The sequence below is a fragment of the Nicotiana tabacum genome, chromosome 6, assembly GCF_000715075.1.
Source record: "Nicotiana tabacum cultivar K326 chromosome 6, ASM71507v2, whole genome shotgun sequence".
NCBI lineage: Eukaryota > Viridiplantae > Streptophyta > Magnoliopsida > Solanales > Solanaceae > Nicotiana > Nicotiana tabacum.
Genome location: NC_134085.1, coordinates 150,160,367 through 150,232,455, shown reverse-complemented (window position 1 = coordinate 150,232,455; position 72,089 = coordinate 150,160,367). Strand labels below are relative to the sequence as shown.

General features: G+C 37.3%; 1 protein-coding gene across 2 annotated transcripts; it reads left to right on the top strand.

Moving 5' to 3' along the window:
• Positions 1-46,721: 46,721 nt before the first annotated feature.
• On the top strand, positions 46,722-52,012 carry LOC107791705 (putative calcium-binding protein At1g02270). Of its 2 annotated transcripts, none has more exons than XM_016613821.2 (10): positions 46,722-47,091; positions 47,190-47,294; positions 47,423-47,528; positions 48,231-48,451; positions 48,571-48,647; positions 48,744-48,852; positions 48,940-49,065; positions 50,432-50,542; positions 50,699-50,806; positions 51,180-52,012. In XM_016613821.2, exons 1-10 carry the CDS (start codon positions 46,957-46,959, stop codon positions 51,417-51,419), a joined length of 1,338 nt encoding a protein of 445 aa, XP_016469307.1. In that variant the 5' UTR covers positions 46,722-46,956; the 3' UTR covers positions 51,420-52,012. The 2 variants fall into 2 exon arrangements, with proteins under 2 accessions (XP_016469307.1, XP_016469306.1); XM_016613820.2 differs by having other exon boundaries at positions 51,177-52,012.
• Positions 52,013-72,089: the final 20,077 nt, after the last annotated feature.

The window sequence follows — 72,089 nt, the reverse complement described above, 5'->3', positions numbered from 1 at the left end:
AGAAGGTGTTAGGCATTCCCGAATTCCGTGGTTCTAGCACGGTCGCTTAACCATTTTTTATACTTGGCTTAATTATCTTGATTTACTAAATAAATTTTTCTGTTGTTATATAATTCTGTTACCGCCTTAGATTGTTTATAATTATAGACCCTTAAACGAATCACGCGTACGTATATTCGTGTTGTATATTTTTTTTGAACGTGAAGAATCATGTCACGCATACGTGTACACAATAAGATTGATAATATTATTATTTTTTTTTGTTTATTTTTATTATAAAAATAGACTTATGTTCGAAATCGTGCTTAGAATAAAATTAAGAACGTTCGTCGCTCTTGTATAATTAAATAATGAACCGCACATCTCGGGTTATATGAAATTAATTTGATATTCTCCGAAGAACCCCTTTTTTTATTAAATGTTCGCTCGAAGTTGCGCGAACGCATAATTCGAATTGCTTTTAGAAATATAATCAGGTCACGCGAACGTATCCCTAATCACGAAAAATATTCTTGATGGTAGTATAAATTTTCCACAAATTATTTATTACATCCATACATTTTTATGTGAAAGTCATGAGAAATCCCTATTTGAGATGCCTTTAAATTCTTTGAAAAAAGAATTCACAATTTATTAAGTGTTGACCGCGAATTATATTTTTTGCGTGTGAATTATATTCCTCCAAGCCATTCAAATTTAAAGAGTAAAAAATAAACAACGTATGATTAATACTACTATTTTTCTCGTAAATACAATATGTGTATACCCAAAAAGTGAATTGCGTATAAAACTAAAAAAAATTAATTTATGAAAGGAAGCGATATTTTCGAAGAATTTTCATTATTCTATTTGTAGCGAATGCTATTTTACATTCTTAAAATTGTTACAATTTATAAGCCCAATCTCCTTCTACATCACTTGTTCTTAATCCAATAGGCATGATTATTTTGGTTAATTCTGCTTATGATTGAGTTTGGGATATACATAATTAAACCAATTTTTATTCTCAACTTATGCGAACTATTGGCAAACACTAACTTTACACGTTGTAAAAATTGTTGACTTATCTTTTACATTATTTTTAAAGAAATGAGTTGATTGCATTCAAATAACTAGACCATTTGTTATTAAGAATGAGAACTAATCTACCTGTTGACTTAATAAGACGATATCACATATAACATGAATATACCCCTACACCATTCGCCATATTCCAACATTGTGAACATAACGGATTTTATCAATGCACCTTTCAACTATTGATTATAAACATAACCATTATTACGCCATATATGAACAAAATGCAACCAACATCATCTAACCTTAAACAACAACCAAATAATTAACAAAATAGGCTAATAATGTATTTTCTTGATATTTCCATACTATTCTGTACCTAACTAACAATGTCACAAGACTTAATTAATGGCCAACTTTATGCCATGTTTCCTATCTTGACAATTCAATCATAACTATACTTTAATGAAATTCTGAAATAGATAACATTATTACAACACTTATACGAACTTCAAAAGGGAATGATTAACTAATAGTCATCATGTCAAACATACTACTATATTAACCAACTGAAACAAAACTGCAATTTAAACTAATAGACTTAAACGAGTAGAAGACATAATATTAATTCCAAATTTCATTCATTTTTGCAATGTTGAAATTTTCCACAGCACGAGTCTAAAGATATATACCTGGAAATGAGGGTAAAAGAGGCAAATTTCAGCAGTAGCAGCAGCAACAAAATCAGCAGAAATTGCCAAATAATTCAGCAGATTTGAGCAAAATAACAAGACCCTTGGAACCAGACGAACAGTAACAGAATTTTAAGAAAAATTTCAAATTTAACCCAAGCAATATCAACAAACAAGACCCGGACAGGTTCAAAGAAAACTATGTTTCTGATTTTCTTTCCTTCTTCTATATCTGTTTCAGATTATGTGTGAGTGTTCTCTTTTCTGTTTCTTTTTCTGTTTTCTTCCTTCTTTTCAGATTTCTGTTTCTGATTTTTTTTTAGTTTTTCCTTGAGTCTCTTTTCTCTCTCTGTGTATTTCCTAATTTTCAGATTCCTCTCTCTCTCTATCTGATTCTCCTCTTTTTTCTTTTCTGTGTCTACTTCTCCCTTCAAATCAGTCCTAACTCCTCTCTTATATAACTTTGCCCTCTAATGCTTCCTGGACCCTTTTCTCTTTTAAAAAATCAGGAAATCTCCACTCAAATAACACTAAGGCTGATTTTCTAATAAATCAGCCACTAAAGATATTTTTTTCCTTATTTTCAGCATTCCCATTATCCTTTGTTTCCCATTATCCCAATAAATTATAGTCATCAACATTCCACTATAACACACTAATACTAACATATTATTCGTACTGTTTCAATCACAGAAATACCCCTGAAATCCTAATGTTATTACTGACCGAGACTAAAAAACTGCCCAAACCTTAAAAATTGTTTAAACTAATCTGCCTAACATCAAACAGCTATTATATCCCCACAGATTGTGCTAAACAAAGAAATGCAATCTATGATTGAGACAGTATACCACATTTCTAATAACCGATTGACAAGAATTGAATTCAAACAGGGAATTCACAGACTGAACATTGAACTTGAATAAAACATACTAACATTACACAGAACCTGCAGGATCATTTCGACTGAAATTCAAAACTGAACTAAGATCAACAAATGCAGGGGGCATTGTCAGTATTGACATTGCCTGAAACTAACTGCTCAGAAACCAACACACACATGTTTGACAAACTTTCTGACTTATCAAACAAGAACCAACTGATTATAACAAAAATGATAATAATCAATCCAAAACAGATAAACAGGTTGTTACAATCATTAATGGAAATAAGAATTTACAGAACAACTAATCGACGAACTTAATCGAGTCGATTATACATATTGTAAACAATCATAACCAACAGAGACAATGCTATAATTTGATCTCATAAACGGGTATGAGACAGAATCACAGAACCAAATAAACAAATATGAAAATTACACAGGCTACTGAAACAGGCAACAATATACACATAAAACACAGAAAGGAGTAGGAAAAATACCTTTGAACCTTCAAATTTATACGGACACAGGGTCAACTTGGATTTGGACCTTTTGAGGCTGAACAGAATTTATTCGAAGTATTCTCAATTGAGAATACCTCGATTAAAGTCTCTTAGACCTCAATCCCTTAATTAATCGTACAACTCCCACGATTTGGCATTTTAGGGTTTCGAATTTTTTCAAATTTAGGGTTCGACCAATTCTGGGTAGATTCGAAGGGAACCAAAGATGCCTTAGGGGTGAGGGAGGCCTAGCGGTCATTGGGTGTGAATGTGAGACAGATCTGGGTGAGTTCTTGTTTGGCTCGAATCTTCAAATGAAGATTCGAGAAGCTCTGAGGTGATTCGAGCCAAACTAATAACAGATCCATAACGAGGCAGGTTAGGGGGTGCTATGGTGTTAATTAGGGATGAAGATTCGAGAACCTCCAGGAGGATTCGAGCTCAGTGGCTAACAGATTTGGATAGAGGATGGTCAGGGGATTCAGGGGTGTTAATGTGGTGACCGGCAGCGTTGTTGCCACCGGGTTTCAGGTGAGGGGGAGTTAGGGCGGCTAGGGTTAGGGGTGTATTTTCAGAGATGATGATGAACAGGAGAGGAGGGGGTGTTTAGTTAGGGGGCCGGGGTATGGATTTGGGGTTTATCTAGGGGAGGGGTGAATTGATCTAAGCCGTTGGATCAAGCGGAATAGATGGCCAGGATCTATCCACTTACAGGAACGGCGTCGTTTTGGTTTAGTTGGGGAATGGGTCGGCCCGGGCAATGGATCGGGTAGGGGTTATGGGTAAGGGGTGTGGAATATCAGTCGTTGGATTGATTTAATCCAACGGCCCTTGATGAAATATGACCAAACGTCGTCGTTTGGTTTGGTTGAATTGGACCGAACATGGGGTGTTTGGATTGGGCTGTGGGAAAGTTGATTTTGTTTGGGCCTGAATTTCAGTCCAGGTCCGATTTTTTACCTTTATAACTTATTTTCCATTTCCTTATTTTATTCCTAATTATTAAATTCCTAATTTTAATTATAAAAACAAAATTAACCTTACAAAACATTAATCACCCTTTATCAAACATTAACATACAAGACAAATCATTAATCACACAATTGCATATTTAAATGACGAACAAATAAGATAAATGCATATTTTTTGTGATTTTTAATTAACTCTTAAATGCATAATTAAATCCTAGATATGCATGCGACATGTATTTTTATTTTATTTTTTCATTTAACTATAACAAAGTAAACATTTACGGACAAAACACAAATAATTAATAAATGCCACATAAATTCTAAAAATTGCATACTAAGAGAATTTTGTTTTATTTTTTGATTTATTTTAGAGTAGTTTTCGTGAGGCAAAAATCACGTGCTCACAGCTGCCCCTCTTTGTGCGGAAACTCGAAGAGTTTTCGTGCAAAGATAAAGTGAGCGGATACGAGCGATTTTTGCTTGTTCGAATACTCCGTGGGAAGCATTTTTTGAAAGATTTGACCGAACCTCTGCTTCAAAGGTTTCCTACATATCCTTGGCTATAAAGGAATCAGGTCAATGTAGTTCGGGAAGTTTTGGGTAGCTGGGACTACCATGGGACTGTGATGCTACTGCTGTTTCGTGCTGCTTTTACTGCTTGCTGACCTCCTTATTACACCCTGCTTTAAAGGTAAAACAAAAAGCTAAACTAGACTATGGTATATGAATTACAAAATCTTATCTAGATCCTGCCCTTGCGTTTCTTGTTGTCTTGATGTCTTGGTGACTCTTGGGCATCCTTTGCTTCTGACTTATTCCGCATTTCCTTTCATTGTGTCTCGTATTTCCTTTATCTGTTTGGGACTCTTGTTGTTTCCTGCTGGGGATTTGGTTGTCCTCTGCTTTATTGACTCCAAATGTGCTCCTTTCTTATATGAGTGGGCTCTTGACTGCTGACACTTCAATTGTATTCCCTTATTCTCCAGGTGGGCGCCTGACTGCTGATGCTTCAATTGTATTCCCTTATTCTCCAGGTGGGCGCCTGACTGCTGATACTTCAGTTGTATTCCCTTATTCTCCAGGTGGGCGCCTGATTGCCATTTCCTTTCTTCATCCTTGTTGATCAGGTGGACGCTTGATTGCTATTTCCTTTCTTCATCCTAGTTCTCCAGGTGGACGCCTGATTTTTTCTTCCTTTCTTCATCCTTGTTCTCCAGGTGGACGCCTGATTGCTATTCCCTTTCTTCATCCTTGTTCTCCAGGTGGACGCCTGATTGCTATTTCCTTTCTTCATCCTTGTTCTCCAGGTGGACGCCTGATTGCTATTTCCTTTCTTTTTTCTTGTTCTCCAGGTGGACGCCTGATTGCTAATTCTTTTCTTCATCATTGTTCTCCAGGTGGACGCCTGATTGCTATTTTCTTTCCTTATCCTTGTTCTCCAGGTGGACGCCTGATTGCTATTTCCTTTTCTTCATCCTTATTCTCCAGGTGGACGCCTGATTGCTATTTCCTTTCTTTTTCCTTGTTCTCCAGGTGGATGCCTGATTGCTAATTCTTTTCTTCATCCTTGTTCTCCAGGTGGACGCCTGATTGCTATTTTCTTTCTTTTTCCTTGTTCTCCAGGTGGACGCCTGATTGCTATTTCCTTTCTTCATCCTTATTCTCCAGGTGGACGCCTGATTGCTATTTCCTTTCTTCATCCTTGTTCTCCAGGTGGACGCCTGATTGCTAATTCTTTCTTCATCCTTGTTCTCCAGGTGGACGCCTGATTGCTATTTCCTTTTCTCATCCTTGTTCTCCAGGTGGACGCCTGATTGCTATTTCCTTTCTTCATCCTTGTTCTCCAGGTGGATGCCTGATTGCTATTTCCTTTCTTCATCCTTGTTCTCCAGGTGGACGCCTGATTGCTATTTCCTTTCCTCATCCTTGTTCTCCAGGTGGACGCCTGATTGCTATTTCCTTTCTTCATCCTTGTTCTCCAGGTGGACGCCTGATTGCTAATTCTTTCTTCATCCTTGTTCTCCATGTGGACGCCTGATTGCTATTTCCTTTCCTCATCCTTGTTCTCCAGGTGGACGCCTGATTGCCATTTCAATTCTTCATCCTTGTTCTCCAGGTGGATGCCTGATTTCTTCAATTTCCCTTGCTTCTTCCTTGTTCTCCAGGTGGACGCCTGATTGTTAATTCTTCCATTCTTGTTCTCCAGGTGGACGCCTGATTGCTATTTCCTTTCTTCATCCTTGTTCTCCAGGTGGACGCCTGATTGCTATTTCTTTTCTTCATCCTTGTTCTCCAGGTGGACGCCTGATTGCTATTTCCTTTCTTTTTCCTTTTTCTCCAGGTGGACGCCTGATTGCTATTTCCTTCACCGGGTGTTTCCTGACACAACTGTTGTTTTTGCCCCTGTTTCAAATCAAAGAAAATTTCATCAGTTTAAAGCAAGGTGGTCAGTTGTGGCATTCTTGCTGAGGGTGGGGTTTTTCTTTGTCTTGTTTTATTGCCTTGGAGCGGTTGAAAAGACAGTTTTGTCTTTGTAATTAATCCTTAACCATAGGATCCCCAACTGTTGTTTTCACTTCAAACCCTTTCAAGTGTAATCATATGTCTCCCCTGACATTATTGAACCACTTTTTGATTCAACTTTTCTTACACCCATATCTTATTTTTATCCTATTACTTCCTGCCCATCATGGCCGTATTTTGCCTTATGCAATCTTGAATCTTGGTAGTATACCTTGACATTCCTTCTTATTTGGTTTGGAACAAAACTTACCTCAAAAAGCTTTAGAAGAGTAAGATTATTAGTGATGAAAACATGACGATTTTCGGCAATATAGAATGAAAAGAAAAATCCAAATTTGGATGACTGTTGGAGAAGGAATAAAGAACTTATCTGATTGGAGTCACTGGCACCAATGATCAGGGTATGCATTTTGGATTAATCAACCCAGTCTTTTTAACCAATCTCTTTTTTCGATTGTTTCATTTTGTTTTCCCAAAATTTCCATAACCCAATTTTACTTTTGCCAATTTATAAACCTTGTTCGACTTGCAGTATCCAAAAGAGTTTTCACCGACAAATCTTCCTCATTTGTTCATTTCTTAATTCCTTTTCGCCTTATAGTGCCTGCGAAGGTTTTCACCAATAAGACTCTCTTATTTTTCTTTCTCTCAGCTTCCGTCGCCTCATGGTGCCCGTGAGGGTTTTCACCTATAAGACTCTCTCATTTTCATTACTTCTTCTTATTTGGACCAAAGTGTTATGAATCATCTTCATTTGTTTGACTCGGCGTTCTTTCTAGGATTGGTCGAAAGGTCTTTTGGTATGTGGTTGGAATGAAAAGGTATCAAAAGTTAAACAATTTTGATAGGGTTTTTAAAAATTACAACCCTTGGAATCATTTTTCTTATTTGCCAATACAATTCTTGTCCCAGTTCCTTGATTGGGGTCTCTTGATGTTTCATTTTGTGCACATTATGCATATTATGCACCCTATGACCGAGCCGTGAGGCGCCTACGTATCCTCTTTGAGGAATCAGGTCAAACATAGTTCACTACAATAATAGTGATTTTCTATCTTTTTTTTTATTTGACTTTCATTGATTCCAAGAGAGGGTAAGAAAGAAACGAATGTGGCTCAAAGGGGAAACAAAGGGTACAGTGTTTGGATAGCAGAATAAATTGCCTTTGTCATTCCAATCTTTGAAATAATGCCGAATACAAACATTTAATAACTATATCAAAGAGAAATCATGCATAATATCTCTTTACCGCATCAGAATTGATAGTCATGTCTATGCATTTTCCTTCAATATCTGTTAAACATAGTGCACCATTCGACAATACTCTGGTCACAATGAATGGTCCTTGCCAATTTGGGGCAAATTTGCCCTTTGCTTCAACCTGATGTGGAAGAATACGTTTCAGCACATGTTGACCCACTTCAAACTTTCGGGGACGCACCTTTTTGTTGTATGCCCTTGCTATTCTTCTTTGATATAATTGGCCATGACATACTGCTGCCAATCGTTTTTCATCAATCAAGTTTAACTGTTCCAGACGGGTTTTGACCCATTCATCATCATCAATCTTAGCTTCGGCGATGATCCAAAGGGAAGGAATTTCAACTTCTGCAGGAATTACTGCCTCAGTGCCATATACCAACAAATAAGGAGTTGCTCCTACTGAAGTGCAAACAGTAGTGCGATATCCCAATAACGCAAATGGTAATTTTTCGTGCCATTGTCTTGAACCTTCTACCATTTTCCGAAGTATCTTCTTTATGTTTTTGTTGGCTGCCTCGACTGCTCCATTCGCCTTGGGCCGATATGGGGTAAAGTTGCGATGTATAATCTTAAACTGTTGACATACTTCCCTCATTAGGTTACTATTAAGATTAGCACCGTTATCTGTGATGATCACCTTTGGGATTCCGAATCGACATATGATATTTGAGTGAACAAAATCGACCACAGCTTTCTCGGTCACTGATTTGAATGTTTTGGCCTCAACCCATTTGGTAAAATAATCAATGGCTACCAGAATGAACCTGTGCCCATTGGATGCTGCCGGCTCAATTGGCCCAATCACATCCATGCCCCAAGCGACGAAGGGCCATGGTGCCGACATTGTATGCAACTCAGATGGTGGAGAATGAATCAAATCCCCATGTATCTGGCATTGATGACACTTGCGCACAAAACTGATACAATCTCGCTCCATGGTAAGCCAATAGTAACCGGCTCGGAGAATTTTCTTTGCCAACACATATCCACTCATGTGGGGTCCGCAAACTCCCGCATGTACTTTAGACATGACAGTCGTAGCTTGTCTGGCATCTATGCATCTTAACAATCCAAGGTCTGGTGTTCTTTTATACAAAACTCCTCCGCTTAAGAAGAATCCATTTGCCAATCGCCTAATGGTTCTCTTTTGATCCCCTGTGGCTTGTGCTAGATATATCCCCATTCTGATAAACTTTTTGATGTCGTGGAACCATGGTTCACCATCAAATTCCTAATCAACCATATTGTAGTAAGCGTGCTGATCGTGGACTTGAATATGTAGTGGATCCACATAAGCTTTGTCTGGATGGTGCAACATTGATGCCAGGGTAGCCAATGCATCGACAACCTCATTATGGATCCTTGGAATATGCTGGAACTCCACTGATTGAAATCGCTGACAAAGATCATGTAGACATTGTCGGTATGGTATGAGCTTCAAGTCTCGGGTTTCCCATTCTCCTTGAATTTGATGTACCAGAAGATCCGAATCTCCCATGACTAAGATTTCCCGGATACCCATGTCTGCGGCTAGCCTTAACCCCAAAATACAAGCTTCATATTCAGCCATATTATTGGTGCAATAAAATCGAAGTTGAGCCGTAACAGGATAGTGATGCCCGGTCTCAGAAATAATTACAGCTCCTATCCCGACTGCTTTCATGTTAGCGGCCCCATCAAAGAAAAGTTTCCAGCCAGTTTTTTCAATCTGCTCCATCTCACCGATATGCATTATTTCTTCATCGGGAAAATAGGTTTTCAATGGCTCGTACTCCTCGTCGACCGGGTTTTCGGCTAAATGATCGGCCAATGCTTGGGCTTTCATTGCAGTCCGAGTCACATAGATGATGTCAAATTCTGTGAGAAATATCTGCCACTTTGCAAGTCTCCCCGTTGGCATAGGCTTTTGAAAAATATATTTCAACGGATCCAGATGCGAAATGAGGTAAGTAGTGTAGGATGACAAATAGTGTTTCAATTTCTGAGCTACCCAAGTTAGGGCGCAACATGTCCTTTCCAGATGAGTGTACTTAACCTCATAAGCTGTGAATTTCTTGCTAAGGTAGTAGATGGCCTGTTCTTTTCTGCCGGTGAGGTCATGCTGCCCCAATACACAACCAAAGGAATTTTCCAAGACCGTCAAGTAAAGAATCAAAGGTCTTCCTGGCTCTGGCGGAACCAGCACGGGTGGATTTGACAAGTATCCTTTTATCTTATCAAATGCTTCTTGACATTCGTCAGTCCACTTGACCGCAACATCTTTCTTCAACAATTTGAAAACAGGCTCACAGGTTGCCGTGAGCTGAGCAATAAATCTGCTGATGTAATTCAACCTCCCTAACAAACTCATTACTTCAGTTTTGTTCCTTGGAGGTGGTAGTTCTTGGATGGCTTTGATCTTTGATGGGTCTAGCTCGATGCCTCGCCGACTGACTATGAATCCCAACAGCTTTCCAGATGGAACACCAAATGCGCACTTGGTAGGGTTAAGCTTGAGGTTGTACTTGCGAAGTCTCAAGAAGAATTTCCTCAAATTCCCAACGTGGTCGGCCTGATGCTTTGATTTTATGATCACATCGTCCACGTATACCTCAATCTCCTTGTGTATCATATCATGAAACACCGTGATCATTGCTCTCATGTAAGTTGCCCCGGCGTTCTTCAAACCAAAGGGCATTACCCGGTAGCAATAAGTTCCCCATGGGGTGATGAATGTCGTCTTCTCTGCATCCTCTTCATCCATCAGAATTTGATGGTACCCGGCATAACAATCCACGAAAGATCCTATCTCATGCTTGGCACAATTATCGATCAAAATATGGATATTGGGCAATGGAAAGTTATCCTTCGAACTTGCTTTGTTGAGATTGCGATAATTGATGCATACTCTGATCTTGCCGTCTTTCTTTGGCACAGGAACAATATTAGCCAACCAAACAGGATATCGAGTGACTCGAATGACCTTTGCCTCCAACTGTTTGGTGATTTCTTCTTTAATTCTCACACTCATATCAGGCTTGAACTTTCTCAATTTTTGCTTGACAGAGGCACCATTGGATCAGTGGGCAATTTGTGAACCACTAAATCAGTGCTCAAACCTGGCATGTCGTCATACGACCATGCAAAAACATCTTTGAATTCTATGAGTGCTTTAATCAACTCTTCTCGGATCTTTGGTTTGAGATGGACACTTATTTTAGTTTCTCGGATATTATTCGTGTCCCCTATGTTGATGTCTTCGGTATCACTCAGGTTAGGTTTGGTTTTTTCCTCAAAATGAATTAACTCTTTGCTAATCTCTTCGAAAGCCTCATCCTTATCATATTCTGATTCATAATCACAATATACTTCTTGAATTATTATTTCGGAATCAGATTGATTTTTAAGACTGGGCTGAGGATTCCTCATGCATGCCATATCACTAGTGCCAGCATAAAAAGAACTGTACAGAAAAAGAAGAAAAGAAAAAAAAATATCAGGAATGATAATGAAAGGGAGACTGTATTTTATTGGATGATGAAAGATAACAAGGTTTGCACACTTCAAACAAACTGTAAGATAAACATTGGGATTACAACCCTGAGGTAACCCAAACAAACTGAAGGAAAATGAAAATAAACTACCAAGACCCCTTTCGAATGGGGAGAGGAGTGGCTTTCCAATTATTAAGCCTTGTCTCTGGCCCGACGAATTGCACTTCTGTGTTGCTAGAACCTTCACTGCTTTCCACCATATTCACATCGTCAAACAATTTCTCGAATCTTTCAATTAATTCCTCCTCAGGATTGACCAAGGATTTAGGAATCGTTGTTATCGGGTGATTTTTAGCACCGATTTTGATAAAAGACTTTGATAGATGTGGGACTGGTTTTGGAAGAAACCATGCCTTTTGTTTCAGCTTTCTGGCATTTCTCACGTCTGTGACAGTGGGTATGAATCCCAAACCAAATGTTCCCCAATTCTCGGGGAGAGATACTGGTTGTATAATTCCTTGCAAAGATGAGCCCAAACCTTTGCCGGGTATAAAACCATTTTTTAACATTTCATAGGCTACCATGACTGATGCAGAGGTTATCTTTGGATTTGGAAGGTACTTCCCCTCTGGAATTTTCTCTACCGACACTGTGTCGGACACTTGGTAAACCCATGGTCCCTAGTCATTTTCTATTCCCTCGACTGGTACAATGGCACCGCTGCGAGCATTTAAACTGTCTTCCCCATGCACAACTATTTCCTGTTTATCCCATTCAAACTTGACTACCTGGTGTAGTGTTGACGGGACTGCTTTAGCAGCATGGATCCATGGTCGACCCAACATCAAATTATAGGAAACAGTTATGTCCAGCACTTGAAACTCCATTGTGAATTCAACTGGCCCTATTGTCAGTTCCAGCACTATGTCGCCAAATGAATCTCTACTTCCACCGCCAAACCCCCGTACGCAAATACTATTCTTCTGGATCCTCTCCTCTTTTATTTTTAACTTGCTCAGAGTGGAGAGAGGGCAAATATTTGTGCTTGACCCGTTGTCAATCAATACCCGGGTTACTACGGAGTTTTCACATTTCAATGTGAGGTAAAGAGCTCTGTTGTGCTCAGTACCTTCCATAGGCAGTTCATCATCAGAAAATGTGATTCTGTTTGCCTCAAAGATTCTATTGGCTATTTTTCCCAAATGATTCACGGAGATCTTATCAGGAACGTGTGCCTCATTCAGGATTTTCATCAAAGCTTGACGGTGCTCCTCTGAATGGATCAGTAATGACAATAATGAAATTTGAGCGGGCGTCTTTTTCAATTGATCCACAACAGAATAGTCATGGAGCTTCATTTTTCTCAAAAATTCTTCCGCTTCTTCTTCCGTCACAGCTTTCTTTATTAGTGTTGGATTTTTAGTTTTTCTTAACTCCTCGGGAGTGAAACATCTTCCCGACCGAGTCAAGCCTTGCACCTTACAGACTTCTTCCTTGACTTCTTTTCCTTTATACATTACCGTTACCCGTTCGTAGTTCCATGGAATGGATTTGTTGTTGATCACTGGTAACTGGGTTACCGGCTTGATAATGACTCGATCTATACGGGCTCCTTCCACGACTACAATGGGTTTGTTGGCGACCCCTGGTACAATCACTTTTAATCCTTCCTACTTTGTAGCAACTTTGCTTGAAGATCCCTTCTCAAATACCACAGATGGTTCATCACCATTTTTGTTTTGCTCAAGCACCGACTTCTCCTCTGTTAACTGCTTAACTGGCTTGGTTTCATGAGACCTAATCATCATGACGGTTTGTGATGGCTTCTTTGTTTCCCCATCAGCCCGTATTATTTCTATCATATTGGCCTCCTGATGGGCTGGCATTGGATTTTTGTTGATATTGGGAGCTTCGGGGGTTTGAACTTCAATTTTGTTAGTATCAATCAGCCCTTGTATTGCATTCTTCAAATGCCAGCATTTTTCTGTATCATGGCCTGGTGTACCGGAACAATATTCACAGCTTATGGTGTAGTCCAGATTCTTTGGAGGAGGATTGGACAGCTTGGATTGTATCGGCCTTAGCATGTCTAGCTGTCTCAACCTGTGGAACAGACTAGTGTAAGATTCACCCAATGGAGTGAAGGTTTTCTTTTTCTGTTCCCTTTCTCCCCTGAATGCTTGCCTAGGCCTGAAACCTGGTCCGGGGTAGGCTCGTGGGTAAGTACTTGGTATGACAGGGGCACGCCAATGAGCATGAGCAGGTGGTTGATTGTATGCTTGTGCATGATTGATGGAAAAATGAAGTTCCGACGGGTGATAGTAGTGTTGGGGTGAATTGTGGTGGTAAGTTGATTGGTGGGATCGATGTTGATTGTAGTAATGAGGTGAACCTCCGGATCCTGACCAAGTTCCTGAATCAACCACCGCTGCTTCCTCCCTTTTCTTTCTTCCGATTCCTCCTACCCCGCCTTGAATAGCTTGAGTAGTCGCCTTAATAGCCGAATAACTCATGATTTTATTTGTCTTGAGGCCTTCTTCCACCATACCTCCCATCTTCACTACTTCGTTGAATGATTTTCCTACCGCTGAAACCAAATGGGCATAGTAAGTTGGCTCCAAGGCTTGTAGGAAGTAGTCTACCATTTCACTTTCCTTCATAGGAGGATCCACCCTTGCTGCCTGTTCCCTCCACCGGAAACCATACTCTCTAAAATTTTCATTGTGCTTTTTCTCAAATTTTGTCAAAGATAGTCGATCTGGGATGATTTCCAGATTGTATTGGAAGTGGTAAGCAAATGCCTGTGCTAGGTCATCCCAGGTGTACCATCTCCCATGGTCCTGGCGTGTATACCACTCTAAAGCTGATCCGCTCAAACTTTGACTGAAGTAAGCCATCAATAATTTGTCTCTTCGCCCAGCTCCTCGCATCTTGCTGCAGAATCCTCTCAAGTGGGCTACTAGATCACCGTGCCCGTTATACAGGTCAAATTTGGGCATCTTGAAACCAACTGGCAATTGCACATTTGGGAATAAGCATAAATCCTTGTAGGCCACACTGACCTGTCCTCCTAACCCTCGCATGTCTCGGAACGATTGTTCTAGGCTTTTGACCTTTCTGAACATTTCTTCTTGTTCAGCATTTTTGGCTGGCTTGTCAATTTCGGTTGGGAGGTCAAAACGAGGAGTAGTTGAATGGATTTCGGAGGCTTTGAAGGTGGGATCCGGGGGGTAGTATTGATTGTCCTGGGCCTGGAGTATAGGTTCACTAGGAGATTTGTGGAATGTAGCCGGGGGAGGTGCTACGAAGACAGGAGTCACTGGTGGAGGATGGTATGGAACTGGTTCCGGATGTGGAGACTGCGGTGTCTGAGAGGTGGTGCCTCGGTAGTGTTGGTAGATGGGGAAATTTGGGGATAGTTCAGTGGTAAGATTATCTTGAGCTTGGGCTAGTGATGGAGCAGGGTTAGCTGGGTAAGATGGGGGTGATTGCCCTGTAGACCAGGCTCGGTACATCTCAGTCATTTGTTGCTTGAGTTTAAGCATTTCTTCTTTCATTTTGCCCACGTCCATCTCCTCTATCTCAATACCTGTGTCGACATCCGGAATAGACATACTTTCGGGTATCGGTCCTTTTGATCTGGTGTGATAATGATAATATGCCAGTATCTCTTAGAAAAACTAACTGCTTGAATTCTGGAAATGAGCAAACTTGTTAGTTTTGAGAGTTTAACACATATATGATTACACGTTGAGATGCAATGTTCCTAGACAAATAACCCTTTTCTATTATGCATTTGCCCGGCTGCTTGTGTCATCCCAGCTTTTCTTGGTCTTTTTATTGTTACTCACTCTCATTTTATTTTATTTTTATTTTTTATGATTGTGGTCGAATCTTATAGAGATTGCCTACGTATCATGCCCCCGCATGAATCAAACCTTGCGTAGTTCGGACGTAAAGCAATTGTCAACACTTTTATTTATTTTACAAAGATGGAACAGACATTACATTTGAAAAAACATTATAAAATGGTTTAAAACTCGACACAAACCCAAATCAAACAAAAGACATAACTCTCAATAGTTGTGAACATGCTCCACTCCCCACTTTTGTTTTCAATCATTGGATCATCTGCTCATGGTGGGGCTTGACCTGGATGACCTCCCAGTGTACGATACATTCTTTCTAACTCCATTGCCAGATGACGGGAAAAAATAGGTGCATGCTCTATAAACCTTTCACAATCCATCCCTTGGCAGTTTACATAACTTTGAGATGTGTAAACCGCTAAATCATGGATTTGTGCCCTGAAGTCTTGGAGACGTTGGTCTTAGTTTTGCAGTTGTTGTTGGCGAGTGGTGGCTATATCTCTGATACGGTCTTCACGATCTAAAGCTGACTCTAATTGAGCTCGGAGTCTGGCCTGATCGAGTCTTGCTTGTGCTCTTTCTCTGTCGATGTCTGCATGTTGATGCTCTCTGTTGTATCTTCTCGCTTCTTCTAGTTGTGCATGAAGTTGGGCTTCTGAATGTATCCAACGGTCTTTTTCCTTCTTGAATTTTGCCCTGTCTTCTTCGGATTGCCTTACTTGGCGTTCCTTATTAGATCTGGCCTCTTCGTTTAATTGTTGGATTCTTTCTTTAGCTTTGCTCAACGCTTTTTCGGTTTTTGCCAAAATGGAATCACAATCTTGCATTTTTTCAAAAAGATTGGCGATGATTTTTTGATCCTTCCAACTCCTCATTGGTGTTTCGGAAGCTTTCTTCATTTTTTGAAATTGAGCGTGAAGATTTTTTTTCTCACAAGCTAGACTCTTCTTCTCGCCTTCTGCTTCTTGTGCTTGCAAATCATTCTCCAAACTGAGGCTCCTCAGATTTTCCTTTAGGGCATGGATAGTTGCTTTGTACCCTTTTTCCTTGTCTCCCCAAATCAACCGCTCTTGGATTTTGTCGTTAAAGGTTTGAATATGGGGTCTTTTTGTTGGCCTTTTTAGATCGGGTTCTGGTGCATCATCCATGCGGGATCGTTTCTCAAACCACCTTGCATATCCTGGATTTATCTCGCCCTTTGTAGTGTCTGGAACTTGAGTATCATCTTTCAAGTATCGACATCCATTCCACATTTGCTGAATTAAAGCCTCGGGAAGAGTGGCTTCAGGGTGTAACTCGATTACTTGCATACTCAAATCTTCATCATCAGGAACTACTTGGTATCTCCCTAGTTGTCTTAAAACTCTTTGTGGCGCATATGGCTGGATGCTTCTCAATCCCAATAGTAGTAAATAACTATTTGAGGTTGACATGTGTATCACTTCCCTTACCGGGAGCCATCCCAAAGTCCACTCGATTCGACTTGCCGTTAAAGATCTTAGATGAAATACCCAGGCTTCGACCCCTTCTGGAGACTTATAATCCTTTGTTCTTTCTTCATAACTCTCGATGAAATTATCATGGCTTGGACCATACTGTATGAACTTAGGGTGATGTTGGAGATGTTCAATCATCCACATTTGCAACAAAATTTTGCACCATTCGAAGATCTTTGCCCCTGATTTACATAAGATCAACGCCCGATAAATGTCTGAGAGAATGATCGGGGCAAGGGTGTGATTTTCCTTGGTAGTGAGGACCTGTACGACTTTCGCTGTGCGAATATCAATTGTTTGTTCTTTGTTAGGGAAGACTATGATTCCTAGAAAAGCCACCATGAAGGCGAAGCGACGGTGAATCTGCCAGGTGTCTTTGTTCTACTTGTTAGTAAGGCCCTTCTCATGAATTTCAAATCCATCTGGCTTTCCGAACCTTGAATGTAGGAAGTTGAAAGAACAACACCCGTTGATAACGTTGCTTTTTCTGATTTGATTACTGATGTTCAGGAGCCCAAAGAACCGATGCACTGAGGGAGCTTTTGGGAATATAAGACTTTGGTTTCTTAAATCTTCATCAAAACCGGCATATCCAACTATCTCTTCTAATGTAGGAGTAAACTCAAAATCAGAGAAGCGAAAAACATTGTGAACAGGGTCCCAGAAAATTACTAATGCCGCAATCAAATCATCACGTGGTTTAACTTTCATAATATCTGTGAGAGTTCCCAAATGTTTAATGACCCATTTTTGACCATCTTCTCCTAACTCATGCCACCACATTTGAAGCCGAAATAGAACCTCATCTGCATTTGCGTACGGTGGGTTTTGGGTAGTGCTCATTTTGTGTCTGCGATTAATTTTAACAAAAATCAAGACTCATTTTGAAAACAGACACTCATAAAAAAATCATTTTTTTTATATTTTTTTTTATTTAATTAACACTTCTTTTTTTTAAAAAAAAACTTAAAACTATTTTTTGGGAATTTTCTAAAACAACCCATTTTATTCCTCGGCTCTCACAATGACTTTTTTTTTTAATTAAGCTGGTCAACAAGCAAATACGAGGCAAATGAGTGCACAAGTAGCAAGTAGGATGCATCAGGATGGTCTTTTCATTTCGGGTTCACCTGTCCTAGACAGACACAACCCCTGTGTTGAGTCTCCAAGGCCAAATGTACATGATGCAAATAGACGTTTCCTACTAGGGATCCGGCGCATGGCTGAGTTATTCTAAGTGAAAACCCTGAGGCTGATTGTTCTAAACCTGGCTTACCCAAACGGACAGTTTGAGCCGAAGTGGGGGCAACGTACCGGGAGCACGAAAGTCTACCCGGCCTAGTTACTTGTCCCAACTTCGTCTTATTTGGTATGACTTTAACAGAAAGGTGGGTCACGCGCACGTGTGCACCATAAATTTAGAAGACTCAGAAAGAAGGGGGTTTCGTAGCAGTTTTATATACACAATTAAGATAATATTAAAGCGGTAAAAGTGTCATTTAGCACATTGGGCATATATCATGTAAAAATCAGATAATAGATAAAGCCAACCATAACAGTCATTTTAAGCTCGAATTCTTAAACCTTGAACCAGTGGTTCTGGGTTAACAACCTTCATCCCCACCAGAGTCGCCAGAGCTGTCACACCTCCCTCTTTCCGCCCCCGGCGAGGGTGCGAAGGAGTTTTCTCCAATTAAAGGACAATCGAAACGGGATTTGTTTGTTTGTTTCAGAGTCGCCACCTGGGAATTTTTAAGGCGTCCCAAGTCACCGGTTTTAATCCTGAATCGAGGAGAATATGACTTTGTTTGTTATTCTGCGAACCAGAAATCCGAGTAAGGAATTCTGTTAATTCGGGAGAAGGTGTTAGGCATTCCCGAATTCCGTGGTTCTAGCACGGTCGCTTAACCATTTTTTATACTTGGCTTAATTATCTTGATTTACTAAATAAATTTTCTGTTGTTATATAATTCCGTTACCGCCTTAGATTGTTTATAATTATAGACCCTTAAACGAATCACGCGTACGTATATTCGTGTTGTATATTTTTTATGAACGTGAAGAATCGTGTCACGCATAGGTGTACACAATAAGATTGATAATATTATTATTATTTTTTTTGTTTATTTTTATTATAAAAATAGACTTATGTTCGAAATCGTGCTTAGAATAAAATTAAGAACATTCGTCGCTCTTGTATAATTAAATAGTGAACCACACATCTCGGGTTATATGAAATTAATTTGATATTCTCCGAAGAACCCCTTTTTTTATTAAATGTTCGCTCGAAGTTGCGCGAACGCATAATTCGAATTGCTTTTAGAAATATAATCAGGTCACGCGAACGTATCCCTAATCACGAAAAATATTCTTGATGGTAGTATAAATTTTCCACAAATTGTTTATTACATCCATACATTTTTATGTGAAAGTCATGAGAAATTCCTATTTGAGATGCCTTTAAATTCTTTGAAAAAAGAATTCACAATTTATTAAGTGTTGACCGCGAATTATATTTTTTGCGTGTGAATTATATTCCTCCAAGCCATTTAAATTTAAAGAGTAAAAAATAAACAACGTGTGATTAATACTACCATTTTTCTCGTAAATACAATATGTGTATACCCAAAAAGTGAATTGCGTATAAAACTAAAAAAAATTAATTTATGAAAGGAAGCGATATTTTCGAAGAATTTTCATTATTCTATTTGTAGCGAATGCTATTTTACATTCTTAAAATTGTTACAATTTATAAGCCCAATCTCCTTCTACATCACTTGTTCTTAATCCAATAGGCATGATTATTTTGGTTAATTTTGCTTATGATTGAGTTTGGGATATACATAATTAAACCAATTTTTATTCTCAACCTATGCGAACTATTGGCAAACACTAACTTTACACGTTGTAAAAATTGTTAACTTATCTTTTACATTATTTTTAAAGAAATGAGTTGATTGCATTCAAATAAATAGGCCATTTGTTATTAAGAAAGAGAACTAATCTACCTGTTGACTTAATAAGACGATATCACATATAACATGAATATACCCCTACACCATTCGCCATATTCCAACATTGTGAACATAACGGATTTTATCAATGCACCTTTCAACTATTGATTATAAACATAACCATTATTACGCCATATATGAACAAAATGCAACCAACATCATCTAACCTTAAACAACAACCAAATAATTAACAAAATAGGCTAATAATGTATTTTCTTGATATTTCCATACTATTCTGTACCTAACTAACAATGTCACAAGACTTAATTAATGGCCAACTTTATGCCATGTTTCCTATCTTGACAATTCAATCATAACTATACTTTAATGAAATTCTGAAATAGATAACATTATTACAACACTTATACGAACTTCAAAAGGGAATGATTAACTAATAGTCATTATGTCAAACATACTACTATATTAACCAACTGAAACAAAACTGCAATTTAAACTAATAGACTTAAACGAGTAGAAGACATAATATTAATTCCAAATTTCATTCATTTTTGCAATGTTGAAATTTTCCACAGAACGAGTCTAAAGATATATACCTGGAAATGAGGGTAAAAGAGGCAAATTTCAGCAGTAGCAGCAGCAACAAAATCAGCAGAAATTGCCAAATAATTCAGCAGATTTGAGCAAAATAACAAGACCCTTGGAACCAGATGAACAGTAACAGAATTTTAAGAAAAATTTCAGATTTAACCCAAGCAATATCAACAAACAAGACCCGGACAGGTTCAAAGAAAACTATGTTTCTGATTTTCTTTCCTTCTTCTATATCTGTTTCAGATTCTGTTTGTGTGTGAGTGTTCTCTTTTCTGTTTCTTTTTCTGTTTTCTTCCTTCTTTTCAGATTTCTGTTTCTGATTTTTTTTTTTTTTGTTTTTCCTTGTGTCTCTTTTCTCTCTGTGTGTATCTCCTAATTTTCAGATTCCTCTCTCTCTCTATTTGATTCTCCTCTTTTTTCTTTTCTGTGTCTACTTCTCCCTTCAAATCAGTCCCAACTCCTCTCTTATATAACTTTGCCCTCTAATGCTGCCTGGACCCTTTTCTCTTTTAAAAAAATCAGGAAATCTCCACTCAAATAACACTAAGGCTGATTTTCTAATAAATCAGCCACTAAAGATATTTTTTTCCTTATTTTCAGCATTCCCATTATCCTTTGTTTCCCATTATCCCAATAAATTATAGTCATCAACATTCCACTATAACACACTAATACTAACATATTATCCGTACTGTTTCAATCCCAGAAATACCCCTGAAATCCTAATGTTATTACTGACCGAGACTAAAAAACTGCCCAAACCTTAAAAATTGTTTAAACTAATCTGCCTAACATCAAACAGCTATTATATCCCCACAGATTGTGCTAAACAAAGAAATGCAATCTATGATTGAGACAGTATACCACATTTCTAATAACTGATTGACAAGAATTGAATTCAAACAGGGAATTCACAGACTGAACATTGAACTTGAATAAAACATACTAACATTACACAGAACCTGCAGGATCATTTCGACTGAAATTCAAAACTGAACTAAGATCAACAAATGCAGGGGGCATTGTCAGTATTGACATTGCCTGAAACTAACTGCTCAGAAACCAACACACACATGTTTGACAAACTTTCTGACTTATCAAACAAGAACCAACTGATTACAACAAAAATGATAATAATCAATCCAAAACAGATAAACAGGTTGTTACAATCATTAATGGAAATAAGAATTTACAGAACAACTAATCGACGAACTTAATCGAGTCGATTATACATATTGTAAACAATCATAACCAACAGAGACAATGCTATAATTTGATCTCATAAACGGGTATGAGACAGAATCACAGAACCAAATAAACAAATATGAAAATTACACAGGCTACTGAAACAGGCAACAATATACACATAAAACACAGAAAGGAGTAGGAAAAATACCTTTGAACCTTCAAATTTATACACACACAGGGTCAACTTGGATTTGGACCTTTTGAGGCTAAACAGACTTTATTCGAAGTATTCTCAATTGAGAATACCTCGATTAAAGTCTCTTAGACCTCAATCCCTTAATTAATCAAACAACTCCCACGATTTGGCATTTTAGGGTTTCAGATTTTTTCAAATTTAGGGTTCGACCAATTCTGGGTAGATTCGAAGGGAACCAAAGATACCTTAGGGGTGAGGGAGGCCTAGGGGTCATTGGGTGTGAATGTGAGACAGATCTGGGTGAGTTCTTGTTTGGCTCGAATCTTCAAATGAAGATTCGAGAAGCTCTGAGGTGATTCGAGCCAAACTAACAACAGATCCATAACGAGGCAGGTTAGGGGGTGCTATGGTGTTAATTAGGGACTGGTTGGTTTGGAGGCTCGAATCTTCAAATGAAGATTCGAGAACCTCCTGGAGGATTCGAGCTCAGTGGCTAACAGATTTGGATAGAGGATGGTCAGGGGATTCAGGGGTGTTAATGTGGTGACCGGCGGCGTTGTTGCCGTCAAGTTTCAGGCGAGGGGGAGTTAGGGCGGCTAGGGTTAAGGGTGTGTTTTCAAAGATGATGATGAACAGGAGAGGAGGGGGTGTTTAGTTAGGGGGCCGGGGTATGGATTTGGGGTTTATATAGGGGAGGGGTGAATTGATCTAAGTCGTTGGATCAAGCGGAATAGATGGCCAGGATCTATCCACTTACAGGAACGGCGTCATTTTGGTTTAGTTGGGGAATGGGTCGGCCCGGGCAATGGATCGGGTAAGGGTTATGGGTAAGGGGTGTGGAATATCAGCCGCTGGATTGATTTAATCCAACGGCCCTTGATGAAATATGACCAAACGTCGTCGTTTGGTTTGGTTGAATTGGACCGGACATGGGGTGTTTGGATTGGGCTGTGGGGAAGTTGATTTTGTTTGGGCCTGGATTTCAGTCCAGGTCCGATTTTTTACCTTTATTTCTTATTTTCCATTTCCTAATTTTATTCCTAATTATTAAATTCCTAATTTTAATTATAAAAATAAAATTAACCTTACAAAACATTAATCACCCTTTATCAAACATTAACATACAAGACAAATCATTAATCACACAATGGCATATTTAAATGACGAACAAATAAGATAAATGCATATTTTTTGTGATTTTTAATTAACTCTTAAATGCATAATTAAATCCTAGATATGCATGCGACATGTATTTTTATTTTATTTTTTCATTTAACTATAACAAAGTAAACATTTACGGACAAAACACAAATAATTAATAAACGCCACATAAATTCTAAAAATTGCATAATACGAGAATTTTGTTTTATTTTTTGATTTATTTTAGAGTAGTTTTCGTGAGGCAAAAATCACGTGCTCACAGGCATGTCGTCGTATGACCATGCAAAACGTTTTTGAATTCAGTAAGTGCTTTGATTAGTTCTTCCCTGATGTTTGGTTCAATGTGGATGCTTATCTTAGCTTCCCTGATATCATCCGCATCCCCTAGATTGACGGCTTCCGTGTCATTTGAGTTGGGCTCTTTTTTTTTCAAATTGGCTCAACTCTCTGTTAATTTCTTCGAAGGCTTCATCCTCATCGTATTCCGACTTATCATCACAATCTTGTACTATAAGTTCGAAATCAGATTGATTTTTTTTAGACTAGGTTGAAGATTCGTCGTGCATGCCATGTCATTAGAACCAGTATAAAGAGAACTATTCAGAAGAGAAAAAGAAGAAGAAAAATTAAAACAAAATAAGGAATGAGGAAAAAAAACTTTCACTTTATTAAAATACGGGATAGCAAGGTTTCACACTTTGGCGAGCACAAAAAGAAATCTGGATTACAACCCTGGAATAATCCAGACAACAAGAAAGAAAATCAGAGCCTACTACCAAGACTCCTTTCGTATAGGAAGAGGAGTAGCCATTCAATTGTTGATTTTTGCTTTCAGCCCCACAAACTGTACATCTGCCTCACTGGACCCTTTTCCCAATACCATAACTAGCTTGCCATCTACCTTTTCCAACTATACCACCGCTTTTCCACTGGTTGACTTTTCTTTTGAACTGGCACGGATCATCATCACTATTTGTGAGGATTTCTTTAGCTCCCCTCCTTCGTGCACTAGCTCGATCATGTGGGTTTCATGGTGTACCGGCAACGGGTTATAATTGATGTTGGGTGCCTCTGGTGTCTGAACCTCAATCTTGTTGGTATCAATAAGATTTTGCACTGCATGTTTCAACTTCCAACACTTCTCAGTATCATGTCCGGGAGCCCCCGAACAATACTCACAGCTTACCGAGTGGTCCATATTTTTGGGAAGGGAATTTGGCAATCTGGGCTCAACAGGACTCAACAAGCCTAACTGCCTTAATTTGTGGAACACGGCAGTATAGGTTTCTCCCAACTCAGTGAATGTTCTCTGTATTCTTTCATTTATGAAAGCCTGATTTCCCCAGAAACCTGCCCCTGGAGGGTTCCTATAGGGCCTTAGCGGTGGATAGGTGTTTTGTGGAGGTGGGTATGTATTTTGTGGAGGTGGATATGTGTTTTAGGGAGTCGGCGCGTGCCATTGCGGGTGAGCCGGAGGCTGAGTGTATGTCTGGGCTTGGTGTACGGAGAAGTGTGGTTCTTGTGGCGGGTAGTAGGGTTGTGGAGGGTAATTTGGAGTGTCAGGGTAGTTTGGGTGATGGGGTCTGGGTTGGTAGCGAGGGGAAGGACCTCTCGATCTGGACCAGTTGCTTGCCTCTATTGTTGCGACCTCTTCTCTCTTTTTCTTTCCAAGCGCACCTCCTGTGCCGCTCTGAATGGCCTGAGTCGTTGCCTTGATTGCCGAGTAACTCAGGATCTTATTGGACTTAAGTCCTCTTCTATCATAACTCCCATTTTCACTACTTCATTGAAGGATTTGCCAACTGACGTCACCAAGTGACCAAAGTACGTTGGCTCTAGAGTTTGCAGAAAATAGTCCACCATTTCATTTTCCCTCATCGGAGGATTAACTGTGGCTGCCTGTTCTCTCCACCGGAACCCAAATTCCCAGAAGCTCTCCCCGGGCTTGTTCTTAAACTTTAGCAATGTGAGACGGTTAGGGACTATCTCAAGGTTGTACTGGAAGTGACCTGCGAAAGCCTGTGCTAGATTGTCCCAGGTGTACCACCTGCTCGGATCTTGTCTTGTATACCATTCCAGTGCTGACCCACTTAGGCTTTGGCCAAAGTAAGCTATCAGCAGCTCGTCTTTGCCACCAGCTCCTCTCATCTTGCTACAAAAACCCTGTAGATGTGCCACAGGATCGCCATGCCCTTCGTATAAATCGAACTTGGGCATCTTGAACCCTGCCGGCAATTGGACATCAGGGAAAGGGCATAGATCCTTGTAGGCCACGCTGACCTTGTGGCCTAACCCGTGCATGTTCCTGAAGGATTTCTCCAGGCTTTTGACCTTTCGAATCACCTCCTCATGTTCTGTGTTCTTAACCGGTTTCTCAGCTTCCTCTGGGATCCCAAATTGGGGTGTATATGTGTATGGCTCAGGAGCTTTAAAAGTGGGTTCAGGAGGAAAATATTGGGTGTCGTGAATTTGGAACAGTGGTTCACTAGACAATCTTTGTAATGTCGCTGGGGGAGGTGCCACAAAGACAGGAACATTTGATGGTGGAGGTGGTGGAGCTTGGGGATCATAGGCATCTCTCCCCTGATAGTAGTGGTGGCTTGTGAAGCTCGTTGAAGGGCCGGGGGAAGGGTATTCCGGCGTGTGTCCCGGTGGGGAAGTAGGAGTGACAACTGGTTCGGGCCCCTTTTGCACTTTAGCCATGGCTAGCTGCATTTCATTCATTTCCAATCTCATTTTTTCCATATTGGCCATCGCCTCCTTCAGCATCTGATGTGCCGTCCTTTCCGACTCAACACTATTTTCTGAGCCAGTCATGCTTTCTGGTATAGGCCCTTTTGATCTTGTTTGATAATGGTATAGTGCCAGTACGCTTTAACAACTAATTGTTTGGAATTGGACAAACAACAAACTTGTTAGCGTTAGAGTTTTAACAGATATTGCAATTGCACGTTGGGGGATGCAATGTTCTTAGGAAGTTAACCATTTCTAACATGTTTTTGCTCCTATCGCATGCATCCTCCCGGCTTGTTTTATTTGTGCCTTTTTCAAGTGTTTCGGAAACTCTCCATTACCTCTTTTTTTCTTTTTTCTTTCTCTCTCTCTCTCTCTCTCTCTCTCTTTTCTTTTCTTTTATTCACTTTTTCTTTTTCTTTTTTAGCGGTGGTCGAACCTTATGTAGATTGCCTACGTATCATGTCCCCGCATGAATCAGACCTTGCGTAGTTCGAACCAATAAAAGATAATAATAAAACATTTTTTGGAATTTTAAATTTTCATAATAAAACAAACTTGATTACAAAAGTTTAAAAACTGACCATACTAACAGACTTTGACAAAAGACAACAAACGGTCTCGAAAATCAAATAACCCGCATACTATAATCAAAGAATTACAAACTCAAAAACAAACAGCCAGATTCCTTCCCCTATATGCCAATTTTAACCAAATGGTTGTTTTTCCGACGTGGCCCCTTATCAATTTCACATGAATTTTAAGGTCGGGAAGGATTATTTTACGACCTTTCACAAACTTGTTCGTTATTTTACGAAAATAGCCCTTCGACAACTGAAAGATACTCTAAGGCTATCTTGGCAAGAACGGTTTAAGATATCACCGAAGCTGGGCCGACTTATTTTAACTAAAAACCAAACAGTATTCACTTGACCACTGACTATTTTCTTGTTTTTCAAATTAGAATAAAAGACCCGGTATTGCAAACACGACCTTTCAGCACTTCGGAGACGAAGATTTTAAGGCTGTGAGGGTCAAAAATCAAAACATAATCAAAGATGGCTGTTTATGCAAAATCAGCCTTCCGGCGTCCCGTTTGGGAACATTTGGCTAATTTTGACAAAACGGCGTGACCCAACTTATTTATGACTCTCTTCTTGTATTTTTTTCAAATTAGAATAAAAGACCCAGTATTGCAAACACGGCCTTTCAGCGCCTCAGGACGAAGATTTTAAGGCTGTGAGGGTCAAAAATCAAAACATAACTAAAGGTGGTTGTTTATGCAAAATCAGCTTTTCGGCGTCCCGTTTGGGAACATTTGGCTAATTTTGACAAAAATGACGTCACCCGGCGTATTTATGATTCTTTTTTTCTATTTTTCAAATCAAAATGAAAGATTCGGTAAACACAACCTTTTTTAGCGCCTCGGGGACGAAGAATTTAAGGCGGTGTGGATAACCAGTCAAAATTCTAAAAGAATGACCAAATGTGGCCGTTTATGCAAAGTCAGCCTTCTGGCGTCCCTTTTGGTGACACTTGGCTATATTTGACATGAGCGGCATTACCCCGACTTATTTATGAAAAAAATTCGACATTTTTTTGGCTATTTTTGCAAAGGAGAGGTTGGACATCACCCGACTTATTTGTGACAAAAATTAAATTTTGACATGTTTTTTTTTGTGGCTATTTTAGCAAAAGGGGAGGTTGGACATCACCCGACTTATTTATGACAAAAATTAAAATTTTGACATGTTTTTTTTGGCTATTTTAGCAAAAGGGGAGGTTGGACCCGATTAGGGCTGCCTACGTATCTCACATCCGGTGAGAATCAAACCAGCGTAGTTCGCCACATATAAACTTAACTTTGTAAACAATATCCTTTCTATTCCAATAAATCAAACTAAAAAAAAATTCAAAATTTCGGCAGGGTTTTGACACTACTTGGACATTGGTTTTATTTTTCTAAAAAAATAAGTAGTTATCTCCCTACACTGCTATATTTTTTTTTATTTTTTTTCAAAATTCCTGATTTCAGAAGCCGGTCAGCATGCAGATCTGAAGCAAATAAATGTGCAAAACAAACGAGATGCAACAAGATGGTCTTTTTCATTTCAGGTTGCTTGTCCTAGACGAACTCAACCCCTGTGTTGAGTCCCCTATGTCAAATGCAATATGATGCAAATAAGCATTCCTACTAGGGATCCGGCATGAGGTTTTGTTATACTAGGTTTATCCTGGGTGTTTGTTCTAGACCTGGCTTACCTGAGCGGACAACTCGAGCCGAGGATGGGAACTGCGTACCGGTAACCAAAAGATCATCCGATTTTTCAACTCCTCCGAATCCTCGTTCTATTTTGGAATAGGACACTAACAGAAAGAAGTCACGACCAGCGTGCACTCCTCAAGAGAGAGAAGAGAGGGATTTCGTAGGAGTTTTTATATACAGTTCAGATAATATCAAAGCGGTAAGAGTAACATTTTGCACATTTAGGCTAAAACATGTAATAAAATCAGATAATAAATGAAGCCAAATAATTACAATTATTCTAAGCTCGAATTTTTGAACCCTGAACCATAGTGTTATCCCCAGCGGAGTCGCCAGAGCTGTCACACCTCCTTTTTCACCCGCGCCGCCGCAAAGGGGCTCGGAAGGGAGTTTTTTCCAATTAAAGGACAATCGAAACGGGATTTATTTATTTGTTTCAGAGTCGCCACTTGGGAGATTTATGGTGTCCCAAGTCACCGGTTTTAATCCCGAATCGAGGAAAAGAATGACTCTGTTTAACAGTCTGCGCACCAGAAATCCGGATAAGGAATTCTGTTAACCCGGGAGAAGGTGTTAGGCATTCCCGAGTTCCGTGGTTCTAGCACGGTCGCTCAACTGTCATATTCGGCTTGATTATCTGATTTTATACAATTATGAACTTATGTGCAAACTTTAAACTTTTTACCGCTTTTATTATTATTATTATTACTTTTTTTTAATCGAGAATTGCAACCTCGTGAAAATATATCTCGAACCACGTCACAGTCAATGTACCTGTGGTCGTCGACACACTTCGACTCCGTTGAGATTTGGATTTTGGTCACATAAATGTGCACCCGAGTTTAGGAAAATAACATTATTAAATACGCGCCTAAAGACTAACGCGCTGTTATTATTTTGGGTAGGGCCGTGAAATTTACTAAACGGCCCATCCCGGAATCTATGTATTTTAAAACAAATAATTATTGAGGCCCCCGCAATTTTTGTATTTATTTTGGCGAAGCACGCCTTATTTATTTTAAGGATATCCTAAAATGACTACATTTCTATTAAATTCGTCTCTAAAATAAAAGAGAAAAATCCTAATTAATTACATGCTTAAAAAAACGTAACATATTAAATGCTAGATTAAGACAAATGTTAACAGAAAGGAATATTATTAAAATTAAAATTATAAATAAAATACGGAATCGACAAATAATATATTCAAAAGAAACTAATTATCCTATAACTAGATTAAACTCGCATTGTTAGATGACTTGAACCGTTGGAATTAATTATTTACAACTATTTGAAACTAGAATCAATCTTAATAACTAATGCATATTCGAAAGTTTATTAAATTTAAACGTTAACTCGTCTTGTTTGAACTCAAATCATGTCATAATGCCTAATTCGCGAAATTAATTTAAATTCATGCTTTAACTAAATTTAGCTACATGTTCACGATTAACCTAATGTTGACAATATTAAAACCTTCATAGCCAGTGAACTTAATCAGTTTTGCCAAGCCGATTCACTAAAGACCAACTTATGTTATTTTCCTCTTATTCCAATTATTAAACAGTTTGACAGTAATGAGCATGCTTAAATATATACTACCTAATAATCAAGTTAAAGCAAAGTATTATTTAATACATCACTACAAGATGCCTAGTTATGCAAAGCGACTGAAATTTACAGAATAATAATACATGAAATAGCCTAAATACAATTAGTAAAAGAAATAAAGAAAAAGCTAAATTAAAACTTCAAAGTTCCATTCTTCATGTGTATTCATGCTTTCACATTTCAGCTTACAATATGCCAAAGTTACAGTTGTGTACCTGGTATTGTCAATACAAGAAGAAGAAGGTCAACAAAGTAGTATGTAACACAGCAACATACAGCAGCAGAAAGCCCAACATAGTAGCTTCAACACCTCAATCCAGAAATCCCAGCAACACGGAGAAAACTAGTAAAAATGGAGAAGAAAAATAGTCCGGAAATCTCTCTTTGTTTTTCTTTCTAGCTTTGAACTCTCTATGGTGTTCTTCCGCTCTCAATATTTCAGAAAATTTGGTTCTATCGTTTTTACTCTCTCCAAAATGAATTTTATCCCTGTATATCTAGTGTATCCAGAGTATATATCGAGTGTATACCGCTCTCTCCGCCCCCTCTTGTTTTCTTCTCTCTATCTAGTTTTTCCTCTTTTTTGAACCCGCTTCTTTCTAAATTTTCTCTTCTATTTATAGCAAAATTTTCGAAATTTTCAGCTTTTTTTTTAATTAAAAGAAATCTCACTTACAAATTGCTTTTATTTTAAAAATAAAAAAAAGAAATCCCACATTTATTTACTTTTATTTTTAAAATTCCAACTTTAATTACTTTTATCTAATTTAAAATCCCACTTTTTATTTTTTTAAAAAGAGAATCTCATTTTATTTAACTTTTCTTTAAAAAAACAAACCACGATCTTTTCTTTTTCTTTTAAAAAAGCTACTTTCAATTACTTTAAATATTTTAAATTTTTAGATACCTTTATATTTATTTTTTAATTCCAACCTTCTTTTACTTTTTAAATTGTTTTAAAAATTTCCACAAAACTTTTTTATTTTTTTAAATTTTCTACATTCTTTTACTTTTTTTTAAAAGAGAATTCCACCTATTTTTACTTTTATATTTTTTTTATTCAATACTTCCCTTTTTCTAATTTTTTTAAATCATTCCCGAAATTTTTTTTTAAAAAAATAAAATAAATATTTTCGGATTTTTTTATATAAAAAACAAAAAATAATAATAAAAAATATTAATAATGATAATTCACCTTTTAATTTTTTTTTGTATTTTTATCCTATAATAAAAAGTGTAATAAAGCTAAAATAATAGTAGGTTAAAACCCCCTAAAATATTTACATAGAAGAAGTGATAAAAAATTAAATGTTGTCAAAAATTAGGTGTTCACAACTCTTTAATTGTATTTTCGCACGAAAATAACCGACCAAAGTTGGTCGGTTGACCGGCCGAATTTACAGACCAAAGTTGGTCGATTTTTATAATATTAATTTTTATTTATTTTAATTGCAAAAACCAACCAAAGTTGGTCGGTTTCTTGAAAAATAAATTTTGCGGGACTCTAAAATAGTTTCCCACATTTTGCGCCAAAGAAAACCGACCAAAGTTCGTCAATTTCGTAAAAAAATAATTAAAAATTAAAATATTTTGAAAAACCGAGCAAAGTACTTTGGTCGGTTTTTGGCCGATTTTTTGACCGACCAAAGTTGGTCCGTTTTTACCGAATTTCGAGTAATGCTCTCCTTAGAATTAGAGTACTAGCATACAAAACCTGAATCTAATACAGAGTTAAATTGAGGATATTACTTTATAGGAATTGTAATTGAATATTATATTTAGATTGAGATATTGGGATATACTTTTATTTAAATGTAAAATATTAAAATTTAGTTTAAGCTTGAAAGTTAGGGAGATTGAGATTTGATCCCTACTAATAAATTAATATTGTTAATTAATATTTTACATAGATTGAGGCCGTTTGGTTGGTGTTTTAGACGTTGCAAGGTTGGAAAACTTCTCATTAGCGAGGTAAATGAGACTTTAAGCTTTGGTGCTTGCTTTTTCAAAACCCGTTATACAAAGTATATTTTGTCTGCCTGGTCCATGTGTTGGAACGAGCGTGTGCTTAGCAGAATCAGTGGTCTTTGACCACTCGCAAATATATATTATTTTGTGAAAAAATTGAAATTATTTAATAAGTGATTTGTGGTATGGTGTGGTGTGGCATAGCCTCGTGCTATGGCATTGGGGCGTTAGAAATTATTTCTTCGCTGCCATAATATATTTGGGGCATTATGTATGCTGCCATAGTATATTTGGGACATCGTGTACGCTGTCGTGTGCTCGTTGGGGTATTTGGTTAATTTTCTGCACTGCCTTTTATGACAAGTCCTTAGTGTAGATTGCGTTGAGATATATAGTGTTGTTGTTGAATAATTATTTGGACCTTAATAGTATAATTTAATGGTAAAAGAATTTATGTGCATATTATTAATGTGGTTGTCGTGTTTTTTTTTAGAGTATTCAAAGGGACATGTCGAGGATCTTACTGGATTATATTTATGTATAATTCACTCATTGCATGCATGTCCATGCCGATACTGTTGCTGAAGACAAGGCTAGTGGCTAACGAGTTCGTTGATTGGATTTTATTGCTGAGGTGAACCGCTGTATTATTCGTGGAGGTCGTTGTTTCAACTCTGCCTATCTTACGTTTATTATTTATTTCAGGTTTGCATGCATGTTAGTTAAACTTCTATTACTCTGTTAGATGCTCTATGGTCTTAGTGTGAATTTTGGGTTAGAGATTATTAATTGAGTGCTCATTAGAATTTATAAATAAATTATAGTTTTAGTTGGATAATTATTTCGCATTTAGTAATATTTAATGTGTTTGGGCTAGTACCTATTTCCTTAATACTTATATAAAAGGTTAAGAGTACATGAATTGGCTCTCCTAACAGGTAGTGTTAGCTAGGTTCCAGTCACGTCTAGGGGGTAGTTTGCGACGTGACAGTTGTCACTTGCACGGTCAGTAACATTGTGAGTTTTACCTGGAGTTGGAGGGGTCTGGTTGATCGTTATGCTTGTCTCCTCGTTGTACCGTGTGGGCTTTCGTAGTTTTTGTGGTCGTGCATGGAGCTTGTTTGTTGAGCACGCTTACTAGGGTATCAGCTAGCCATGTTTCGAGGAACTTTTTCATGGCAGATGGCGTCCCTTCTCTTATAGACATGGAATCTCCTTTCCTGTTTGGTTTCGTTGTGCTGCGAAAAGGGGGAGGTGATCTCTCTTGCATGGAGGAGGTAGTGGGTTTCACATCCTCGCCTTATGTTTTATAGCTTTCGTTGGTGGCGTTCATGAGGTTGAAGGGAACGCCATATGCTTCCCTAGTCTTGTTTCCTTGGTTACCTACCATGGAAATTTTGTACGTGCAGAAAGGAGAGATAATTTGTGTGGCTTGTTAGGTTGGCAAGTCATGTGAGTTGTAGATCTAATGGAAACTAAAAGATTAGCTAAGAAGTTCCCACAGACGACGCCAAACTGTTTGACCCAAAATTTAGATCTAAATTTAAACAATTATATTTTATAATGAAATAAGGTTACTCTTAGCCAATATTAATATCCAAAAGATTATTTAACTAGTATCGTGAGAAGACGTCATACAGTCTGTAGGAGCAGTGGTGAATATGTAACAATAAACATTATTTAATAGCCCAAATATAAAGTGAATAACATTAAATAGCATTAAATAGCAATAAATGGTATATAATGGTATTATCGTAAATAAATGATAAAGAGATAATTGAAAAGGGATGGAATCGTATGATATTATCTCTAACAATGATGAATGATTGATGAGCCTTTGAATATTCGGATTCTCCTTGGATCATGGAAAAAAAGTTAGACCGGGATCTCAAGAAAAGGTGTCTTTTGTATGCATATAATGAAGAAAAAGTCTTTAGATAATATCAAAATGTTGTTCTCTTACAAATGAGTGTCTAATCCCCCTATAACGATGTTTCTTTTTATTTATAAGAGGACACATGCCACAAACCCTAATAGTACAAATCTTAGGAATATTCTCGTTAAAGTTAGATCCCCAAAACTAGTCGTTACTGCTCCATTAAAGTATTTGACCTCGGTCTCTGTTGACTCCTCGACCTAGCACTTATCTTTCGTCAGATCATTTCTACCTTGAATCCATTTTTTGTTGAAATCATACTGATGACATACGGAAGCCTTCCAAGGCTCTCTTAGTGCTAACATGGCCTAAATATAACTTGGATAATTTTTGGCCTATACAAATCCATGAGCTATAGATCACATGGAGCAATTCTATCGTTGCTCTGAACTCTCCTATCTAGTTGTTTTGTAGTTAAACTCTCTTGTTAAATACTCAAATGTATGTAATTTTTTGTACCTTAGGAGAATCTAGGGTTTTTATTTATGGTAGTTTCTATTGCTTTTACTGTTGGCGTTTTAAGTATATTAAATGCTTAAAAGAGATTTGTGAGTGAAATTTTAAGTTTCTCCATTTGATGAAGGAATATTGTCCCATATTGAAAGAGGAAGAGGTTTTTATGGGTATTGTCACACCTCCTTTTTCACCTGCGCCCGCAGGGGCACAGAGAGAGTTTTTCCAATTAAAGGACAATCGAAGCGGGATTTATTTATTTATTTCAGAGTCGCCACTTAGGAGATTTATGGTGTCCCAAGTCACCGGTTGAATCCCGAATCGAGGAAAGGATTGACTCTGTTATCGACACATTTCGACTCCGTCGAGATTTGGATTTGGGTCACATAAATGTGCACCCGGGTTTAAGAAAGTAAATTATTAAAAGCGCACCTAAAGTGACTAGCGCGTTATTATCTCTGGGGAGGGCTGTGAAATTCACTAAACGACCCATCTCGAATTCTAAATGTTTTATTTTAGCCAATTATTGAGAGCCTCGCAATTTACGCGTTTTATCCGGCGAGGCTCGTTTCATGTTTTATTTAAAGGTCCATGCTAAAATGACTACGATTTTCTTATTTAAAGGTCCATGCTAAAATGACTACGATTTTATATATATTTTTTTTATCTCTAAAAAAAGGTCCTAATTTTATTATTAATTCTACTACCACTACTACATTTGGGGTTGTTCAAGTCACTACTAGAAACATGATTTTTGCCAAAGATGCGAAGCGACTGATTAAACCAATTGATTCAAGTTAGCCTCACTAGATCAATATTCAAAACACCCAATATTTTGAAACTATGATATTGAAATGTTATTAGCAATCAAATGTCAAAAGGATGTCTTTGAATTAATGCTCATATCCTAAATGACAACTAGTTTCTACTTATCACTACACGTGAGAGATGTAAATCTCACATTTTTGTCTCATGCTTCAAACTATTCTGATTTTTTTCAACATTTAAACCACATGGATAAATCATCTTACATCAAGATTGGTGATTAGCACCAATATGCAGGCTAATCAGCATAAACATACACGTCCAATTTCAGACCACTTTATACAATCATATACAAATCAAATCCAAACTACACTAAACCATTTCGTCTACATTACTTAGGCATCAAAATATAACAGTCCAACTATGCAAAATAGCAGAAATCTACATAGCAGTAGTATACAAAATGTTCTAACTACAATCAGTAAACAAAGAAAAAGCTGAATCAAACTTCAGGCTTCCATTTTTATATGTATTCATGTTTCCACATATTTCAGCTTAAATAGCCAGTGTTACAGTCGTGTACCTGGTATTGGAAACAAAAGAAGAGGAAGATGAGAAACAGCAGATGCAGTAGCAACACAACAACAGCAACAAACAACAACAGTCCAATAACAGATTAAACCCAACAAAATCCCAGCAATAACCAATGGAACAGTAACGAGAAACCCATAACAAACTCAGAAAAACCAATTGACAACCCTAGCAATACCAAACTAAACCAGAGAACTCCCAGAAACAAACAGAGAGCAGAAATCAACTCAGAAATGCAATGAAACAGTACTTTCTGATTCTCTATTCTTTAACTCTCAAAGAAGAACACTTTTATGAAACTCTACTCTTTTAACTGATTTTCAGCAATCAAAGAAGACTATACTTTCTTACTCTCAATATCGAATTCTTAATATTGTAATCCAGTTTGTTTTCACTCTCTAACTAACTAAATTTTTGTGTTAAAATCCAATCACTTTCACTCTCAAACTCAACTGACCTCCTCAACATTTAAAGTCAGCCAATTTTATATATTGCTAATTCTGAATTTTTCTAATCTTCCCAAAAATTCCCCCCTTTAATCAGTCAAAATGCCTTCTATTTATCCCCTACAGACCTGCCCCCTCTTTAAAACTTAACTACCTGACCCCCCCAGCAACCAAAAATCTGCATATTTCCACTTAAAACCCACTAAGGAAAACTTTTCCTTATTTTCAGCCCCCATCCCCTCTTGTTCACCATTACCTTATTAATTTAAAGACATTTAATACCCCACTAAAAAGACACTAACATTAAAATATTATCCTAACTATTTCATTCCCAAATCACCCCTGAAACCCCTTTAATATTACTGCCCCAATACAATCTATTCATCTGCATTAAAATCTTTTAACTCTATAATCTGTTCAAGCTAACTAATTCTGATTAACAGCTATAACCAATCCTCCTGACAACTGAATGACTAAGGTTGAATTCCAATTGAAACAAATGAACTGAATTTAAATTAAAACCAAACTAACATAACACAGAACTCAACAGAATCATTAAAACTGAAGCTGAAACTGAATCAAAATCAACATGAATGTAGGATCATTGTCAGCATATTGACAATGCCCTGAAGCTAATTGCCTAAAGATCAACACATACAACATTCGACCTCAAACCATTTGACGAAACTACTAATAAAACTGAATTAATCGACGATAACTAATTAACCGATTGCCTACAACAATTAACAGCAATCAATCAGAAATAGATAATCAGGCAATTCAAGCGGCATTGACAAGAATAGGGATTTATAATAAGACTTAACTAATCGACGAAATTTATTCGAATCGATTACACCACCTATAATTATACACAACCACAAGCAGAAAGAAATTCGACCAAATAAAAAGGTATGAGGGAGAAGAACAGAATAATCGACAAAAAATTGAAAAATTAATATAACAATACTAACAAATAAACAGACATTTAAAACATCAAAATAGAATAAAAGGAAAGAATGAAAATATCGTAAATGGAACAGAGAACAGACGGACTTGAATAAACTCGGACTTGAACTTTTTGAGGTTAAACGGACCTTAATCGAGTGTTCTCAACTGAGAACACTTCGACTAAGGTCAGTTAAACACCCAAATTCCCTTAAATTTCGGACAGAAACCAGTTTTGGTTTTCTAGGGTTCTTACGTTTCGATTTGGGGTTCGAGTGTTTCTAGTCAGATTCGACCCAAACCAAAGATGGTTTAGGCACGAGGGAGGTCAGGGGGTGCCAGGGTATGAATTTGGGCTTGGTTGGGGTAGGTTCGAGTTCTGCTCGAATCTTCAAATGGAGATTCGAGAAATTACAGGCCGATTCAAGGCAAACGGTTAACAGATCCGTAACGAGGGTGGTCAGGGGGTGCCTTGGCGTGAGTTTGGGACTGGTTGGGGTGGGTTTTAAGTTTTGCTCGAATCTTCGATTGAAGATTCGAGAAGCTACAGGATGATTCGAGCAAAACGGGTAATGGATTCGTGGAGAGGGTGGTTAGGTGCTCTAGGGGTGTTGGTTTCATGGTAATCGGCGTTGTTGCCGCCGGCTTCAGGAGAAAGGGTTTCAGGGCGGCTAGGGTTTGGAGGGTTGTTTGGTTTGTCTCTGAAAGAGACGATGAACAGGGGTATGGATTAGGGGGTGTGAGGTGAGAGGTTGAATTTATATATGGAGGGGTGGTTTAATCCTAGCCGTTGGATCAAGCACGATCAATGGCCTGGATCAATTCATTTAAAGGAGACGGTGTCTTTTGGAGTAGTACTGGGGCGGGGTCGATCCGGGGGAAAGTGCGTCGGGTTGTGGGGATTGTTCTGAGGCGTTGGATCAAATGAAATGAATGGCCTGGATCTATTGGCTATATACGATGTTGTTTGGATATATTTGGAGATTGACTGGACCGTTCGATCGAGTGAGATCAACGGCCCAGATTTTTCATGCCCGAACGGCGTCATTCCATCCGCCCCCAAGACTGGTTGGGTTGGACCGGGTAAGAGGGTATTTGGACTGGGCCTGAACTGTCTTTTAAAATTGGCCCAGTCCGATTTTCTTCTCTTGTTTCTTCTTTTTCTTCTATTTTCTTTTTAATTCCTAATTACCAACTAAAAATCCTAATTAAATTATAAAATTGACAATTAACTAAAACATTAACTCTTAACAATCTATCACGCGAAATTAAACATCAAATAAGGATAAAATCACACAATTCAGACATTAAATGCAAAAACATGCAAAGTACATATTTTTTTGTGATTTTCCATTTTGTAAAACAAACTTGTTTGTTTAATTAATTCCCAAATTGTAAAATTAAATCCTAAATGCACATGCAACCCATATTTTTGTATTTTTCTTAATTAAAGTAGAAATAAACATGCACAGACAAAAATACAAATAAATCACAAACAACACAAAACCATTTTATTTTTGAATTTTTTGGGAGTAGTTCTCATAGGGCAAAAATTACGTGCTCACAGGTATATAAGCAATTGCTCTTCTTCTAGCTCTTAAAGAGTTGAGAAGAAGGCAAGCCTTGCCCCGTCGTCGTCGTCGCTCGCTCGGCTCGGCTTCGACTTCGGATTTGGTCAAATGATTGATTGATTAATTTTTTGGACCAAATTTATTTGTTAATAGTAAAATATTAACAAAAATGTTATTAAATATCCGTTTTAATAACAGAATATTAATATTAATATTAAATCCAATCAGTTTTTCAGTTGTGTAACTGAAAATTAAACTACCCTCTTCAATTTTCCCTCTTTATTGTTGAGTAAATAGCCATTTATGTTATGACATTTATGCTATGACCATTTTGCATAAACAGCCATTCTGAAGAGTTGCACCTCTTCAGACTTCAGCCCAACTTTAGCTATTAATACAAGTCTATTCTCTCAGAATTTTCATACGATTTTCTGAGTTTCTCCTCCTTCTTCTGCATACTTTTAACATCAAACAAAGCAACAGTAAGTGTGATTTGCTACCAAACTTTGTGTTCGCTGAAACACTGGGGTTTGAAGTTCTACTGCACCAGTTTGTAATTCGTTCTATCCTGGGAGTAAATAATCCATAACCTTGGGTACTAGGAGGGGATTAAATTCCATAAGGAAATACTGTGAATTAAGTGGGCTCGAATTGATTTTTATCTCTTTACATTTTCTGTTTATATGTTATTTTGTTCTTTCCAGAATTAGTTTACAAATGCAGATTAGTAACAAGCTTAAGGAATTTAATTTTTGTATTATGTATTTGTGTTATATTCATTGTTTTGGAGTTTAAAATCTTTGTGATTTTTTACTCTGTTGGAGATTAAAATCTACGTGATTTTAACGTTTGTGTCATTCTTTTACAGAAATGACTAATGATAACGGGAACCAGGCTGTTCCAATGATGACTGCCAATGCATCAACAAGCCGAACATCGGTGTTGGCACCGGTGGAGAAACCTGGAAAATTTTCCGGGTTAGATTTCAAGCGGTGGCAGCAAAAGATGTTCTTCTACTTGACTACTTTAAGTCTGCAGAAGTTCATCAAGGAAGATGTTTCTGTTCTGCTCGATGAAACTTTAGAGAATGAACGCTTTCTCGTGATTGAGGCTTGGAAGCATTCTGATTTTCTGTGCAAGAATTATGTTCTTAGCGGACTGGAGGACGATTTGTATAATGTCTACAGTGGCGTAGAGATGTCAAAAGAATTATGGACAGTGCTTGAAAAGAAATATAAAACTGAATATGTCGGGTTGAAGAAATTTGTTGCCGCCAAGTTTTTGGACTACAAAATAGTAGATAGTATGTTTGTTATTACCTAAGTCCAGGAATTGCAAGTGATTATTCACGATCTCCTTGCTGAAGATATAAATCAAATTAATACTGATGTTGAAAGTAGTATTCTTAGTATTTTTACTAACATAATTTTCATTGAAGGTCTTGTCATCAATGAAGCATTCCAAGTAGCAGCGATTATTGAGAAGTTGCCTCTTTGTGGAAGGACTTCAAAAACTACTTGAAACACAAACGCAAGGAGATGTCCCTTAAAGATCTCATTGTTCGGTTGAGAATCGAAGAGGACAACAAAGCTGATAAAAAGAAAGGCCTGGAAACTCAACAATAATGGGAGCAAACATTGTTGAGGATACTTCTCAAAATAAGAGAAAGAGGAAGCAGGATTCTGGACCGAAAAGCAACCCAAGCAAGAAGCGGTTCAACGAAAATTGCTACAACTGTGGAAAAGCTGGGCACAGATCTACGGAGTGTCGTGCTCCGAAGAAAGACAAGAAGAAGGGTCAAGCAAACATGGTTGAAAATCATGAAGATGTTGATGACTTATGTTCCATGCTTTCTGAATGCAACCTAGTGGAATATCCTAAGAAGTGATAGATTGATTCTGGAGCCACTCGCCATGTTTGTGCTGTTAGGAAAGCCTTTGCAACATATGCTCCAGTTGGACCCGAAGAGACACTTTCTATGGGAAATGCTGCAATCGCCAAGATTGAAGGATGTGGGAAGATCTTTCTGAAGATGACTTCTAGCAAAGTGGTGACTTTGAACAACGTCCTTCATGTTCCCGAAATTAGAAAGAATTTAGTCTCTGCTGGACTTATTGTGTAGAATGATTTTAAATGTGTTTTTGTTTCCGATAAGGTTGTAATAAATAAGAACGAAATGTTTGTAGGAAAAGGTTACCTCACTGAGGGCCTTTTCAAGCTGAATGTAATGGTTGTTGAGAATAATAATAAAATGTCAGCTTCGTCTTACTTACTTGAGTCAAATGAATTATAGCACATACGTTTGGGTCATGTCAATTATAAAACCTTGCGAAAATGATTAACTTGGAAGTATTGCCTAAGTTTGAATGCGACAAATCAAAATGTCAAATATGTGTGTAATCTAAGTATGTTAAACATCCTTATAAGTCAATTGAAAGGAATTCAGATCATTTAGACTTAATTCACACAGATATTTGCGATATGAAGTCAATACCATCTCGCGGTGGAAAGAAGTATTTTATAACTTTTATTGACGATATTACTCGATATTGCTATGTTTACTTACTTAATAGTATAGATGAAGCAATAGACGCATTCAAGCAATACAAAATGAAGTTGAGAAATTTATTTGGTTAATTTTGGTCAAATGATTGATTGATTAATTTGGTCAAATGATTGATTGATTAATTTTTTGGACTAAATTTATTTGTTAATAGTAAAATATTAACATAAATGTTATTAAATATTCGTTTTAATAACAGAATATTAATATTAAAATAAATATTAATATTAAATCCAATCAGTTTTTCATTTTTTAGTTGTGTAACTGAAAATTAAGCTACCCTCTTCAATTTTCCCTCTTTATTGTAGAGTAAATAGTCATTTATGTTATGAAATTTATGCTATGGCCATTTTGCATAATAGCCATTCTAAAGAGTTGCACATCTTCATATTTCAACCCAACTTTGGCTATAAATACAAGTCTATTTCTCTCAGAATTTTCGTACGATTTTCTAAGTTTCTCCTCCTCCTTCTGCATTATTTTAACATTAAACAAAGCAACGGTAAGTGTGATTTGCTACCGAACTTTGTGTTCGCTTAAATGCTGGGGTTTGAAGTACCACTACACCAGTGTGTAATTCGTTCTATCCTAGGAGGAAACAATCCATAACCTTGGGTACTAGGATGGGATTAAATTCCTTAAGAAAACACTGTAAATTCAGTGAGCTCGAATTGATTTTTATCTCTATACATTTTCTGTTTATATGTTATTCTGTTCTTTCCAGAATTAGTTTACAAATACAGATTAGTAACATTTACATCATATAATAGCACTGTAGAGATTGTTGTTGAATTATATAGTAATATGTTTTGCTTTACTAGTAACTGCAATTTGAAAATTTTGAAGGGTAAAACTCATTTTTCTACTATTAATTAGGAAATGTTCGTTAGTGCAGATTAGTGGCCCTATGATGCAGGATTCTTAGCCGTGTAATCCAACTGTCCCTGAAAAAGATCCAGCTTAGCTCACCGACGCACAAAAAAGTCTCCCTTTAATTTACTTTTCAAAAGAAGATAAAAAGAATCTTAATAAAATAAGAGTATGTTTAGTCAGTTATGTTTCCTGTAGAATATTAGCAATCATTATAATCGACCGACAGAATCTACAAATGTCTATATTTTTATTTATTCAACCTGTGTACTCTCTGTGCCCGTACAACCTTTCTTCTGCCCTCTTTATTTAATTCTGTGATTTTACTCGCACCTTCCTATACCATAAATTTCCTTTTTGACAAAAACAAAAAGTTAACAAATTTCTCTCTTCGTCTCAAATTATTGTCATAATTTTTAAAAATAGTTGTCTCACATTAATTGTTATTTCAGAAGTTCATGAGTAAATTAATTATTATTTTCCTATTCTACCATTAATATTAATTGTTTTTGAATACTACAAATACCTTAATTATGAATAAATATTAAATGATGAGAGATTATATTTTAAGACATAAATAAGGATCAAATAGTAAAAAAAAATCTTAGTTAATATTTTCTTAAGGAACGTATAAAAGAAAAATATGACAAAATAATTTAAGACGGAGGAAGTAATTTTTTGTTTTGTTTTAAGAACTAAGAAGTACTTGTAGTACTTATTTCGAAGAGTTCAATGTATTTTTGGCTTTCAAATGATTTAACTAAACACAAACGGTTAATTTACTAAAATACTTCTCCTATAATTCTATTTTGATAAATTATTTCTCAGAATAAAAAGTTTTGCCAAACAGAGGACTCAATCATATGTAACCTAAAGAATTAAGTTATAACAACACCGATGACCAAAAAATATATATATATATATATATAACAACACCAGTCCAAAGCATTATATCAAAAAGTTTACTAGGTCATTGATAAAATTAATTTCAGTAGCTGATTAATTAATTATTACATAAAGGCAAACTTTTCGAGTAAAGGGAAGAGATCGTTATGAAAGGAAATAAAAAGAAACCAAAGGTCATTGTTATACTTTATGTTTTCATGTGGCAATTGGTCATATTATGTTTCACGTGGCAAATATATCTAGCTTAGATCTATCTTAAATTCTTAACAGTTAATTGTATCCGCAAAAAATGTTTCAACGCAAAATCCAAATACATGGCCAAATGGCTGCAATCTCCAAGTAGTTATCCTAAGGATAACTAATAAATGGACATTAATAGATGTTATGTTGTCGTAAATTGGTTCACTATAATAGCTGCCGCTAAGATTTATACTACATAAAATCATTTTCGTGGTTACGAGCAATGGTCCACAGATATTTAACAATTCATGAAAACAGTGGGCTAATGTGGGAACCACACAAAAATATAGCTGTCTGCTTTAAGCATGGCCAAAACCGACATTTAACCGAAAGTACTTGCCTATTGAGTAACCTTTAGAGCTAATCAAGAAAAGAATAAATAAAATAAAAAAGAAAGCGTCGTGATTCTGAATTGAGCCAAAAGCAACAAAAATGAAAATACTACTAGTAATAAAAATAATAAATTATTTGGAAATATTATTATGTAACAAGAAAATAACTAGTTTTGACGGGACTGCTTCCGATCCCTATGCTTATCCCAAATGAAAGAAAAAAACACGTGATTTACCTCTCTTTTTTCGTGACTCTTTTAACAGTAAAGTAGGCAACTCATCACTCATGGTGCTCTGTGTAACCTTTATAAAGTGGAATTTCCCACATGCATAAACCACTGGCTTCACTCTTCAGAGTAGGACTTAATTAAAACTTTCCGGTACATACCAAATCACATGTTAAAAAATAAGTAATCGTACAGAAAAAATATATATCTATATATAGCATGTCTCTGAAAAGTGTTTTTCCTTCTAAATAATATTTTTTAGTGAGAAGCAATTTTGTGTTTGGTTAACTAATTAAAAAATAACCTTTGTGTATCAATTATTGTTCGGTCAAGCTTTTAAAAGTCACTTTGGGGAGAATGCATTTTTTTCAGCTTCTTAAACACAATTTCTTCTTCTACTTAAAAGTAATTTTTTCCTTCTAAAAGCTTGGCCAAACATCTTTAACTTAAAAAAATTATATATATTTTGCCTAAAAAATCACTTTTGGCCAAAACAACTTACCAAACAAGCTAATAGTCCTTTGGACTGTTCAGTCAAAGTTCTCAGATTACACTCTTGTGATCTTAATATGCATGTAATCAGTGTTTTCCCGTACTCCTTTGTGTTCTTCTTGTTTTTCTATGTGTACCAAATTAAAATGATGTTTAGTTTACTAAGAGATTGTTTTCATTAACAGACTACTAATTTTTGCAGTGATTATAATATAGGAATTGTTCATACGATAAATAACATTGCATAATAACGTGAAAGTGGTAATGCGGTGAATAATAATGAAGTTATGTGAAAATTACTTATTTTAAGGGCCTTTTGGTCTCTAGTCACTCTTGTTGATGTATTGCTAATGCATACATTTTTATTTCACATTCTATCATAAGATAATATACATATTCCCAAATAATTTATGTAGTATTATCATTTGATGGTTAAACTTATATCCAATTTAAATTGCGGGAACATTATCTTCTTTTTTTCGACCAACCAAACATTATACTACTCCTCTCGTTTTCTATTTAGATGAGCTAGTTTGATTCAGCACGGAGTTTAAGAAGAAGAAAAAAAGACTTTGGAAACTTGTGGTCTTAGAAGCTTAAGGGGTAAAAGCTTTGTGGGGCCATGATATTTGTGTGATTATAAAAGTTTTTTATTAAGGGTAAAATAAAGAGTTTAAAGTTGATTATTTTCGATAGTAGAAACGTGTCATTCTTTTTGGAACGGACTAATAAGAAAAATGTGTCATCTAAATTGAACAAGGAGTATAATATGTTATAATTATTTTTGTTAATAAGGTAAACCAAAATCACCCCTAAAATTATAGAAGAAGAATCTTCAAAGCATATTAATATCTAGTTTTTTTTTTTAATGAAATGACTCTAATGGTTAAACAACTAAGAACCTCGCATTTATAATCTATTCTGTGAGAAATTAAATAATGATCACTATCTTAAATGACTTAATAAAAATAATTTTTTCCCAAAAGTTAAATTAAAATACGAAGAATATCTTTTATTTCACTCATAAAAAACAGTCTACCTTTGGTTCTTAGTACATTATTTTCCGCGTCGACATTACGTACGGAACAATATTTGAACCAATGGCTTTTCATGTACCAGACGACGAGATGCTTATCGATAGGTCCACTTGCCTGCCTAATACACTCATCCACACGATACTCTTACTTTTTTTTTAAAATTTTATGATTTACCCATCTAATATCCGATTGATTATTTTCTAATTAGATTCCCGAAGGGTGCTTTGTACAATTTTTTTATTTATTTTCAAAGCTCGATTTGAAATTTTTAACTGATTAGAAATGAAAAAATCTAATTCATCCCATTTACACTTGTTTAAATATGGTTGCACCATTTAAACTTAGCATCATTGCATCTGCCTTTGCTATACCAAAGAGAAGTCACTCTCACATTCACTTTCGGCGAAAACGATTATTCTAAGCTGGCTGGGTGTTTGGCCCACCTTATACATTATGTTCAACATTCACTTATGAATGCTACGATACTTATATCTATCCAATACCCCATACCCCCCCCCCCCTCCCCCTCTCTCTTTTTTTTTTTTTTGCATGTGGGGAGATTTTATAAAATACATTGAATTTCATTTGACAAACTTAACTTATTTTAATCTAATTTAATTTCTTTATGTGAAACTGAGTCAATTACTTTCAAACTAAAGGTGGTGTTGTTATTGTTTCACTTTCAGTGTCAAACAACTTACCCTTAAGATGCACAATTAGAGAAGTATTGTAACAATTTGATGTTTACATTCAAAGCTCGCGCACATATTATGACAATTCATTATTTTGGAGAGAAAAAAATTATTGATGAGGTTAAGGTATTAATTAACTTACACGTAGGAATCTACTTATTCCATTTGGACTTTTATACACACATTTATGAAATAAAAGTAAAATTGTTGCACATGTTATATATAATGCAGGCGTGGAAAATAAACAAAAATATGACAAATACCTAATATTTCAGTTAGGGAGTTGAATAGTAAGAGGGTGGATTGGAATGAGGAGAGCAAGTTAGCTTTGCGATTGTGATGGTTTGTGATTATACTACACAAGTTTAGTTATGGATTTTAACTTCTTAGGCTGACTAAAGTAATCATTATTAGGGGTTTGAACTTTTGTAATACATAGATAAGGATTATCAGTACGTTTATGTGTATGGATTATAAAGAAAGTCAATTGATTAATAAACTTAAATAATAAAGCCATAAAGGATCTCATGTATAAAATGGGTAAAGAAACAAAAATTATGCAAATTCTGTTTTTTGATGTAATTGAGTTAACTAAACGTCGAGGCATTTGTTGTATCATTTGCACAATAAAGAACTTTGGAAAATCAAATTCTAGTTTTATCATATGTTCATGAGGAATGCACCTTGGTAAATGGTAATGCAATATTTTAATTTAAAAAATTCAGATTTTTATCATAAAATCTTGATATCAAATATATTGCAAGAGAATGATGCTCGGTTCCTAATTCTAAAACCCGAAAAAGAATAAATTCAATTTAATAAAGGAAAAAAAACAAAATTAAAAAGATAACAAATTGCGAAAAAAATAAAAGCATAATGAGATATTCTCAAAACATGCTATTTTTATGATTATTTCATTTTTCACAAATAGTCAAGATATTTAGACTTTTCCAAGTGCATGGACCAAAGGGAGACTAGCAAACAATTTGCACAATATTATTCCGTATTAATAGTGATGAAAAAAATATATTCCATAATGGGAGAGCACTTTGCCTCCATTCATTTTTTTTTTTTAATTATAATTATTCTCATTTTTCAATTGGCCGGTTTTAGTATTTGCAAAGTGGGACCCAAGTTAATACATTCTAGGCAAATCAGACAACTCCTCCATTTATAACCCTGCAAGTTTAAAAGGTCGGAATATATTGTATTTTATTTCATAAATCAAAAATAAAGAAAAATAAAAAAATATAAAGAAAACCAAAATAGCAGAGGAGGAGAAACATTCACTGGCACCCATAAAAACCAAATTTGTCTTTCAGCTTCCCCACTTCTCTCCGTTGATAATACCCATTCCCTCTTTTTTCATCTCTCTAAAAATCTCCAATAATTTCTTTCTTTTTTCACTCATTTAAACCCATTGTGCCTGCATTGGTTGAAAGTTTTCCATAAAAATCTTCTGTTTATTTGTCATAAAATTTGTACGTTCCATTACTACCTATTCTTGAATTATGGGAAGGAAGAATAGAGGAACAACGAAAGGAAGAGTCTCAAGAATTGGAAGCTATGCTATTGCCGAACCCAATTCAATTTCTTGTACCACTTTTAATATTCTCGCACCCATTTATAAAAGACTCAATCTTGAGGTAGTTTTTTTTTCTGTTTCTGTTGTCATTCTCGTCTGCTGTTGTTAGGTTTAAGGATCTGTTAACGAGTATTTTTCTTCTTTTTGGGTCTGTTTTAGGACCAAAGTTGCAGAGAAAGCGATTACAGGGCGAATTGGTTGAGCAGGAATCACAGGATATTGGATTGGTTGTTGTACGAAAGGTCTTCCATTATTTGTCTTCAGGTTTAAAGTTTTAACCTTTTTTTGTTGTATGAAATTGGATCTCTATAGGTCTTTATGCAATTTTTTTTTGCTTAAAAATAAAGGTGAAGTGTTTGACGATATTAAAGATTCTTTTATATTGGTTATAGGAATTTTGGGTTGGGAATGAAGAGCTTGTTGGTATATATGACAAGAGGCTAGGAGATGCTGGATATATTAATTTCAAGCTTGCTCGAACCAATAATCGTGGTGATGGTAATCCTCCTCCCTTTTTCCTTCTTCCCGTACCGTGTGTGAACGTGGGATGCTTTGTGCACTGGACTGCCGTTTTTCGTTTGAGATTGAGGAACCCTCTCCCCCAAGGTTATGCTGAACTATTGGAACAACATATAAGAAATGAAGTTCTAAAAGATCAGGTGCAAATACAAAAAATATAAGAAAACTGTTCCTTCTTCAATGTGTAATTGAAGGAACTTGTAAGTTTGGTGGCATTGATTGTCTTCCCTGTTTCTTGACAATAATGTCAATGGGATTGGTTAATCTGTCCATTCTCCTACTTTGTAATTGCTTTTCCAGATAAAGTAAACAAATGAAAATGCTTTTCTTCTTTTAGGAAATATATTGTAGTTTAAATTCTTGTCAATTATGTATTGACAAGTCAGAATGATGAGTTTGCAAAAAAATTGAAAAGCATCTTAAGGTCTGTTGTGTTCTGAAGGGAAACTTGATATGATATCAAGTGATTTTACCTCAGAGAAAGCAGTAGCTATCTCTGATTCCTCACTGAAAATAAATCAATACTTTTCAGTAGAGAGGCAGTTTTCTAATTGGTTGATATAAATTTCTGTTGACCTCTATGGAGAGTAGATAGTATTGCCATAGGTCTTAGCTGTGTTAGGTGGTATGTTAATTCATAACGATTCATTTTTGAATTGCTTCATTTCTTGCCTGATTCAGGTCTGCTGACTGCCGTTCATAAGGACTACTTCAGGGTTATAGCCCACAGAGAGTTGCTTTTCAATGATTTTGGAGACCGTGTTGCTCAACTATTGCATGTTGAACTAATTGCACCTTATGCACAATGTCGAAACAGTAACGTTCGTCAAGAAATGCTGATAGTGAACACACACCTTTTGTTTCCTCACGATTCAAGTTTGTCCTTGGAACGTCTGCGGCAGGTACATCAGTCTTTATATGGTTCTCTTGCTTCGCAGCAGTGTGAAAAATCTAATGCAAATTTTTTTCATACGTTTTTCTTGTTTTAACCTTTCATCTGTATCATGGTGCACCTGCACAGGTCTACAAGATATTGCAATACGTGGAATCATATCAGAAAGAAAATAAGCTTAATCCCTTGCCAATTATACTGTGCGGGTAATTGTTCAACAACCTTTTTGTGTTTGCTCTTTTGGATATCTCCGTTATTGGTAGATTTTGCTAATTTTAGTTGTATACTTTTTAATATTGAAGTGATTGGAATGGAAGCAAGCGTGGCCATGTTTACAAATTTCTCAGATCTCAAGGATTTGTATCATCATATGATACTGCTCACCAATACACTGATGCTGATGCACACAAGGTCACTTACCTTTCATTGTTTTTTCTCCTCATGGCCCCCACGACTACAAGTTTCTTTTGATATTGATGCCTTTTTTCTATTATGCAGTGGGTGAGCCACCGTAACCACCGTGGGAACATCTGTGGTGTGGATTTCATATGGCTTTTAAATCCAAATAGCTACAGGAAATTGCTGAAAACAAGTTGGGGAAATGCAATTTTTGGCATGTTCAAGGTAATTATAATATTCTTATTTTATTTAGCAGCTTCCTTTCTGGATCTTTCACGATATTTTGAAATCATGTTTGAAAAACAATCTAGTTCGATCAGAATAGGAAGCTGAGAGTTGATACTGATTCCTTTTGTTCAAAGTTGTTGCTCTATGATGTTGCTGAACAATTACCAATTTTGAAATCTTTTTGTTTGCTTACCATCACTATGATAGCATATCTACACGTCCATTCCTATTTAATATGAAATTTTGTGGTGAAGGGCTTTTAATGTGTGGTTTTCTCTGAGTTCTGTAATTAGCTAAGAGTGCAGGAAGTAAAATAGATTAGTTCCCGGTCCACCTTATTTTGCACCTGAACTTGTGTGTGGCATGCTCTTATTGTTTTTCCCCCTATTGTACAACAATAGCTACTACTATGCAAATCCTTAGCAAGTTGAGATCGGCTATATGAATCCTCACTGACCGTGTCACTCCATTTATGCAAATCTCGGACCAATATTTTACCAAAAACTAAACATAAAAAGTAGTAGTAAAAAAAATGAAAAGTACTAGAGATTTTCTAAATTTTCTAGTGGCATATAAAATTCTTACAAGACTAAAAGACTTCTAGAAATATGAGACTTAAAATAAATGTACAAACATGAGTGAAACACACATCCAACTAATTTGTATCACCTATGTAGATCTTTTCTTCCATTGTGCTCTATTTTTCACTAGGTTTGCATGGATCACAAGAGATTATACGTCTTCCAAGATGACTTCTTTCCATGCAATTTAGGTCTACCCTTGTTCCCACACCTTGATTCACTACGGTTTCACACCTATGGACTGATGCATCTGGAGGTTGTTGTAGAACATGACTGAACCATCTCAAGCGACCTTTTCTTATTTTATCCTCGATGTGTGCTACTTGCACGTTTTACCGAATTTTGATTATTTTTTTATTTTGCCTAATCTTGTACGACCTCATATCTACCTTAACATCCGCATCTCTGCGACACTCATCTTGTGAATATGTGGGACTTTAATGGTCCAACGTTCACTCCCATATAATATTGCTTGTCTTATATTGTTCTATGCAACTTATTTTCGACTTTGGTAGGCATCCTTTTTCACATAACACCTCAACAATACTCTTCGTTTCAACCATCCTATTTTGATTCTATGTGTAACTTCTCTATCCCTCAAACCAATATCTTGGAACATCAAGCCTAGATATCTAAATTGTTTGTATTTTGACGCCGCAATCCTGTCTAATCTCACGTTAATTTCACTCTTTCTATAGTAAATGAATGAAATATCTCCGTTTTATATGCTCTGATTATTTGTTGTGTAGAAGGTACTGATCTAACTATTCCTTCAATTTCAGTATCAACTTCGCCGAGCTTCGTTGACTGAGAATGATGCGTTTGCTTTTCTCAAAGCTGACAGCGATGGTGATTACATTACGTATGCTGGGTTTTGTGAAGCGCTTCGTCAGGTACTTTTAAGTCATGAATTCAAACATCTCTCTACTTTTTGTAGGTGTTGCGCACATGTGGAGAGAAATGGATTGAACCTCCCAAGGGTTTTCTGTTATCTCTATCACCATTCAATTTGTGAAATGATGCTAAACGTTTGTACCCTGACCCCACAGCTTAATCTGATTGGACATTGCTATGGGCTGAGTGCTGAGGAAATAAAGGATTTGTGGTTGCAAGCAGACATTGATGGAAATGGAGTTCTTGATTACAGTGAATTTCAGGTATTGATGCTTAATGCCTTAGAGATTCTACTTATTGTTTTTGTGCTCGAGTTATTTCTTATCTGTATATCTATCTACATAATTCACAAGGTGGTTTATTGTAAAACTGCAATGAGACTGGTTACTGTCAGCTTGAAGGTGCTTTAGCTGATCTCGTGGTTGATTTAAGAGCATGATCATCCTACTAGTTACTGTATTTGTTTTATCGCTGTACCTAGTATTAGTTTTAGCATTAGGCTAGTCTACATTTGCTTAGCTTTCTTTCGCACTAGATTTTGGCAGTCATTTATCTTCATGTAGGAACATTATTTATATATAACCAACAACTTGCAAAAACTGACAATTAATTGATATATCTGTAATCAAATAGCAGCAGCGGGTATGGAATCCTACATGGTCAGAGCAAAGAGATGGAATAAGCGATGAGGCATCGGACGACGACGTTGTTAGTGATACCGAAGAAACAATTGGTTTTAGTGTCAAGAATGCAGTTCTCTTCCCTACAGAGGTTGAGAAAGGAACATGGCCTGAAGATTATTCACTTTCTGATCATGCCAAACTCACTGTGGTATTTTCACCTGTAAGAATGTTATGCTGTCAATTGTCCCGATAGTTTCTTGGATGTTGATTGCCTTGAATTGAAATTTTAAGTAGAAAAGGCCTGAGGAATGTAGCCAGACTACAAGATTCTCAAACTGCTGCCTGAGTTCTCGACTGGAGAGACTTATGCTTGGTTCCAACTGAACTCTGATGAAGATTATAATACCATCTTGAGGTACACATAGGGACGCTAAATATTATAGTACAAAAGGTGCCCGCTCCTTCCGAGTATTTGGTAAAGTGGTGTCTGATGCCTGTATCTTCCAGTTGATTCAAAGTGGATGTCTGCATCAATGAAGACCTACTCTGGCTTTCGAGCATAATGTGGTTCATATCTTAGTTTCCTCTTGTTACCCTCTAGCTGTTCCATGCTGGTATATAAAGGTAGAGGTGGAAGCATATAGAGGAAGCAGGACATGTAAATATTTAGCTAATGAAAGATGTAGCTTAGTAACAATCCTCTTTGTATTCGACTGAGCATTTTGACTGCTGCAATGTTCAGCCTGATTGTAGCATTGTGTATTGCGGTTGCAACAACTACTGAAGTTGCTGATTGCTGAAACACTAATTATGCTGAGATTAGTTATGATGTGACTTTTGATATTATTTCTTCTTCATTATTTGGTATGTTGTATTAATCCTGAGATTGTCAATTTTAATGCATTATCTTTATCCTGGAATAACTTATCCAGAAATTACTATTCCACTCTCTGATAGGTATATTTATCTCAATACTATTTTTAATCCTGGGATGACTTATCCCAGAATTAGTAACCAAACAAGGGATAAAAACGGTACTAAAATTTTATCACAAGATTATTTTTGCTTATCCATGGAGTCGTTTGGTACAATGGTGGATATAGGATATCCCACCTTCTATATGAGATAACTAATCCCACTATTTTAGTGTAAAATTAATCTTGAGATTAGCTAATACACTAAACCAAATATGAGATAAAAGTTAATTCCAAATTTTATCTCGGAATTATTATTCGTGTCCTATTTGTCAAACGACGCCTTATATCTCAATCATGTGTGTCGAATGAAGCCAAAATAAAGAACACACGTTTAGATAGAAGAGCATAATACCAAATAGGAAAAGAGATTGGACCACATTGAATCTATTGTATGACCTCCTGATTACGAGATGACAACTGTTAAAGTGGCACCACTCTCCTTGTATAACTGGAAATAATTACAAAGTGAAAAGCAGCTGCTAACTTAGGAGATAAAAAGAAAGAAGAAGATTGAAGAAAAAATATAGAACCATTTTTATCGAATTGGTAAGATATGAAAAGAAAAGAGTGATTGTCACACTCCACATACGATCATTGAGCCCCAACATATAGCACGAAAACATGGCGGAGAATCTTTTTAAAGAGAAGCAAACTTTGGGGCTTGTCACACCTTTAATACTCTTAAGTCTTAACTTTGGAGTAAAGATCTTAGCAGCAACCATTGGTCTACAATCAAATTTTACTTTTCCAAACGATACAATAATAATATACCCAGTATAATTTCACTAAAAAACAATAAAAGTACATTAAGAGCAAAAATTTCAATAATAAAACAATTTCTAGGCTTAAAGTTAAAAATATCATTGCATTTGCTCCCACCTACTTTTAGGCTTTAGCCATATTAATGTAAGAAACTGAAAAGGCACTGGAAGGCATAAAGAATATCTAGGATGGCGGGTGCTGACCGGAAAATCAGTGATTCTTTATAAGAGAGAAAAACACAAACAAAGTTGTATACAATTATGCAATTAATACAATGTTTGGTTAGATGCATAAAAAAAATAATTTATGCATAAATAATATAATATTTAGTTGGCGATATTAAATAATATCCACATTAAGTTACGTAGGAAATTATGTATTACCTAAACCAAACAGCCCCTTTTATTATTAGTTACTGAAAAATAATCAATACATTATACCCCATTATAACTAATATGTGAACCAAACAAAATCGTAAGAGTAGCCTCTTCCTCAACAAGAAAAATAAAGAAACGAAACTCTACCGGACTGCTTAAATTTTATATAGCAGTCATAAGATTAATTAGAAGTAGTGGGGAGGGAAGAAAAAGATTGAAAATGACTACACCTAGTGTTTCCACCGTCCGCTTGTCAATTCTCAATAGCTATCTGTATTTCTAAAGTGAAAAAAGGCTAAAAGCCAAAAGGAAATCCCATATGGTGGATTACCTTGGGCAATCACTGATGACTTGTTTCCCTCTTCATTCTTCATATAGCAGCTAAGAAGATATTACACCACTTCTTGATCTCATACATTAGACAATAGCCATCAAACTTCAAAAATGCTTATTTTAAAAAGTAATTTTTGTAATACAACAACAACAATAATCCTAGTTAGAGGTGTACATAGGTCCGGTTAGTTCGAATTTTTCAATTATTAATGCAAACCAATGGTGTCGAGGTTTTAAATCTATAAACCAAACCAACAAAGTCGGGTTTTTCAATCTCGATTTTTTTTGAGTTTTTGAATTTTCTTCCGGTAAAGTCTTTATAGCACAAAATATATAACTTGTGCTCCAAATATTTCTTTAGTCCTATTAAGATACAACTATATATTGTATTTTTCAATAAAATAACACAATAATATGAGATAAGTCATAGCATTATACCAAAATATTCAATAACAAAGATAATAAAATTGCATAAAGCAAATATTGTTAATCAATAAGCCATAATAAAAATTAACATAATCTAAATACACTATATATGTCATGCTAAAATAAGTATAGCTAATAAGTATTATTAATTACATAACTAAGCACTAAAGAAAAAATAAACTAAGTTATGCATTTTTATTATAAACCAATGTAAACTAAAAAATAGATATCCAACACTATCGTCATTCCTAGTGTTGATAATATTGATTTTAACTTTGTTTGAGTTACTACATTTATGGGCTATAAAATTTATTATCATTCAAGAATGTTAAGTCCAAACTTGAAATAATACATTAAAAGATGAAATTGTGAAAAGGTTTAAGAATTTTTTATAAATTACATTACAATAAATATTTATATGTATAAAATATTTTAAAACTTGTATAAATGTACTATCGGGTTGGTTTAGTTTCGGTTTGACTTTTTTTAGTTAAAACCAAACCAAAACAATTGTGGTGGGGTTTTTTTCCAATATCAAACCAAGTCAAACCAAACCATAATCGAATTTTTTTTCCCGATTTGACTTGGATTATCGGTTTGGTGTGATTTATCGGTTTTCTTTATACACCCCTAATCCCAGTGTAATATAATCCCATAAATGAGAGTTGTGGAGGGTATTGTGTACGCAGATCTTACCCCTACCTTGTGAAAAAAGAGAACCTATATTCCGATAGACCATTTTGCTTTAAAAAAGTTAAAAAAAAATAAAAAATTCAGCAATAGTGAAAAAAACTACAATAGTAAATGAGCCATAAAAAGAGAAACAACAGCAATAACAAAATAATAGTAATTAATGCTTTTTCGAAATATATATTTTAGGGAAACCAATGTTAGGTATTACTATCTAGGCCACTTAAACTTGCACCGAATTTTAAAGTCGATGCATGAACTTTCGATTTTCCTTTTTTAGCACCCCAACTCGATAAAAATACTTATAATAAACCCCTCCCTCGGAGTGTGTATCTCAATTACCTGACATGAATACCACGTCAAATACTAAGACCATTTATTGTTTGACATTTGTAATATCTGGGTCCCATCCTTTTTAAAACCAATTTACCACAATTTTAATTTTTGTTCTCTTTCCTTTCTTCTCCTCCATAGCTCCACCAAAATTTCCTTGCCCAGCCACTATTTTCAATCGTAAAAACTCAAATATGATCCTAATTCATACCTTAACCAAACTTCTATTTAGAAATTAGTCCAAACAAGTCATCAAAGCTTCTCAAAAAATATCAAAACCATTCCAACAAGTTTTTTATCGAAAAAAATGGCATCTCGACGACACTCGTCAAAATCAAAACTAACAGGCCTCCTTGAGAACCTATTACTTCCCACTCTTGAAAGTTTTCAGTAATTTTGTAGTCTCAACCGGCCAAAGAAGATCGCCGGAAATACTGTCACCACCATACCTTTGTCGTCAACTGAAAAAATAAGATAAACCAACCAAAATGATTAGGTTGTGGAGAAATGAAGACTGGCCAAGGAATTGTTCAAAATTGCAAGGAAGAGAAAGGAAAGGGGAGGGGGGGGGGGGAGGGAAGAAATTGGAGGGAGAAAGAAATTGGGGAAGGGGAGGTTGTACACCCCATATTTTTTGTACGTGAAAGTACTCCATAAATAAATTGATGAAAGCTCGGAAATGAGATGTTACATCTTGTATTTTTGTACGTTAAAATTTCGTCATACGTTAATTGAAGTAAGCTCGGGAATGAGATTATTTTGGGATTATAAGTATTATGCTATTTCAAATAAGGGATAAGTAAATTCGTGAAGATGAGAGGGTAAGCAAATCGAAGAAAATGAGTTTCTTCGAAGTTTGACAATTTGAGATAAAATACGGTCCGGGCTATAATACCCGGTATTTATAGACTAGTGCCATATAAGGTACCACATGATCATAATAGTAAGGTGTACAAAGTGTGTTAAAAGTGAGTAGTATTTTAAGTAATTTGAGATAATTCCTAATTATGTGAATAATTGGGTAATTATTTGTTAATGAGAGATTAACAAGTTGATTAGAAAATTGGTGGGTAATTAGTCAAAATCTTTGGATAAGCCTATGAAACTTTAACGTGGCAGCAATATATGTTCTATTTGATGACTCTTAAGTCACTTTGAAAGGTGGAAACATTTAAAGTAATAACTACCTTATCTCATTTGGTTGAAGAAGTGTTATCAAGAAAGCCAAAATAAGGGTACGACTGTCGCGCCCCCTTTTTCTCGCGAAATCGGGTTTATGACATTTGGGAGGACAACTCGTTCCCTTTTGGGAATAGGGTTTGAATTTGAAGAGTCGCCACCTAATGATTAAAGTGCATTAGGACACTAGGAAAGGGTTTGTTTTGGGTAACCACATATTGGGTAAGGGCTTGAAATTATCCCAAGGGGAAGGTGTTAGACACCCCTCAGGATCCACTAGTGTGATTCCCGGCCAGACTATGTTATGAACTTAGGTGCAAATAACACGTAAACAAATAAAGCTTCAAATGAGAAGGGATTTTCACATAAGGGTTTACAAACAAATAAAGTTGGAAAGAACTAAAAGAAAGCTGATTTTTCTTAAAAAAAGAGTTTGAAATCTTTAGAAGAAACAAAGAAACAAAGAGAAAGGGGAGTCCTAGGTTTATTAATAATATGGATCACCCCACACAACATCCGGTAATTACTCCTCAGTGAGGGGCTACACGTGATGTTATCGCGTGGTCATCATATCCATATCTATCCTTTCCCACTCCGTTAAGGTATTAAAGCGCGGAATGGTCTCGTTTACTTATTGCATGCTATTACCCGTCCCAATCCTATCAGTCCCAGAGGTATTTGAGACTACTAATCCTAAAAGAGTGGGATATTAGGCTTATTTGTAGTTTCAAAGGCAGAATTCTAAGACGACATACAAAACACATATAGCAAGTTGGGGGAGGCACATAACAAGTAAAAGGCTCAGATATACCTCCTTTGACAGAGAAACACATAATTTAGCATGTCTTGCACATACTGTTTAGGGTCTGATTAAAACTTAAAGGTTGAGGCAGATTGATTTATTACATAGTTCAGATAAGAAGCCCGAATCAGGCATGCCTGCTGGTTGCAGCCAATAAAATCTAATTCCATTTATAATTTTAGCCCTAAAACTTGCCTAGGTGTTGGACGATGATCCTATAGGCATGATATCTATTGATTTCAGAAACAATGAAGTAAACTGAATACATATTGATTTAAGAGAAGTCACCAGTCATTAAAGAAAAGCAAATCTTTGCAAAAGGTTATAGGTTCTGCAAATGGTACGTCATTATTATTGGTTTTAGACTTATAAGCGAGTGAAGTGATTCAGACTTGAGTATTAACTCCTACAGGCACGCTTTCTATGCGTGTTGATTTTAAACCCCTTTTAACAGACATGGTAAAATGCAGAAACCCTATAAGCATGATATCTAGGTGCTGAATTTTATTTAAAGCTTATGAACATGATATCTAATTGCAATTGATTGATTAAGACCTATAAACCTGATTGCCTGATGAGGAATGGATAAACAAGATTCAGAAGGACCTAGAGGCATATTTCTATATACAGAATTCAAATTTCCCGATACTTATGGACATGATTTCTATATGAGAGAATGCAGAATTCCTATAGACATGATATCTATGTGAGAAATGCAGAAATCAGGCATGATATCTATGTGAAGAAATACCTATAGGCAGGATATCTATGTGAGAATGCAGAATTTCAGAAGTACCTATAGGCAAGATATCTACCCTTTGCATATATAGTTACCCGTCCTTTTTACTAACCATCCCCAAGAGTTTATTACAAATTATTACAGCCCAGAATGAAGTAAAAAAATACATCAGAGATTAAAAGGTACATCCAAGGAGAGCCTGATTCAGACTTCATGTTTGAAATATGAGGTAAACCAACTCAAAGGGGATGTGTTAAAGTTCCCTAAGAGCCTAAAAGGGGACTCCGAGCAATACTCACACCCAAATGTATTACCAAATTTGGACGGGTGCAGTGTGGAAAGGTCAGCCCTCAAGTGTCCAAGTTCAGAGGGAACTCAAGGTCCCAAGGCAAGGCTCACAAGAGGGGGGCAGAATTTAAAGAGTAAGAGAGAGTGCAAGTGCAAAAACAGAATTCTGAAAGAGGGAAAAGGGAAAGGAAACAGCTACAAATAAGTACACATAGGGGTATAGGGAATGGGATTCATAGCAGAAACAAAACAGAAAGAGATCAGCATGCTAATTGAAATATTGAGCTCTACATAAACAGTAAGTAGGCATAGATACACAAACTATAAATAAACACATTGTTGTGATGCTAAAGCTTAAATCAGGACATACCAGTTTCAAAGAAACAAGTAGAGAAAAATAGTAGGTCTTGTAAATAGGCCACAGTGCAGACAAGAAGAGAGAATATTATTGTGTAAGTGTGAGTCAAGAAGACTGTGAATTGTCTTGAGTTTGTGAAAAAGTCGTTCCTTTATAGTGTGAAAATCAAGCGGAAATAAGGTAAGAAAACAGTTAAGGAACTGAATATCAATTAAGAATCAATAACACAAGACTTCCTTTAATCAAGGAATTCAGATTCAAACGGGTAAGATCTATTTAAGAAAAGAAATTAGCTAAGCACTTTGTGAAAAGTAGGCAATTAGGGGTAAATACATAAGAGAGTTATTTAAGGACAGAATTTGAAATACACGGTTGTACAAATAAGGTAAGAAAATCAATTAGTAGCTAGTAAATCAAAGGGTCTGAGATTTTGCAATTACTGGTCCATGAATGAACCGAGTCAGAAAAGATGAGAAAAGGTTTTTTAACTTATGTCGAATCACAAGAAAATCAGCAAACAATGGAAACCAAATCAATCAGACCTGCTCAAAAGGAAGTCTGAACTGATCACAACTTTGAAAGACACTTTAGAGGGAATTTCTTCATATATATAAAGCATACAAACATGTTGAGTTGAAAGAAGATGTCATGCCTTTGCAAAAATCAGTAGGTAATGGTTGTCACATAAGTCAGTAATGCAGAACAGAAATAGCATCCAGTAGCATACAAAAGTTCCAATGCAAAAGGTCTTAGAAGAGTTTAGTAAAAGGTCAGAATCATGTGAAAACAAGGATGTCCAAACTCAGTCCAGAGACTCAAAATTGGTCTAAAAGAGTTAGGATTTTTTGAAATAAAACTCTAGTTCGAGCAAATACATAGCCGAACTTGGAAGAACCCCCAAATTCCAGGGTTTCCACCATTAATCGAGTGCAAAGATGAGAGGGCAAGTAGTTAAATCGAAACAGGTTCAGAGGTCTCAAAAAGAACTGAAACTTCTAACATGTTTCTTTTAGCAACAGAAACTCATGAGAAACATGATAGAAAAGTAGCATGCAAAACACAGTAGAAGAGCTCAAAGAAAACAGAGTAGAAGAAACTAATTCGAAATATAATGGGAAAATTGATAAGAACAGTAGGAGAAGCATATTAAGAAGTTTTTTTTTCTTAGAAGAAACTTAACCAGAACTCAGTAGGTGGAACTTAATAAGAACACTTAAGAACATAATAATGGAAAATACAGTAGGAAAAACACACAAGAATACAGTAGAGGAAAATACAATAGAAAAAGCATACGAGAACACAGTATAGGAAAATACGGTAGAAGAAGTATACAAGAACACCGTAGAAGAAGCATACAAGAACACATTAGAGGAAAATACACACAAAAAGAAAAAGAAAGTTAGAGAAACATTTAAATACTTTCAGAAAAAACCCTAGGCCGGAAAAGAGATGATTTTGAAAGTAATTTTTGAAAGAAATGTCAGAAAAATTGTTTTAAAAACTTAAGGAAAACATGGATCTGGAACAGATCTAAGGAGATCAGAAAAACCTTGAAGGGTTAGGGTTTCAGAAGAACCCCAGTAGTGAGAAAGGCTTGGAAAAGCCATTGATCTGAGCCGGAGAAGTCAAAACTAGGCTCGAAGCAGGCATGGCTCGCCGGAGCAGGCCGGAGATGGCCATAGATCTTGAATCAAACGAAGCCTGGACCAAGCTTCTTCATGGTCAGGCCTTAAATCTTCAAAAATCAAGCGTGTGGGAGTCATAGGAGGTCGGTGTAGGACTCCGATGTCCTTCGAAGCCATGGATTCCGGTGGCTTTAGGGTGGAATTGGTGGGAGGCGGCTAGGGTTTGAGAAGCTTTGAGAGAGTTTGAGAGAATGGGGAGGGGCGGTTCAAAGGCGGATACCGGTGACAAAATGATTAGGGTTGGGGGTGTTGATAAATTAAAAAGGAAAGGGAGAACGTGAGCCGTTGATCTAACAGATCAACGGCTGGGATTTAAAGGGGGCCGGGTGGGTTATTTTTAAAGGTCGTGGGTCGGGTAATTTTGGAATTGGGCTGGGCAATTGAAATTGAAATTGGGTTGGATTAGAGGTGCCAAATATGGCCAAAATCGAAATAAAAACGGGCTAACATTTGAATAGCCATTTTCTCTTATTTATTTTATAAAAAAATAGTAAAATAATTTTTGGAAATGAATTAAAGGTACTAAATTAATTAATAATATATAAATATTAGACTAAAAATACTGGAGCCAATTTTGTAATTATAAACGCAATTAAATCTTAAAGTAGGCTAATACTGCAATTATACGCAATTTAGCTTTTTAAAAATACTAAATAAAATTGTAAAAATGTGCAAAAATTATACTAGCTATATTTTGGTATAAATATGAGAATACAATAAATGAATTACCAAAAATGCCAGTTTTGGGAACATTATTGGGTTTTTCTTGATAAAATAAGGCAATAAAAGTTGATTTTAAAATCTTTAAAAAATTGAGAAAAATAATAGGACCTTGGGAAATACTTATATATGTATATACATGCTATTTTGAAAGGTATTTTGCATATAAAAAATACAGGAAAAAATTAGGTATCAACAGTTGTCCCTCTTTACCCGGGAAGGATGGAAGAGTTGTCGGGTAAAGATATGATGGCAAATTTTGACCGAACAAAGGAGGTTTGAAAAGGTTTGGCCGTGCATGGCTTCTGAGCTGCCTACATATCCCTGTCTTACAGGAATCAGGCCATATGTAGTTTAGGATCCGTCGGCGGAATATGTCGATGGAGACCTTTCAAGAACGGCCGCAATATTCAAGTCGGGATGAATGGTTAAGGTCTAATAGGGCTGCGGGAACTGGAGCGGAATTGCTCCTACCGAGATGGTTGTTGCTCGCTGGTTTACCTACAAATAAGCAATACAAGCGTATATTGTGCGTAAATTTAAACATGATGCAATTTCCCGTCGGACCATGAATGCTGTCTTTGGACGGTTAGGATGATGTCCTCAGACCATGACGTCCTGGGCCATGAAGCGTATAATAAAGGATTCGCAGGCCATGAAATGATGCTCTCGGGCTATGAGAATGATGCCTCCGAACTATGATGCCTTTGAATAATGATATGCAAGAGATTAAAAGGGGGTCCTCAGGCCATGGCATGACGTTCTCGGGCTATAAAAATGGTGCCTCCGAACAATGACGCCTTTGCACAATTTTGACGATCTTTCAGCCCATGGAATGCAGTAGGTGGAGATCTTTCAGCCTATGAAATGCAATAAGTGGCGATCTTTCAGCCATGCAAATGTAAAATAAAGCGGTGATATTTCAGCCATGCAAGTGTAAAATAAAGCGGCGGTATTTCAGCCATGCAAGTGTAAAATAAAGTGACGGTATTTCAGCCATGCAAGTGTGAAATAAAGCGGCGATCTTTCAGCCATGCAATGCAGGAAATGAAGATGAAGACAATGCTTAGTCTCGGAAGGTAGAATAGTAGCCTTGTATAATGCAGGAAATGCAGATGGAGACAATGCTTAGTCTCGGAAGGCAGAATAATAGCCTTATGCAATGCAGGAAATGCATATGGAGACAGTACTTAGTTTCGGAAGGCAGAATAGTAGCCTTATACAATGCAAGAAATGCAGATGGAGACAGTGCTTAGTCTCGGAAGGCATAATGGTAGCCTTATGCAATGCAGGAAATGCAGATGGAGACAATGCTTCGTCTCGGAAGGCAGAATGGTAGCCTCATACAATGCAGAGAATGCAGATAGAGGTAGAGCTTAACCTCGAAAGGCAGAATGGTAGTCTTATGCAATACAGAGAATGCAGATGGAGGTAGAGCTTAACCTCGGAAGGCAGAATGGTAGCCTTATACAAGAGATAAATGGTAATAGAGTTTTCTTAGTTGATGTGATATTGTGGCCGCTGGGGATATCGTGTGCGGATAGCAATTGTGAGTAGGTGTGACGGTTCTGAGAGTTGTATTCCTGATCAATATGAGTGTATAATGTATTTGATGATTTTTGCGACTCGGGTGCCTGCATCCAAAGAAAAATCGTGAGTTTTGTAAAGGGGGAGGTTAGTTCATATCCCCGCTGGCTCTGCTTGACCTGATCGGCTTTGATCTGGTGATACTGTACGTATCATTGGGGTAGCGTTGCTAAATAGAGCAATTTCAGAAATAAACATGCATGATTTAGTGAAGAAAATGTAACAATAAATACATAATTAAGAATAGTTTTCTTTAAATGAACCGATGACCGCGACGTGGTCCAAGACATTGCAACCTTCCTTGTTATGGAATTTTGAGGGTCCTCCTCAAAATTCTACCCCAGTTTACTGGGTTGGTGCTTCTGATTGTTGCTAGCGATAATTGGCTGAAATCGACTTCGGAATTTTGAGGGTCCTTCTCAAAATTCTGCCCCAGTTTCCAATCGCAGGGGGAAATGAAAATTTTATTGAATTGTGACTGAACCCATAGGGCTGCCTACGTATCCCCTCTTAAACGGGAATCAGGTTAGACGTAGTTCAATTTACATCATATGAGGAAAGCATAAAGATTACACATAGTAACGTTTGACTACATCTGAATTGATCGGCTTCGGTCAAACTTCTCCATCCATTTCTGCAAGTATGAGGGCTCCTCCCGTTAGAACCCAGTGAACCATGTACGAACCCAGCCAGTTGGGAGAGAATTTCCCCTTGGCTTCATCTTGATGCGGAAAATTTTTCTTTAACACCCGCTGCCCCGGTGTGAACTGTCTCGGCTTGACTCTTTTATTGAAGACTCTAGACATTATGTTCTGATAAAGCTGACCATGGAAAACGACATTCATTCTCTTTCCATCGATAAGAGCCAACTGCTCGTAACGACTCTTCACCCACTCTGCATCATCGAGCTCAGCTTCCTGTATGATGCTTAGGGAGGGAATTTCCACTTCGACATGAATGACTGCCTTTGTACCGTAAACCAGCATATAGGGGGTTGCCCCGGTTGATGTGCGGACTATGGTGCGATATCCCAGTAAAACAAACGTAACTTCTCGTGCCACCTTTTATGCTTCTCTATCATTTTCCTCAATATCTTCTTGATATTCTTATTGGCGGCTTCTACTGCTCCGTTGTGTAGAATTCTTGTGTCTGATCTTGAAGGTTTTGCACATGGCTTTCATCAAGTCACTGTTGAGGTTGGAACCATTATCAGTGATGATTGACTCCGGAATCCCGAATCGACAAACGATGCGGTCGCGAACAAAGTCTACCACAACTTTCTTAGTTACTGCTCTGTAAGATACTGCTTCGACCCATTTGGTGAAATAGTTAATTGCTACTAGGATAAACCTATGCTCGTTGGAAGCGGCAGGTTCGATTGGTCCGATAACATCCATTCCCCAAGCGGCGAAGGGCCATGGTGAGCTCGTTGCATTAAGCTCATTTGGAGGTACCTTTATAATGTCTGCATGTATTTGGCAGCGGTGGCATTTCTGGAAATACTGGATGCAGTCCGTTTCCATAGTCATCCAAAAGTAACCAGCTCGGAATATCTTCTTTGCTAAGACGAAGCCATTCATATGCGGACCGTAGGTCCCCGCGTGAATTTCCTTTAGTAACTTGGATGCTTCCTTTGGGTCGACACACCTTAGTAATCCCAAATCCGGAGTCCTCCTATACATGATTCCTCCGCTGTGAAAGAAGTTGTCAGACAATCTTCGGAGTGTGCATTTTTGAGTGGTGTTTGCAAGCTCTGGGTATTCTCTTTTTGCCAAATATTCCTTGATATCATGGAACAAAGGTTTTCTGTCTGCTTCTTCTTCGACATGGGCACAGTAGGCTGGCTGATCATGGACCTTTTATAGAATGGGATCAATGAAGTTCTTGTTTGGATGTAGTATCATGGATGATAGGGTAGCCAATGCATCGGCGAACTCATTCTGGACTCTGGGAACATGTTGGAATTCTGTCTTTGTGAATCTCTTTCTCAACTCCTGTACATGATGCAGATAAGGGAGTATCTTGGAGTTTTTGGTTGCCCATTCTTCTCGGACCTGATGTATGAGCAAGTCTGAATCCCCAATTACTAGCAACTCTTGGATGTTCATGTCAATGGCCATCTTGAGACCTAAGATGCAGGCTTCATATTCGGCCATGTTGTTGGTGCATGGGAACCTGAGTTTGGCAGACACCGGATAATGCTAACTGGTTTCTGACACTAGGACTGCTCCTATGCCAACTCCTTTGAAATTTGTTGCTCAATCGAAAAACATTCTCCAACCATCATAGGATTCTGCAATGTTTTCTCCTATGAATGATACCTCCTCGTTAGGAAAATACGTCTTTAGGGGTTCGTATTATTTGTCCACGGGATTCTCGGCAAGGTGATCTACCAATGCCTGTCCTTTGATCGCTTTCTGAGTGACGTAGACAATGTCAAATTCACTCAACAGGATTTGCCACTTGGCTAGCTTGCCAGTAGGCATGGACTTCTGAAAGATGTACTTCAAAAGATCCATCCTTGATATGAGAAATGTGGTATAGGCACAGAAGTAGTGCCTCAACTTCTGAGCTACCCAAGTCAAAGCACAACAGGTGCACTTAACAGAGAATACCGAGCTCCGTACGGGGTGAACTTCTTACTAAGATAGTAGATGGCCTGCTCCTTCCTCCCCGTTTCGTCATGTTGCCCTAGAACACAACCGAAAGCTCCATCCAACACTGCAAGGTAGAGTAATAGAGGTCTACCTAGCTCGGGCGGGACCAAAACTGGTGGTGTTGATAGGTATTCTTTGATTCTGTCGAAAGCTTTTTGGCAGTCATCGGTCCATTTGGTAGCAGCGTCCTTCTTCAATATCTTAAAGATTGGCTCGTAGATAATTGTAGATTGAGCTATGATCCGGCTGATGTAGTTGAGTCTCCCTACGAAACTCATTACGTCATTCTTGTTCTTTGGTGGTGTCAACTCTTGAATAGCTTTGACCTTTGATGGATCCAGTTCTATTCCTTGGCGACTTATAATGAACCCAAGTAATTTTCCGGCAGGAACCCCGAATGCACATTTTGCGGGATTCAGTTTCAGGTTGTACCTTCTCAGTCTATTGAAGAACTTTCTCAAATCTTTCATGTGATCAGTGGCTTTCTTGGACTTGATGATGGCATCATCTACATTTACTTCGATCTTCTTGTGTATCATATCATGGAAAATGGTAGTCATGGCCCTCATGTAGGTGTACCCTACATTCTTTAACCCGAATGGCATTATCTTGTAGCAGTACATCCCCCGCGGCGTAATGAAAGCCGTTTTCTCAGAATCTTCTTTATCCATCTAGATCCGATGATATCCAGCAAAACAATCCACGAATGACTGCAACTTATGCTTGGCGCAATTGTCAATCAGGATGTGTATGTTCGGTAAGGGGAAGTCGTCTTTCGGACTGCCTGGTTGAGATCTCGGTAGTCGACACAGACTCTGAACTTCCTGTCCTTCTTTGGTACCGGCACAATGTTGGCTAACCACGTCGGATATTCTACTACCCTGAGAACCTTGGCTTTGACCTGCTTAGTGACTTCTTCTTTGATTTTCAAACTCATATCAGGCTTAAACTTCCTGAGTTTTTGCTTTACCAGCGAACATGTCGAATCAGTTGGTAGTTTGTGTGCCACAATAGATGTACTCAGACCAGTCATGTCGTCGTACGACCAAGCGAATATGTCCTCATACTCCTTTAGAAATTCTGTGTATTCTTCCTTTTCTGATGGTGACAAATGAATGTTGATTCGTGTTTCTTTGATATTTTCTGCATCTCGCAGGTTAACAATCTCAGTCTCGTCCAGATTGGACTTGGGTCTGTTCTCAAAATTCTCAACTACTTTAACAATCTCTTCCGGTATATCATCTTTCTCTGAATCTATGTCTGTTTGTTGCGTTGTCTTGTTGCAGGTCACAATCAATGGTTCATCAAGATAAGTAATAGTAATGTCGTATAAATAAAGTAATGAGAAAAAAATAATAAGAGTAAGATTTATAAGGAAGCCGAAATGCTTTCATAAATTCCATAGCTGTTTTTGAATATTTGAAGATCTTATTGCGAAAATTTAAATGCGAAAGGAAAGTCAACTAGTAAAATAAAAGATAGTGCATGATGCTTTGTTCAGCCTTGCTACCCCAAGGCTTTCCGGGCTTTGGTGGTTCTGATGGTCCAGTTATTGAGGCATGCTCTTTTGCTTACTGTCCGTATGGAAGGGCCTTCCTCCCCCTACTCCTCGAAAACAACACAACAATCCATATCATCGTCTTCTAGGAACAATTCCTCACTGCTGCCAGTGCTTCCTCTTCTTCTTTCCCATAAATAACATCGGCTGGCTGGAAAGTCTGCTCCAAGCATGGTATTGGCTGCTTAAACGGATAGTAAGGACCGCGCCATGGTGGCGACCAATTGTTGAACTCCTCCCAAGTGTACTCATATCCCAGACCAAAGGTGGTACCATGTTTCTTTAGTTTGATAGGCTTAGCAATTCCTTGGAGGTTCTTGCCAAGTCCCTTGCCAGGTTCATATCCGCTCCAGTTCAATATGCTTTCAATTTTGTTGTCCCACCGCTTATCCTTGTCAACGACATTGACTCGCTCGATGTGGTGATAGGTCTCCCTGCTTATCTTTCTTCTACCTCTGATCGCTGGGACGGTCTGGTGACTGTATACAGGATTTCTACCATCGCCGTGAATGGTCACCTCTTGGTGGTTCTACTCAAACTTCACTGCCTGATGCAGCGTTGATGCTACAACCCTAGCGGCATGAATCTACGGTCGTACCAACAACAAATTATAAGATGCCGGTACGTCTATCACTTGAAAATCAACATTGAACCAAGTTGGCCCCATTTGCAAACACAGGTTGATTTCCCCAATGGTGGACCTTTGGGAACCGTCGAAAGCTTTGACGTTGATGGCCCCATCCTTGATCTCATGCAACCCCTTTCCCAACGTTCTGAGTGTTACCAACGGACAAATGTTGAGGCTGGACCCTCCATCAATTAAGATTCTGGTGATAAAATAGTCTTCGCATTGCACGGTGATGTGCAATGCCTTGTTGTGACTCAACCCTTCTAGCGACAGCTCATCTTCATGAAAAGTGATCTTGTGACTTTCCAATACCTGCCCTACCATGTTTGCCATCTCTCCTCCGGTGATGTTGCTCGGTACATATGCCTCACTCAGCACCTTTAACAAGGCATTCTTGTGTGTATTGGAACTCTGTAGCAAAGCTAGGATAGAAATCTGTGCCGACATTTTGTTCAGCTGATCAATGACCGAGTATTCCTTGGCTTGTATATTTCTCCAGAGATCATCGGGCCCAGTTTTAGTGATGGCTGGCCGACCAGAGGCCTGCTTACTCGACTTAGCTAAATGCTCTGAAGTATAAACTCTACCGGTTCTTGTCATACCCTGTGCCACAATGGTTTCCCCGAACTTGGCCTTCCTTTTTCTTTTTGCCTCAGCTGTGTAGTCCCAAGGTATGGCATTTTTATGGAATGGTGTTACGGCCGACATTGCTACTGGAATGGGCACCTTTACTCCGAATGGAGCATGTATTTTGGAAGGTAAAACCGCAACTTCAAATGGTACAGGTGTGTTTGCCGGAGACCTAAACTCGACCTCAATTGGTGCTGGCGTCTTTTCCGAGGGTGGTGCTTCAAACTCAAGTGGTATAGACATATTTACCTCGGCATCCCCAAAAGGCTGAATCTGGACTACAATCAGATTAAGGATGACTATTGGCTTCTTTGGATCGTCGCCTTCTGTGATCAAACCGATCGATCCCTTGGGGTCCCAATCATCATCTATTTCAATTATGTGAACGCCTACACCCTTGTGGTCTGGCAAAGGATTATTGCGGACATTCAGAGCATGCTCATTTACCACAATAATCTTGTTATCAATTAGGGCCTGGATCTTGTCTTTCAGGGAGCGACATTCATCGATGGTATGTCCTTTCATGCCGAAATGGTATGCATACGATTTATTTGGGTTAACCCATTGAAGGGTTCTCATAGATTATAGCAGGGATAGGGGTGACATAACCAGCAACTTTGAGCCTTTCGTACAATTGGTCAATGGGTTCAGCAATGGCGGTATACTGTTTGAGAGGTCTTCGGTCAAAATTTGCTCGAGGTCTAGAAAAGTTTTGACATGTGGGAGGCGATTGATAGTGAGATGGTTGAGTATTGTAGGCTTCGTAAATATGTGTGGGTTAGGAGTAGCTGGGCGAAATAGGCTGATATGTGGGAGGTGGAGATGGCTGATAAGTGGGTGGTGGAGTTTGGTAAGAGGGTGATGGTGCTTGGTAGTTTGGAGTAAGCTGATATGTGAGTGGAGTCCTTGGGTAGGTTTGGTATTTGAAGGGATATTTGGTTCTCTGTGCCACCATGATGGCTCCTACGTCCCTTTTCTTGGACGCACCACCAGACTGTAAGGCCTTATTGTAGCTTGCAAGGCTTCAAAGTTTGTAACCATACCACTTTTGATGCCTTCTTCGATCCTTTCTCTCAGCTTGATAATGTCAGAAAATTTATGGTTCTCAATCAACATTAGCCTTTCATAATATTGCGGGTCCTGAGCCCGGATAAATAATTTGTTCATTTGTTCCTCTTCTAAGGTAGGCCTGACCTTAGCAGCTTCTGATCTCCAACGAGTAGCATACTTGCAGAATGTTTTCGTGGGCCTCTTTTTTAGGTTCTGGATGTAGAACACATCTGGTGCATTTTCTGTGTTGAACCTGAATTTGTCCATAAAGTCGGATGCCATACTCACCCAGTTCAACCACTTCTTCGAGTCTTGGCGAATGCACCAAGACAGAGCATCTCCTTTTAGACTCCTCATGAAAAGTTTCATGCGGATCCTTTCGTCCTTTCCTACTCCGACCAGCTTGTCACAGTATGTTCTCAAATGAACTCTTAGATCCCCTGTACCATCAAACATCTCGAACTTATGAGGTTTGTACCCATCGGGCAGTTCAACATCGGGTTGTATGCAAAGATTTTTGTAGTTCAACCCTTTAACCCCCTTACTTCCTTTAACACCCTGAATTCGGCCGGTCAACTTCTTAAGTTCTTTAGCCAGGTTCCTGATGAGTGAGTCTTTATCATCAGACTCGTGTATGTTTGCGATGGGTTGGGTGGAGTGTGACATGGTCTCCACGTAGATAGGGGTATTATGGTGGGTGTGGAAGTGGTCATTTGTGGAGTTTTGAGGTTTCGGTATGAGTAGTGGGGTATTGTTGGAAGTATGGCAGGTGTTGCAGTAGTAGTGAGGAGCGGTATGATTTTGTGGCTTTGGGATATTTTGTGGAGGTGTGGGGTTCTGAGCATTTGGGAAATTGACATCTGGAGTTGTGAGGGAAAATGATAGATTTGCCAGATTCCAAACTTGATCAAGTTCCTCCTGGAACTTCAACAATTTCTACTCGAGTTGGGACGCACTTTCTTTGGAAACCTAAGTACCATGAGTGACCTCTACCTGTTCAGTTGAGTTGTTCAGGTCTTCCATCTTTTCTTTGTTCTTGTTTTTTATAGGACTTGTAGGAGGAGTGGGTGGACGGCCCCTGGATCTTGTGAAATAAGATGATGATGCCAAACTACACAAACTAACCTTTGGGGAAGGGGAATAAATAAACAAAAAGTAAAACAAAAAGGTAACAAGTTAGTGAGGATTATAAGAAAATGTTGCGATATTTAAACACATAGTGCAAGAACGTAAATCATGTCCTATTTGGAACCTCTTTGTGCCCGAGGTAGTCCTAAAGACTAGTTGATTTGGAGAACTTAGAATGCTAAATGCCTCATTTTATTGATAAAAAGTAGACGAATCCCAAATCGACACTAAATAACAGGAAATAAAATATCACTAGTGGTCGTTGGCCTTATTACATTTATAAAGTGAAAAAGATGAACTCCTATCTACTTGATCCCAGAAGGACCTTCCTCAGGTTGAATGCTCTCATTGATCAGATCCTCCAGTTCGCGTAGGTTCACCAGTAAAAATGACTTTGCCAGGTGCTTTCCTTTGTTACCCTCAGCGTTCTGGCAGTCGGTGACTCTTTTCCTCACTTTCCCTTCAATTCCAGCAGACTGTATTCCAGATATTCCAACTTTTCGCTAGCTTTGGCAGCCCTCTCTTTCCACTTATTGATTTGGTCATTTGATGGAAGACTCCTCCACCAGTCTAGCAAGAGTGAGGGTATGCTAACCATACCAAAGTTAGGGACCTCGTTCTTCATTTTCTGCAAAACAAAAGGGTTAAGACCCTTACCCCCACCAGACTCGACTATTTAATATCAACAATTACATAAGGCATTTAGTTCTCCAAATAAATGCACAGAACGTGGTGGTGTCCATTTAGGTTCAGGAAAACCCGGTGGACTTTGGACAAGGTTATCTTAAAGGATCATTATGTAGGCAACATAACTGACCCAGCTAGGTTTGACCATGATGCATGCACAGTTTAAATAGAGTAAGGTTTTTATGGGGTTTTAGACTGGTGTCACACCTCTTTTTTCCGCACCAGCGAGGGTACAAGGGAGTTTTTCCAATTAAAGGACAATCAAAATGGGATTTATTTATTTATTTCAGAGTCGCCACTTGGGAGATTTAGGGTGTCCCAAGTCACCAATTTTAATCCCGAATCGAGGAAAATAATGACTCTATATTACAGTCTGCGTACCAGAAATCTAGATAAGGAATTCTGTTAACCCGGGAGAAGGTGTTAGGCATTCCCGAGTTCCGTGGTTCTAGCACGGTCGCTCAACTGTTATATTCGGCTTGATTATCTGATTTTATACAAGTATGACCTTATATGCAAATTCTAACTTTTAACCGCTTTATTATTATTGTTTTTACAAGAATGTGAACATCGCTTAAAATATATCTTTGGACTGTGTCACATGAAATGCACCCACAATCCGAAACATATTTTATTTGATGTTTTAGGATTTGGATTTGGGTCGCATGAAATGCACACCCGAGTTTAGGAAAATTAAATTATTAAAGACGTGCCTAAAGCGACTATCGCGTTATTATTTTGCGGAGGCCGTGAAATTCGCTAATCGACCCTCCTGAATGCTAAGTAATTTTAAACAAGTATTTACTGAGGGCCCCGCAGTTTGTATTTTTTTATTCGGCGAGGCTCATCTCATTCTTATTTTTTTTAAAGAATTTGCAACGTCATGGAAATGCATCCCGGGCCACGCCACAATCAATGCGCCCGTGACTAGAGACATATTTCGACTCCGTTGAGATTTGGATTTGGGTCACATAAATGTGCACCCGAGTTTAGGGAGATAACATTATTAAAGGCGCGCCTAAAACAACTAGCGCATTATTATTTTTTGGTAGAGCCGCGAAATTTGCTAAACGGCCCGTCCCAGAATCTAAGTAATTTAATACACATATTTTGTGAAGGCTCTGCACTCTGTACATTTTTATATATTTTTTTTGGCGAAGCTAGTCTCGTTTTTTTTTTATTTTTATTTATTTATTTTAGAAAGAAAAAAAACAAGGCTAAAATAACTACATTTTTTTTGCTACTTTTGCGAGGTCATGAGTTGTAGATTAAACTTATTTGATGAAACGAATATTTTTCAGTGGGATTAAAATTAGTCCTATGATTTTA

Coding starts and splice junctions, on each gene's coding strand:
- LOC107791705 (XM_016613820.2), top strand. CDS start 46,957: ATGGGAAGGAAGAATAGAGGAACAACGAAAGGAAGAGTCTCAAGAATT. Junction 47,092..47,189: donor ATAAAAGACTCAATCTTGAG/GTAGTTTTTTTT, acceptor GGTCTGTTTTAG/GACCAAAGTTGCAGAGAAAG. Junction 49,066..50,431: donor CAATTTTTGGCATGTTCAAG/GTAATTATAATA, acceptor CTTCAATTTCAG/TATCAACTTCGCCGAGCTTC.